The 72,089-nt window shown below is 42.2% G+C and overlaps 2 protein-coding genes across 6 annotated transcripts; both read right to left on the bottom strand.

Annotated features, from left to right (window-relative positions):
- Positions 1-15,401: 15,401 nt before the first annotated feature.
- On the bottom strand, positions 15,402-20,609 carry CDKN2D (cyclin dependent kinase inhibitor 2D). Of its 2 annotated transcripts, none has more exons than XM_081319828.1 (3): positions 18,594-20,609; positions 17,657-17,817; positions 15,402-16,758 (listed from the first exon to the last, which is right to left on the bottom strand). In XM_081319828.1, exons 2-3 carry the CDS (start codon positions 17,801-17,803, stop codon positions 16,399-16,401), a joined length of 507 nt encoding a protein of 168 aa, XP_081175954.1. In that variant the 5' UTR covers positions 17,804-17,817; positions 18,594-20,609; the 3' UTR covers positions 15,402-16,398. The 2 variants fall into 2 exon arrangements, with proteins under 2 accessions (XP_081175954.1, XP_081175955.1); XM_081319829.1 differs by lacking the exon at positions 18,594-20,609 and adding an exon at positions 18,147-18,552.
- An 11,826-nt stretch (positions 20,610-32,435) lies between these two features.
- Positions 32,436-71,140, bottom strand: AP1M2 (adaptor related protein complex 1 subunit mu 2). Of its 4 annotated transcripts, XM_081318252.1 has the most exons (12): positions 70,964-71,140; positions 69,121-69,277; positions 55,048-55,115; positions 50,130-50,260; positions 48,517-48,664; positions 39,008-39,134; positions 38,339-38,481; positions 37,096-37,167; positions 36,447-36,605; positions 35,940-36,065; positions 35,497-35,572; positions 32,437-34,065 (listed from the first exon to the last, which is right to left on the bottom strand). In XM_081318252.1, exons 1-12 carry the CDS (start codon positions 71,003-71,005, stop codon positions 34,043-34,045), a joined length of 1,272 nt encoding a protein of 423 aa, XP_081174378.1. In that variant the 5' UTR covers positions 71,006-71,140; the 3' UTR covers positions 32,437-34,042. The 4 variants fall into 4 exon arrangements, with proteins under 4 accessions (XP_081174380.1, XP_081174379.1, XP_081174381.1 ...); XM_081318254.1 differs by lacking the exon at positions 35,940-36,065 and having other exon boundaries at positions 32,436-34,065; XM_081318253.1 differs by lacking the exon at positions 55,048-55,115 and having other exon boundaries at positions 32,436-34,065; positions 69,158-69,277.
- Between the last annotated feature and the right edge of the window lie 949 nt (positions 71,141-72,089).

The following is a 72,089-nucleotide window of genomic DNA, read 5'->3' as shown; positions in this document are numbered from 1 at the left end:
CTCCCCAAACGTCGGCAGGAGGAACGGAGACCTGCCGACATTTGGGGAGGTTTGGGGAGGCGCCCAAACCTCCCCAAACGTCGGCAGGTCTGCGCGGAGGAACGGAGACCTGGGGAGGTGCCCAAACCTCCCCAAACGTCGGCAGGAGGAACGGAGACCTGCCGACATTTGGGGAGGTTTGGGGAGGCGCCCAAACCTCCCCAAACGTCGGCAGGTCTGCACGGAGGAACGGAGACCTGGGGAGGTTTGGGGAGGCGCCCAAACCTCCCCAAACGTCGGCAGGTCTCCGTTCCTCCGCGCCCTGCCTGCCTGCTTCTTTCCGCTGCGGAAAGAAGCAGGCAGGCAGGGCACGGAGGAACGGAGACCTGCCGACGTTTGGGGAGGTTTGGGGAGGTGCGCGCGCACCTCCCCAAACCTCCCCAAACTTCGGCAGGTCTCGGACGGCGGTGGCTTGGGAGAGGTGCGCGCGATCCCGGAAGCACCAAAGCCTCGGCCGCGCACAAGTCCTCGGTAAGTTTTTTTGTTGACTGGAGTATAAGCCGAAGTGGAATTTTTCAGCCCAAAAAGTGGGCTGAAAAATTCGGCTTATACTCAAGTATATACGGTAAAATCTTTTTAGATTGCTAACAAAGAATTAATTTAAATTCTTTGTTAGCAATCTAAAAAAATTTACACAAATGTGAGCTGTCACTGTTGTGACTACTGTTCTGAACCAGCCCTCTTCTAGCAAACCCCTATTCAAAAAGAAGAGACTGGAGAGCGTCCAAGGCTAAAAGGCTTCTGCCAAGATTTAATTACGCAGTTAACAAAAACACTAGAGCTTGTCTTCTCAAGCGGAAAAGTTGCTTTCAGCAACCAGCCCCTCCCCAAACACTCCTTTTATAGAGAGCTCAGGGCGTGGTCTCCCTGTGCCTCCTCCCGAGGAGTCCCACATTCTTTCTTTGTTTGTTCCTGCTCGACTGCCTCCTGCGTCGGGCGTCCTTGAACAGGGCCAGCTGTGGGTCATCATCCTCCGCACTCTCGGGCTCACGCAGCTGAGAAGAGGTCCCCGGCTGAGGACTCTGCAAAGCCTCCAAACCATCATCAGCCGGTTCGTCTCCCTCCTCCCCCTCATCTGAGTCCTCCGATACATCGGACCCGGCTGTCGGACCCACCGGCTGGCCCTGAGTCACAACAACTACTGCCTGTCGATGGCCTTCGGTTAGGCTTAAACAGGAAATAAAGATTTGTCCCATGTTTGGGGCCTAGCAAGGTAATCTAAATAGTTAACAAGCATTTAACACATAGATAGATAGATAGATAGATAGATAGATAGATAGATAGATAGATAGATAGATAGATAGATAGATAGATAGATAGATAGATATTGCCTCCAAAAGAGGCATTAGGACTTATTTTCGAGAGCTGTCTTATTTTTTTCCCAACACCTGCCTCGCCTCGCGGTAGTAGGAATCTGAGGTGCTACCACCATGAGGTGCCACCGCCATGAGGTGAAGCACGTGGGGGAGAGCCACACCCACTTACCGCAGGACCACCACAGCCAGACTTCCCACACCCCCAAGTGTCATGCCACCCACTTCTGCGACCACTTATGAGAGGACGCCACATGGTGCATCATGCTGGTGCCACCACTGCCACGAGCAACAGCAAAATCCCCCAGGACGGCCTCACTGGTGCCAGCTGTGCACTATTTAACTCCAAGCGACAAGACTGGAGTCTCGGTGGGCTTAAAGGAGACTGCTTTGCACTTGCAGCTTCGAGAGGGAAGTGGTAGTGGAATGCTTCACTCATCGCCTGATCTGCCCCCCCCCATTGCGTCCACCATCTCCATCTGGAGCCTCTGCCTCCTTACCAGCCCGAGGCTTCAGTCTTGACATTTAGGTTTAAGTAGCATGCAGTTGGCGCAGGTGGGGCCATCCCGAGCCACGCCCTGATCCTGTCTCCCAAGCTCCACCTTCACCTGCTACCCAGGATTTTCATGCACATCTGCTGGCTTGGGAAGCAGCAGCAGGGGCAGAGTGCTCCATCCCAGGGGAAGGATTCTGCTTCTGCTGCTGCTGCTGGGCTGAGCCCTGCCACTGCCTCCCAGGCCAGCCACCATGCTTGAATATCCTGGGCAGTGGGCGAAGTGGAGCTTGGGAGGCAGCTGCGGGGCGCAGCCCAGCAGCAGCAGAATCCTCCACCTGGGACAGAGCACTCCATCGCCACCATTAGCTCCCAAGCCAGCTGACACGCATGAAAATCTGCTGCCACCCAGGGTAGAGATCTGATATAGAATGGAAGCTCTGTCTCCTTGCGAATGGGGAGCTTTGAAATGGAGTGATTAGTTCTGTCTTCAAGCATCCCATTTGCAGCAAACGGAGCTTCCACTCTCAGTCAGATCTCCATTCAGGGAAAAGTGGGTCCCTATGGGGCGCTACAGGACCGAGTGAATTGCTTCATTCTGAAGTGCCCCATAGGCACCCAAACACTTTCCCCCCGCCTCTTCCTCCACGCACGGACTTATTTGTTCTGGACACCATCAGCCCCCACATGCTCGCTGCCCTGAGTTAGGGCTTATTTTATTTATTTATTTATTTTATTTGTATACCGCCCTTCTCCCGAAGGACTCAGGGCGGTGAACAGGGCAGTACATGTTAAAAGACAAAATACAAAAATTAAAAGAGATTAAACAAAATGCCCACAACTCTTACAATAGGTTAAAACACAATTAAAAGTAATAAAACCCAACCCCATCCCATCAGGCCAGGCCAGCTTGTTCGAAGAGACAAGTCTTTAGATCGCGCCGGAAGGAGCGCAGGTCGGGTGCCATCCGGAGCTCAACCAGAAGACGATTACATAAATCCGGCACGCCCACAGAGAACGCCCTCCCCCTGGGGGCCACCAGTCGGCATTCTTTGACAGGTGGCACCCTGAGGAGGCCCTCTCTGTGGGAGCGTACTGGGCGGAGGGAAGTTGATGCCGGCCGCAGGTGCTCCCCAAGGTATTCCAGACCATGTAGGGCTTTGTAGGTCAATACCAGCACCTTGAATCTCACCCGGAAGACAATTAGGCCCACCCAAAAAAATCAGGCTTATTTTCAGGGTGGTGGTTATTTTGCCACAAATAAACCATGCCAGACAAACCTTTTTGCCTTCTTTGACAAAGTGACTTAGTGGTTACAGTAATAGCAAACCTTTTAGAGACTGAGTGCCCAAACTGCAACCCAAAACTCACTTATGTATCATTGGGTGCCGGGTGGGCGTGGCCCATTGGGTGGGCATGGCTGTGGTGATAACGGCAGACTGAGTGGGACTAAAAAGTCCAATCAATCAATTCCAACTTTGCAAGATTTTTTTTCCCCGCAAGAAGTTGAAATTGATTGATTCATTGAATCTTTTTTTTTTGCACACGGCAGCACAGGCCTAAAGCAAAAAGGTTTTATAAAACCCAGCTGAAGGCCTGGGACTGGGTCGATGGCGCGCATGCCCACAGAGAGGGCTCTGCATGCCACCTGTGGCACCCGTGCCATAGGTTCACCACCACGGGGTTAAGGGAAACATTATGGCCATAGTTTATTTAGATTTCATTAAGCCATTTGACAAAGTAAACCATTTTCTTGGTAAGATAGAACAATGTGGGATAGACAATACCATCATCAGATGGATTCCCAACTGGTTACCAGTGGGTAGTCCTCAATAGATCTACATCTAGATGGAGGGAAACATGCAGTTGAGGAGCTAGAAAGTGAACTCATCAAATTTGCAGACAACATCAAGCTGGGAAGAATAGCTAACAAGATGATACACACAAGATTCAAGAGGACCTTGAAAGACTTAAATACCAGGCAACATTCAACAAAATGCAATTCAGTGCTGAGTAAGGTTTTACATAAAGGCAAGAGAAACCAAATGCAGTTATAAAATAGGTGGTATCTGACTCAATAGTAGTAACAGAGAGGGGTCTAGGTATCCTAGCAGACCACTACTTAAGCATGAGCTAGCAGTGTGCTGCAGCAGCCAAAAAAACTAATGTGGTCCTACGATATATCAACAGAGGGATAGCATCAAGACAACAAGAAGTGATAGTATCGGACTTCCTGTTTGGCAGCTGACGGGACAAATGGGAAAAGCCAGTGCCTCGGCTTTTCAGTTTGTTTTCTCTTCGCCTAGCAACCCTTAAAGGGTCGGAAAGTTGCCCTGGAGGGGCAACGAAGATGGATACTTCAGGAGCTCAGATCAAGTGGCGACCGATTGGAGCAGACTGCAGAACCCTCTGAAAAAGCAGAGGAATGGTTGCTAGGTGAGCCAAGGCAGCCCTAGTTGTCTCCAGCAGGAAGGGAAGCACCACAAAGCAGCTGATTCTCAACGTACTGAGGCTGGGTGAGCCAGAATTTTCTTTCCTTCTCCTTGAGGATTATAAATGTTGAGCCCCTGATGGGAAAGGGCTGAAAAGTAAAGACCCCCAGAAGGATTAAAGTTAAAATCAGTGAGTAATTACAAAGAAGGGGAAGTGCTCTTTGTTAAGAATATCGGACATTGATAAAGAAGCTGAGGAGGGCATCTAGTGGCAAAAGAAGAAACGACAGTACAAATAGTGAGAAATGGAAAAAATGTTTTTACAACAGTGACCTTGGAGGAGACAGCTGCAAATAACAAAAGTGCCCTGTTGTGAGACTGCAAGGGAAAAGACTTTTTAAAGTTACTTTTGTTGATTTTGGCTAAACTTAAAGAGATACTGTTTGGGCCTTAGACGGTAAGCTGTAAAATGAGTTCATCAAACATTACCAGACTTATGAAAAAACTTCTGCACCCTCAGTAGGACAATCTAGTCCAATAACACAGGGATCTATTGAAGCAATGTTGCAACGTGAAAAAATAAGCACTGCTCAAAGCAAAACACAGACTTCAACTGCTTCAAGAGATGATGCAAAGAAATAAAGAGATGATGCAAAGAAATAAAGAGATGATGCAGAGAAATCATGAAGGGACAAAAAAAACCCACAAAGTAAACTTCAGAAAGTAAGTGAAGAAATCCTGGATATAAAGGAAAAATTTGAAGCTCAAAATCAAATGCCCAAGCTTCTCAACGCCCTCTCAGGGTTGACGGTTGAGTTTTCCAGACTTATAGTTCTGGGCGACTTTAACCTGCCTTCTCTGGGAGGGTCGTCTGAGTTGGCCCGGGAGTTCATGGCCTCCATGACAGCCATGGATCTGACCCAAGTAATTCAGGGTCCGACTCATGGGGGAGGACACACTCTCGACCTAGTTTTCTTATCTGGGCAGTGGTTTGATGATCTGGGAGGGGGCTTGCCAACTATTGTCCCCCTGTCATGATCCGATCATCACCTCCTGCGGTTGGTCTTCCACTATGCCACCCCCCGCTGCTGGGCTGCGGAACTGACCAGGTGGTTCCGCCCCAGGCGCCTAATGGATCCGGAACGGTTCCAGACGGCGCTTAGGTCTATACCTATCCCCCTCGCTCACAGCCCGGCCGACGCCTTGGTGGATGCCTGGGAAAGGGCTGCCACCGAGGCGCTCGACCGTGTTGTACCCTTGCGACCCCTGACCCAGCGCAGATCCCGGTGGGCTCCATGGTTTTCTGTGGAGCTCCGGGAGATGAAGCATCAGAGACGAGGTCTAGAGAGCTGTTGGAGATGCAGCCGGTCTGAGTCTGACCGGTTGCAGTTAAGAACCTTTACGAGGTCTTATCTCGCGGCGATGAGGACAGCGAAGTCTAATTACTTCGCTGCCCTCATCACGTCTGCAGATAATCGCCCGGCCACCCTGTTTAGGGTGACTCGCTCCCTCCTTAATCAGGAGGTGAAGGAGAAGCCCTTGCAGGGGCGAGCCGAGGAGTTTAGCTATCATCTGACGAACAAAATCGCTCAGATTCGAGCCGGTTTGGATTCTGACTGGGCAGAGACTGATGGGGAGGAATCGAGCGGTCTAGAGAATGTTACCTGGAATGAATTCAATCCTGTGACCCCAGATGAGGTGAACAGGATCATGAGGAGACTGAGTTCTGCCACGTGTTTATTGGACCCGTGCCCCTGTGGCTGGTATATGCAGCCCGGGAGGAGACACAAGGCTGGTTCCAGGCAGTAATAACTGCTTCTTTGAGGGAGGGTACCTTCCCTGCCACCTTGAAGGAGGCGGTGGTGAGGCCCCTCCTCAAGAAGCCTGCCCTGGACCCAGCTATTTTGAACAACTATCGTCCGGTCTCCAACCTTCGCTTTCTTGCGAAGGTGGTTGAGAGCGTGGTGGCACTTCAGCTCCCTCTGTTCCTGGAGGAAACATACCAATCGGGCTTCAGGACCAGGTACAGCACGGAGACGGCATTGGTTGCGCTGGTGAATGATCTCTGCCGGGCTCGGGACAGGGGTTGTTCCTCTGTCCTAGTCCTATTAGACCTCTCAGCGGCTTTTGATACCATCGACCATGGTATCCTACTGCGGCGTCTCAGGGGGTTGGGAGTGGGGGGCACTGTTTTACAGTGGTTCTCCTCCTACCTCCTGGGCCGCTTGCAGTCAGTGTTGACGGGAGGGCAGAGGTCTGCCCCGAGGCCTCTCGTTTGTGGAGTTCCTCAGGGGTCGGTCCTCTCTCCCCTCTTGTTCAACATCTATATGAAGCCACTGGGTGAGCTCATTCGTAGTTTTGGGGTGGGGTATCATCAGTATGCTGATGATACCCAGCTTTTTCTTTCCACCCCGAACCAACCCAGTGATGTCCTCGACGTGATGTCCCATTGCTTGGAGGCGGTCCGGGTTTGGATGGGGAGAAACAGGCTTCGTCTCAATCCTGACAAGACTGAGTGGCTGTGCATACCGGCATCTCAGACTAACCAATCTTTTCCATCATTAACTATGGGGGGGTGAGGTGTTACCCCCCGCTGTTGATAGGGCTCACAACTTGGGCGTCCTCCTGGATTCACGGCTCAGTTTGGAAGATCATATAGGAGCCGTGGCCAGGGGGGCTTTTGCCCAGGTTTGCCTGGTGCGCCAGTTACGGCCCTATCTGGACCGAGATGCCCTACGCACAGTCACCCATGCGCTCGTGACCTCCCAACTAGACTACTGCAATGCTCTCTACATGGGGCTGCCCCTGAGGACCACTCGGAGGCTTCAGCTGGTGCAGAATGCAGCCGCGCGAGTTGTGATGGGAGTCTCCCGATACTCCCATGTAACACCTCTTCTCTGCTAGCTGCATTGGCTTCCAGTTCCCCTCCGGGTGAGATTCAAGGTGCTGGTGATGACCTATAAAGCCCTAAATGGCATGGGCCCGGATTATCTAAGGGAGCACCTGCTGCCAGCGTCAATTTCCCATTGTCCTCTGCGCTCCCACAGGGAGGGCCTCCTCAGGGTACCACCGGTCAAGGATTGCCAACGGGCGATCCCCAGGGGGAGGGCGTTCTCTGTGGGCACGCCTACTCTATGGAATCAACTGCCAACGGAACTCCGGACTGCCCCCGACCTTCGTTCATTTCGCCGGGACCTAAAAACCTGGCTCTTTGAGCTATCTGGTCTGGACTAAGGGGTTTAATGTTTTTAAATTGTGATTTTAAATTTTTGCGGCTAGACTTAATTTAATTTAATTTTAATTTTATATTGTATTGTTTTTAAATTTTGCCTTGTAAACCGCACTGAGTCCTTTGGGAGTAGGGCAGTATATAAACCAAATAAATAAATAAATAAATAAATAAATAAAATGATAATTAAAAATCAACAGAGAATACAGAAAATTGAAGAAAAATCAGACGGCAACGATAAAAAGATAGAAATGTTATTACAAGAAAATGAAAAATTAGAGAATGCAATTACGATTTTAGAGATGGAAAAAGCAGAACACTATTTAAGATTTCAAAATATTCCTGAGGATAGAGAAGAAAATATAGCAGAGGTGATTATTGACATCCTGGAGGAGGCTTTAAAGGCAGATAGAGGAGAAATTCAAGTAGAGGTTGATAAAATATTCCGCATGAACTCAAGGTATGCAAGAAGAAATAAACTGCCAAGAGAAATACATGTACGGTTTATAAAGAAGACAACAAGAGATGAAGTACTACGGAAAGTTAGAGATGAGCCAATACAATATAAAAATAAAAAATTGTGGTTTTAAAGTAGATACCCAAGAGAGTAAGAGATACTCAAAGACATTATCACTTCCTGACTACAAAGCTGATTGCCAATGGTATAAACTTTAGATGGCTGATGCCGGAAGGCATTTTAATAAACTGGAACAATACAAGATATTGATTGGATACAGTCTGGAAAGCAGAAGATTTTGAAGTAAGGAATAGAGCAATTTTAGATGAAGGAGTGAAACAAAGACAAGGGGAGAGTAAGGAGCAGAAGCAAACAGAAGAGATGACTCAAGGAGCGACTGCACAAACAGAAGAACAGAAAGAGAAAGGCTATCAAGAGGGCGAAGGTGAAGGATTTGCCAGAGAACAGAGGACTACTAGATCCACTAGACCTAAATATAAATAAATGGAAATGGAGAAAGAAAATGGAATCTTTTCAGTAAATATAAATGGACTAAATTCCCCAATCAAAAGAAATAAGGTTTTTAGGAAGTTACAGAAATTGAATCTAGATATAATTTGTCTACAAGAAACACCTATAAAAGAACATCATCATAAATTATTGGAATACCCCAAAATTGGAAAACTTTACTATGCATCAGCGCATCAGAAAAAAAGAGGGGTCGCTGTATATATTAGACAATAGATTCTAAATTGGTATATTCAGATAAAGAAGGAAGAATCTTAATGGTAGAAATATATCTGTGCCAAAAGCAAATATTCTTAGTGGCAATTTACGCATCAAACAACAATGAAGAAAAAATTTATAAAAACCTGCATAGAAAAATAATAGAAATGGAGTACCAAAATATCTGCTTACTAGATTTCAACACAGTAATATTTTTTGAAAATGCCAATAAACCGGGAAGATGGTTAGCTTATAAACTTAAAAAACAGAAAGAGAAAAAATGATACATAACTTACTAGATGGGAAAGGTCATTTACAATATAAAAATGAAGAAATAAAAAGATAATCAAAGAATACTATAATAAATTGTATGATAAGGAGGAAACCTCAAGAGAGAAAACAGTAAAGTATCTGGAAGAAAATAATCTTCCAAAGATCTCAAAGACATTTAAAATTATGGTAGATGAAAGGGTTACAGTGATGGAAATATCAGAGGCCATAAAAAAACAAAAAAATGGAAAAACACCAGGTCCAGATGGGCTTCCAGCGGACCTATATAAGAACCTCCAAGAGATACTAAGTAAACCGCTGAAAGACATTTGCAATGGACTTTTATTAGAAGCTAGACCTCCATCTACATGGATAGAAGCAAATATTACTCTAATACCAAAAGAAGATTCCAATTTGACTCAGATTAAGAATATAGACCGATTTCACAGCTCAATGTGGATTATAAAATTTTTACTTCAATAATGGCTGAGAGACTGAAAAAATACTTAGTTGAATTTATACATCCAGATCAAAATAGCTTTTTACCAAAGAGACAAATTAAAAACAACTTAAGAGTGATAATAGACGTATTAGAATATTATGAGCTACACCCAGGGAAACAAATGGTACTAATATTCTTAGATGCCCAAAAGGCATTTGATAATCTCTCCTGGCAATTTATGATTCACCAACTACAAATAATGGACTTTGGACAGAATTTTATAAATATGATAAAAACAATATAACAAACAAACAGCCAAAGTGATTGTGAATGGAGATTGCACTGAGAGCTTTGAGATAAGAAAAGGCACAAGGCAAGGATGCCCATTATTCCCTCTGTTATTAATCTTCACCTTGGAAGTTTTAAATAGAAATATTAGACAAGATACAGAAATTAAAGGGTTGGGAATAAAGGGTGAAACATATAAATTACAAGCATTTGCTGACAATTTAGTATTTATTTTGGAAGAACCCCTGGAGATGATTCCTAAATTGTGGGGAAAGATAGAACAGTATGGAGAAATAGCGGGATTAAAAATAAATAAAGAAAAAACTAAGATAATAGTAAAGAATCTTACAGATAAGCAAAAAAAAGATTGTCAGAATCAATGGAGTAGTGAAATGGATAGTGAAAAAGGTTAAATATTTGGGTATATATTTATCAGCCAAATGCTCAACAATAAAAGACGACAACTATATAAGGCTATTGAAACAAATAAAATTAGACTTGGAAAAGTGGAAGAATTTGCAACTGTCAATACTAGGAAGAATTGCTACAGTTAAAATGAATATATTGCCGAAGATTTTATTTTTATTTCAAACAGTTCCGATAAAACTTAAGAAAAAATTCTTCCAAGATTTCAACTCATTAATTTTGAAGTTTGTTTGGCAAGGAAAGAAAGCTATAATAAAGATGAAAACGTTGCAAGATGCTAAGGAAAATGGAGGTTTTGGGCTACCTGAGTGGGCTTTCTACTATCAAGCATCTGTATTAACATGGGTGAAAGAATGGATAACTCTAAGGAATAAAAGGTTGTTGTATTTGGAGGGACACGACTTAAAATTGGGATGGCAAGCTTTTTTGTGCTACGGCAAAAATAAAATTCATAAGTATTTCCAAAATCACTATATTAGAAATGCTTTGATAACAGTATGGGGAAAAATTAAAACTAAAATATATGTAATATGTAATCCTGAACTTTTTCTATTAGGTATAATACCAGAAAAGATTAATAAACAAAGTTTATATTTGGTTCTACACATTACAACAGCAGCAAGAATAACCTTCACACAAATACTGGAAAAATGAAGGAATACCACCAGAGGAAGAAGTAATTAAAAAAATATTGGAATGCACAGAGATGGACAGATTAACTATGAGATTGAAAGATAAAGAAGAAACAGAATACTACCAAACCTGGGAGTCATTCTACAAATGGCTAGAGGAAAGAACCAAAGATTAGGACTTGACTATGTATTAGTGCTTTTGAACCCAGACTGCACGGAGGTTGAAAAACTAACATATGTATGTAAGAAAAAAAGAACTAATAAAATCTCTAAAAAAAGAAGTGATAGTATCATTTTACACTGTGCAGGTGAGAACACGCTTGGAATACTGTGTCTAGTTCTGATCATCATGATATGAAAAGGATGTTAAGACCCTGGAAATTGTGCAAAGAAAATCTATAAAGATGATAAATGCCCTGGAGGCTAAATCTTATGACAACAGTTGAGCGACTTAAGTATCTGAAGCTTATCAAAGAGAAGGATTAGGGCTGATAGTATAGAAGTCTTCCAGTTTTTCTCAACATTCCTTGAGGGGCAATCACAGAGAAGAAGGGGGTGATCTATTCTCCAAAGCACCTGAAGGCAGGACAAGAAGTAACAGTTGGAAGATCATAAAAAATTGATCCAACCTAGAACTAAGGATAATTTTTCTGACAATTAGAATAATTAATCAGTGGAATGGGTTACTTCCTGGAGTTTTGGGTGATACATCACTGGAGGTTTTTAAGAAGAGATTGGACAGCCATTTGTCTGAAATGGTATAGAGTCTTCTGCTTGATACCATATGGAACAAAACTGACTGAATCTAGATGTTCTGCACGAAGCTTCCTCCCAGAAGGTAACAAGGAAAACAGGTCATGAAGAGGATATGTAGCATCCCAGACAATACTGCGGACCCTACTCAAGCATTAGATAGAAGGAAGTGAATTACCAATAATCTTTTACGCTATCCTCACCACTCTCCACTGCCTTCCTGTCTGAAGCAATGTTTCCAAACCAAACAGTAGTGCAATACGACAGGATGCTCTTTATCATCCCTCTATAGAAAGTGGTAAGGACGGGGGAAGGAGAATGTACTTTTCTCATGCGACACAGAAAATGCAGGCACTGCTGTGCGCACTTCACCAGTGTCTCTGTTGAACAACCAAGTATCGCTGTCATGTTCGTTCACTACATTTTACAAGTTAGCTATCAAACAAGTTAGCTAACTATAAAAAATATAGTATTATGTTAATATGGCCAGCTGTATTATTCAGTAAACATTCAAGAATTTATTGAGTAAAACAATAAAGAGCCCAGTTCTTCAGTAGTTATTGCTGTCAAACAAAAAGTGCTAAAAGCAGGTGTAGTAAAAATGAAACCTTCCTAATTATGTTAAATTCTGGCATCCCCAACTATTGGCCATACACGTTAGGCCAGGGGTGTCAAACTGCTGGCCCGCAGGCCGGATGCATCATGAAGAAACTGCGCCTATCCCATTGCCAGCAATGGGGAAAAAGCTCCAATATGTCGCACGATGTCACATGACGTCACAAGTTTGACATGTTTGGCTGATGAAAACTACAGGTACTTCTAGTTAATAGTTAAGTAATCCTAACTGAATTGCTATATTCATAAAGGTAAAGGTAAAGGTTCCCCCGCACATGCGTGCTAGTCGTTTCCGACTCTAGGGGCCGGTGCTCATCTCCGTTTCATAGCCAAAGAGCCAGCATTTGTCCGAGGACGTCTCCGTGGTCATGTGGCCGGCATGACTAGACGCCAAAGGTGCACGGAACGCTGTTACCTTCCCACCATAGTGGTCCCTATTTTTCTACTTGCATTTTTACGTGCTTTCGAACTGCTAGGTGGGCAGAAGCTGGGACGAGTAACAGGCTGTTACAGTAACAGTAACACTGTTATGCGGCACTCGGGATTCGACCCGCCAAACTATATATATTCATACAACATGCCAATTCCTGATAAATTAACATGATTTACTAAATTATAACCAATCTCCTTTGATTCATGCTGTAAAAATACAAGACAATTATATTTTATCTTACCAGGTTATGCAAAGCCAGTCCATGGATTTGTTTAAAGTTTAGTGTATTGTGTGAACCCATAATACTGAATTAAATAAATCACAAGTAAATTACGTAATAAACATGTTATATGAACATTGCTTTTCTTTAAGGAACAAAACATACTGTAGATCCATTAGGAATTAAGTGACTTCTTACAAATGAGAATTTTTTATGTTCTCTATTCTCAGCTGTTCATGGTTTCCTGGTAGATGCTGGGCATTTGGCAAGGATTTAAAGAAACAAGTTGCAAAACAGACTCAGCTGTTTAAGCTTTCATTTTAAAAAATGTTCTATCTATCTCCTCCTTTCTTATGTCTGTAGTTGCACCCAGCCCTCTTCTATCCCTTACAGTGCTTGACAAGCAGACAGCTGGTATTACAAAATGTTTAGCTTCCTTCCTTTTCTGTATCACTGAAGACCACACCTAGCAGCTGGGACATTATTCTGGGTGATAAAGTTCAACTCTCTAAGCCACAGGTTCCTTTCACAGTTTTCTCTCCAACATCAAGTAGTCCTGCTGTGCTATTTTGGTGTCTCAGCCTTGTGAAGACTGCATTAGAAACACAAACCCAGTACAATCCCAACACAGATTGAAAAGGTAAAGTCTTCTCCTCCCAAAGAAACATGAACAAGCAGGAAATCTGAGTTATGGTTTCCACAAATTATACAGTAGCAATCTTCAAAAAGTAGTATTAAGACTATGAGAACAATTCCCTCTAGATTTGCTGATGATTCACCAAGGCCTATAATGCATGTATTGGACAGAGGATTCTGTCAACTCGAATATCCTTACTGGAGAAAGCAATTTTTGAACTGGATGATACCCAGTGCAACTTTCTTTTTTTTTCACAGTACAAAAATCTTGACTTTACCAGGTACATTTTGCATAGTCTGAATCCAGTTTACCTTGTCAGAGTAACATCAACAGTATTAATTTTACTTCTTCTATGTCTGTCTGTAATGACCCTGCTGTGAGGACGTTTAAATATTAGTTGTCTAAAACAGTAAAGTCTAGCACCAGTTTCACTTTGCATTGCTGCACATATTTAAGAAATATAAAGTGCAACCACAAACTTAAATTACTTTTTCAGGGCTGGGACAAAGTATTTCTGATAAAATTGCCTGACCTCTGAAGTTATAAAAGTTACCAGATGTTCCAAGGTAGGGATGGGGCAGCCTATGGCCATCTAAATACTGCTGAACTACAACTCTCAAAAGCCTAGCTGCTATGATCAACCTAGCCTCATTTGATGAATGGTTTTCTTTTCTGTACTCAAATTGAAATGAGCCAAAAGAGTTGAGGGAAACACACTTGAATTGCTGTTAATGAAGTATAACAGAACTGGCAAGGGAAAAAATCATGTATTTTTAAGGAATAAAAAATATGTTTACCCTTTTTACCCCTTAAAAAGTGCCTTTCAGTCTTGACTCTTGCAGTCTACATGGACAAGTCCCTGCAGTGATCTTGGCAACATTTGCAGAAGTGATTTGCCCTTCTCATCTCAGGGCTGAAAGTGACTGACTCAGTCATCTGCTGGTTCCATATCTAAGGCAGGACAAGATCTCACAGGTCTCCCAGTTTCTAACCTGGTGCCTTTAACCATGTCAACAAACTTTCTAATATCCTTCAAGGTTCAGCCCAAAAGGGAGAAAACTGTTCCATCTGACCTCACTTGAAGTTATTCTAATTTATCTATCCCTATAGGAATAAAAATAGAATATGGATTGCTATTTAAGAGCTGACTTGCTTCAAGTCTCTCCTTAGCTGTAAATCCCAGTTAGCAAGGCCAAATCCTCTTCAGAAAGCTATTAAGAAGTCTTAAAAAATCTCATAAATGTAAGCCCAGGCTCCAGGGTGGATTCAAAAAGAATACTGTCAAGGTTCCCAAAGTTCTTGCTGCTACATCTCATGGTCACTAAATTTTGTCCATAGGAGAAACGCTTCTAATATTGCAATAGGAAATACCGTTAGAAGGATTTAATTATGGAAGAAGTTTCCAACCTTTAGAAGTGTATTCTTGAGAATCATAAATAGGAAAGATTCTGATAGCATAGCATTCTTAATGGTGCTGGTATTAAGAAGCATCAGAGCATACAAATCTTCAAAGTTGGTAAGGCTTCCATGACTGTGATATGAAGCAGCCTTCTTCCATTTACAGTATAGAGGCTTGGCAAGAGCAGGGTGGCTCAATGGTTAGAATTGCAGGCTATTCCTGCTGACTGACTGCTGCCAGCAGTTCGAGTGTCACTGGCTCAAGATTGACTTAACCTTCCATCTTCCCAAGGTCGGTAAAATGAGGACCCAGATTGTTGGGGCAAAATGCTGACTCTGTAAACTGCTTAGAGGGGGCTAGAAAAGTACTGTGAAGTGGTATATAAGTCTAAGTCTTATTGCTATTGCTATTTTTCCCCCTACAGACTTTTGGGATTCAACTTTTATTAAAGGTTACTCAGCAAGCCTCCCATAATGAAGAGGTCAGGAATCAACCCCAGGAAAGCAAAAAGAAGATTTTTACCTTGGAGTGTTTCCCAAGATCAAATGTCAGTAAATCAAAATAGATTTAATGTTTTTAATAATTAAATTAGTCATTTCATAAAATGCACCTTTGCAAATCACAATAAATAGAAATACATTTTTCCTCCTTTAAAACCTACTATATACATTGCTTGCATCCACAAATTCATTACAGGGAACAAGCCTTCAAAACAAGCCCTGAACACTTTAGCCAAAGATAAAATATTAAGCACACTTTAGAAGTGCGTAAAAAGTAGGCCAACCACCAAAATGCCAAGAGGGAAACAGCTACTAATGGCTCAGGAGTTATAAGTTCTTCTGAGATAGAAACTAGGAAGAGCACAAAATGGGTGAAAACTTTTAAAAAAACAGTCCTGCACAATTAGACCTTGTGGAGTTATGGATCCTGTATTTGACAAAGAAATGGGAACAAATATCTTGACAACCAAGAAGAAAAATATCCTAATCATGTTTTCCATTCAAGGCTAGTTTTCTGTCAACCACCTTTTAATATATTTACTGTTGGTGCTCTAGAATGATAACCACTATGATAATTCTTGTTAGGAACCTAATGCAATGCTTCAGAATTGCTAGATCCTTACATATACACTGAATAGAAGAGGGACACAGAATTATACACCAAAAGGAAAACAAGCATCACAAGACTGCTGAAATTTTGGGATAGGTGGCAATGGAAGGAGGTCACAGTCTAGCAGCAAATGCAGGTTTTGTCTCAAAAAGAGCCTAATCTGTTCGACCTGAATGGTACCTAAAATACATCTAATTTTAGAGACCAATTCAAGGGAAGAAATGCAAGAGGTCAAGCTGAAATGCTGCAGTGCAATGTGATTTCTAAGGAACTGGTACATTTGGAAAAAGCTAGAAATCAGAAGTACAGAGAACTCATTCAATATGTATAAATAGAAACAAATAATTCAACACACATTTTGAGGTAGGGCAAGAGGAACTATCTTTGTTCCGGGGGTTTGGGGGGAAAAAGGACAGTCTTGGGGAAGAGAGGCCTAGCAGGCAGAGGAGTTAGCTTGTTCCAGACCAGAGGGCTCTTTCTGAAATTAAGCTGGGACAAAGAGGTGCTGCTCAAGGATGCACTGGATGTGTGAAAGCCCGAGATGCTCTGCTAGCTCCAGTGGTGTTCGCCCCTTATAGTCCTTATGCTGCAGTTGGGATTGAGGTGCCAGGAAGCAAACCACATCTGTGTGACCTTCTCGAATAGCAACATGGATGGGCAGTGAGCCAGAAGCATCTGGGACATTGACATCTGCACCATGCTCCACCAAGATTTTCAAGGTATCAAGAAAGCCAGTGCGGGCAGCATCATGGGCAGGTGTTGTGCCAGATCCATCTTGAATGTTAGGGTTGGCACCTTGCTTCAACAGTTCTTCAGCCACAAAGATATTGCCAAACATCATTACCTGTGGGAAGATGAAGGATGAAAGAGAACGAAGCAGGGGATATACAGCCTCAACTCTCATTAGGTTGGCAGGCAAGCTGTAACCCCATTTGCTGATTATGGGAAGTAATAGGGTAGGCTACCTTCCATTGAAGGCTATGTTTGTACAACATACTGAAACATAAACAAATAACTAATTTAGTTTATACATAGTTAATATGATTTAATGGTTTGGGCAAAACTGAGTTAATTAAATAAGCAATTATTATATTAATCACTTGCACAGCCATAATAACTACATTAATGGACTCTAGACAAAAAAATCACAAAATCCATAATTCTGCCTTTCTAAAGTCAACCTTTTTATCTGTTATAAAAGGAAATAGACAGGCAGGCAAGATAGAACAGAACAGTGGAGTTGGTTGGTTGAAGAGCTCTACTTCAGCCTAGGCAGATCTTCCAGTAATTATACAAGCAAGATAGGGTGTACCTCTTTTCTCCAAATTAGCTGTAGACAAGCCACCTCATGCCCTTTAAATGACCCCATTGGGCTTGAACCCAACAGGAAGCAGTGCTAGCCTGTTTGGCCTGTGTTTGTGTACTATTTATTTAAAACACAATGATTATGTTTAAATGCTGGGCGAGCTTTCATGCAAAGGTAGAAAACATGGAAAAGACTATAAAAATATGGAGAAGGTGCTGTGGCCATAATCAATTATTGGGCTGAAATCTAGAATCAATTTTTGGTTCAGGGAGATGTCCTTGAAATAGCAGCCACTTTTCCTAGAAGTGCCAAATCAATGGGAGTGAACAGAGGCTGGGGAAAACTGCAGAATCAGAGCCTCTTCACCCAGGCCTCCGGTGTCGCCAGGAGACACTGTTTTCTCTAGGAAACAGGAACCATGGGATGCCTCACTTACCTGCAGCGCGGTCTTGCCAAAGCGATTATGGGAATCGGGATGCACCAGCTCCAGATGCAGAAGGTGTCGTACTTCAGCTATATCCCCCCGGGCAGCAGCCCCGGTTAGCCGGTCTCCAGCCCGGATCTCGGCATTTCCCAGCTGCATGCCAGCACAGGCACCTGCAGGGAAAAAGGACAGGCGAAAATGAATGAACTGACCAACAGGCGAACAGGATTCTTGCGCTGCCACAAGCAGGCTTCTTTTGTTGGCACCGAAGCTCGCGCAGTTGTACTCTCACACCGGCCAGGCTGCCTGCCCGTCCTGCTTGAAAGCGGCTACTATTTCCAGCGTGCGGGAAAAGCACTTCTGTAGAGGCTTAGATGCTCCGCATCTCATTTCATTCTTGACGTTTGACAACAGGCCGACAGGGGCTAGCTAAATTTTCCCATCTCCCCGGCGGCGGCGGCCTTCCCTCGGGCGGGAATCCTGTTCGCTCTTCGGCACTTACCTCGACTCCCGGGAGGTAGGCTCTTGTCAAGCAGAGCAGAAGCCAGCGCTTTGCTCCGCGTTGCCTATTCGGCTAAAGGGATAGCCTTGCTGCTGCCCCCAAAGATGTTGGCCCGGTTAAAGGGTTGTGACAAGACAGATCGATGCAGATGCTGCTAAAATGCCGACCCAGGGAGGTGTCTTCGGAGGCTCGGCTCCCTCGGGGCGGGGCTGTACTGAGAAGGAAAGCCGCTGAGGACTGCCGTGGCAGGCAGCACCGCCCGTTCCTTCGCTTGCCCGTCCAAGCGAGAAGCCGGCACAGAAAGTGCTAAGCCCACCCCACCCATTGAGTTGCAGCCTCGCTAGGGCAATATCCCCTCCCTTGGCCCCGCCCCCTCGTGCCCGGACGCCGTTTGTTGCTTTTTTTAATTTTATTCCGCGCTATTAATTTGGATACATTGTAACCTGCCTGATTCTCCATTCCACCTCCTTCACCTGGTCCGACCAATCATGAGCCGGCTCCGGGCAGGAGCAGGAGTGCTTCGTCTTTGGATTGGTTCACTAGTGGCGGACTGCTGGGCGGGTCTCTTAGATTCAAACAGCATTTCGGGCGGGAAGAAGCTCCCAGCTCGTCTCCAGGCAGGCGAGGCAAGCCAGAGGTCGCGACCTGGGTGGGGCGGGAATAACGTAAGACGACTCTCCAAAATGATTCTCGCCGTGCTCGTGTAAGCGAGCAGCCATCCCAGCCATGTTGAGTTTGGAAATCAGTGCTTTCGACTATCCCCGACTAAGGTTTCCTTGTAAAATCCGCTTTGCTCGCTCTTGTACACAACAGGAATAATTGTTTTTGAAAAAATGTAACTACATGAATTTTATGTAGTCAGGTTTAACTTCACAGGTGGTAGCACTTCTCAACTGCAGAAGCCAGACTTACTTTTTTTTAGAAAGCCAAGTCAGGTTTTCTATATATACTCCATCACATACCGGTTTATCTGTCCTTCCATAGAAAGGATTTGGAAGAGCTATACTAAACCCTGCTTTCAATCTTCAGTTTTGATGAGTTTGCTGGAACTCTAATGTAAGCTACCTCAGAATTTGCAAATATCCCTGATTTTTCATAATGCTGTCCTTTATCTGCCCTTCCCCCCCACTGTAAAGACAGCCTTTGCCTCTCTTTTTGCTCTGTAGTAAAACTTGTTTATCTAATTTTCACCAGACCAGACAGTCTCATCTGGTAGAGCTCTTCATTTCATGGTAGGTAAATCTCTTTGCTCTAACTGGTGAATGTGAAATGAGACCAGAATGTCCCCTCTTCTGTCCCTAGTCCCTGCCCTCTGCATCCATTTCATCCTGGGCTTCTTGCCCCTTTCAAAAAGATCTTCACATGGCAGACTGCTGAAATCCACTTTTGTTTTGTTTAAATTTTACAAATTCATTAGTGGACTGGTAAATGCTGGATTTTCATTTTTAAAAATATTTCAAGTTGACTGATGGGTCATTAGAATAGTGGACGCTTCTTTAAAATAGAAATTAGCAAAATCTCTACAGATTTCCTCTTTTTACCCAATGATAGGAAGGAAGAAAAAGCTATGGTTCCCTCACTCCTACAGGTCCATCAGAGGACACACCTTAGGGAAGGTGTCAAATACAAAAAATCAAGAGAAGAGGATCATATTGTGTTTTCTCAAAAGTAAGACCTACCCCAAAAAATAAGCCCTAGTTTTGGGGCGAGGGACAAACCTAAAAATCAAGTTAGGGCAGGGGTGGAGCTGCCCCATGTACCTCTTACCCACTTACCAGGCCTCCCATAAATTGACACCTGCCTTTCCTCGCCAACCCACTTTTGCTGTGTCCCCCGGCCTGCATTTTGCTATCACTGGCTTTCCTGGAAAGACCTCTGCAACTGAGACACAAGCTACAGGTTTAATCTATAGCTCGGTTCTTGGCTACAGAGACCTTCCAGAAAGGCCTCTGATGGTGAAATGCAGGCCAGAGCTCCATTCTCAGCTGCAGAATAAAGCTGCTTCTTCAGCCACAGAAGTGGGCTGGTTGAGTGGGGCTGTTGGTGCCGCCACTGCAAGGTGAGTGGAAAAGACACCCCCCCCGAAAATAAGACCTGTTGCCTTTTTTGAAGGCAAAAACAAAAAAAATAAGACCGGGTCTTATTTTGGGGGAAACAAGGGATAATAGTAGAAACTTCAGGTCCTCAAAGACTGATCCATAGAAAGGAAATAACTGATGATTCCTTTTCCATACAAAAGGGAGATAAAGGATCAGATGCATCCACTAATTTAGGGTCTGGAGCACAGGTCTGCAACCTGCGGCTCCGGAGCCGCATGCAGCTCTTTCAGCCGTCTCCTACGGCTCCCAGTCCTCTGCCATGTGCAGTCCAAAAAAAAAAAAAGTGGGACTAAAAAAGTTCAACCAATCAATTCAAATATGCAGGGTAGGTGCATATCTCGCCTTGGCTCCACTCTTCAGTCAAACCCTGTTCTGCGCATGTACGCGCATGTGCACACATTTTTTGTGGCTCTCAGTTTTTCCTTTTGTGAGGGAACCGGTTCCGAGTGGCTCTTTCACTGTTTCAGGTTGCTGACCCCTGGTCTGGAGAGAGTACCTAGTCAATATTAAGCATTTATTTTTAAAAAGTTTTTTAAATTTTTTAAATTTTAAAATGCTTTTTTAATGTTTTTATAAATCTTTTTCATTTTTTAATTTCTTAAACATTAAAAAAACAATTTACTTATTTTAATTCTTTAGAAATTTTTAAATTCTTAATGATCTAAGAGGAAAAAAATAAAATATCACAGAAAAAGAGACACTTAAAACGGAACGCAATGAATTTTTCAAGACAGAGAACAAAAGGTCAAGAACTATTGTAAAGTTACACTTCGCAACACAGAGAATATTTAAATTTTAGAAATTTTAAATTTTTTAGCAAACAAAAAAAGTCATGGAGATCGAGACTGACACTAGCAACTTGCAAAGTGTGCCATATGTTTCAGCTTATGCCCACAGAAGACCCAAACTATGTATCGAATGGACTGTATTTGAATTACTAGAAGAAAAAATAAAGGGTTTAGAGGCTACTATAGCCATTCTGAAACTCAATGAGAAAAGCAAGAAATCCCAACCTAAACAAGAAGACTACAACAAAATAAAACAATAGGGAGCAAACAGCTTCCCCCCAAAAATGATGACCCCATATATGAACATAAAGAAAACCCATACACCAAACTGAACAAAATATAGAACAAACAGCTTCAATAAAAAACGAACCTACATATATACCTCACAAGTACTGGAAAGAATATATTTGGAAAATGACTTGCTCATCTTATCAAAAGGGATTTAAACTAAAAATGAGTGGGGAGGGGGGCCAAACTACATGACCTATAGAACCTGTTGTTGTTGTTAGCTGTGAAGTCGTGTCCGACCCATCGCGACCCTATGGACAACATTCCTCCAGGCCTTCCTGTCTTCTACCATCTTCTGGAGTCCATTTAAGTTCACACCTACTGCTTCAGTGACTCCATCCAGCCACCTCATTCTCTGTCATCCCCTTCTTCTATTGCCCTCAATCTTTCCCAGCATTAGGCTCTTCTCCAGTGAGTCCTTCCTTCTCATTAGGTGGCCAAGGTATTTGAGTTTCAGCTTTAGGATCTGGCCTTCTAAAGAGCAGTCAGGGTTGATCTCCTCTAGGACTGACTGGTTTGATCCCTTGCAGTCCAAGGGACTCGCAGGAGTCTTCTCCAGCACCACAGTTCAAAGGCCTCAATTCTTTGGTGCTCAGCCTTTTTTATGATCCAACTTTCACTGCCATACATTGCAACCATAGCCTTGACTATACGCACTTTTGTTGACAGGGTGATATCTCTGCTTTTTAGTGTGCTGTCTAGATTTGCCATGGCTTTCCTCCCCAGGAGCAAGCGTCTTTTAATTTCTTGGCTACAGTCCCCATCTGCAGTGATCTTGGAGCCCAGGAAAATAAAATCTGTCTTCCCCATCTATTTGCCAGGAATTGAGAGGGCCGGATGCCATGATCTTGGTTTTCTTAATGTATAGAACCTAATTCCAAGCAAAAACTACTAGATAAGGAGGAAGGGAGTAAAGAGAAAAAAGAAATAAAAAAGAAAAACAATGAAATAGTGATGGAAAGGATGGAAATCCCACTTACCAAGAGGGAAATACAAGAAACATACTTAAGACCAATAAAGTACTCAAATGCCTATACACTAACGCTCAAAGTTTAGGGAACAAGCAGGGTGAACTTGAAGTATTAGTACAAGATATAGTTGCCATTACTGAAACCTGGTGGGTTGAAACTCGTGACTGGAATGTACTGATGGAAGGATATAAACTATTCAAAAGAAACAGACCCAACAAAAGAGGAGGTGGAGTTATATATAAAAGATCACTACATCTCTACAGAAATACACAAAACTAAAACTGAAAACCTCCTAGAATCCATATGGGTCAATATAAAAGGAAAAAAGAATGACAACTAACCAGAAGAAATAGATTTGCTAATCGATTAACAAATGTATGTAGGAAATATATAATGGGAGACTTTAACTATCCTGATATCAACCGGGAGATAAACTGCAGCAAGTGGGCGATCAAACAAATTCCTAAACAACTTAGCTGACAACTTTGTCACCCAAAAGGTAGAGGAGGGAATTAGAGGGAAAGCTATACTAGACCTAATTCTTAATAATAGAGAAGAAGTGATAGAAGCAGTTGAAACTGCCGGAACCTTGGACAAGAGTGAATATATCACTGGGACCTGATGGATTACATCCCAGAGTTCTGAAGGAGCTGGCAGATGTTATCTCAGAACCATTGTACCATATCTTTAAAAAATCTTGGAGCACTTAGCAACTACCAGAGGATTGGAAAAGAGCTGTGGTTCCCATCTTAAAAAAAAAACCAGACTCAGGAAACTACAGACCAATCAGCCTGACATCATTGCCTGGGAAGATACTGGAAAAAATAATCAAAAAACATCTGTGAGCATCTAGCAACAAATAAAGTTATAACTAATAGCCAGCACGGGTTTGTTAAAAACAGATCATGCCAAACCAATCTTATTTCATTCTTTGACAGTGACTAAATTAGTAGACTGGCAAAATGCTGTTAACATAGTATATTTAGACTTCAGCAGGGCATTTCATGAAGTAGACCACAACCTACTTCTTGGAAAGCTAGAAAAATGTGGAATAGACAACATCACCACTAGATGGATTTGTAACACTGACAAACCATACTCATTGAGTAGTCCTTAGTGGTACTACATCTACATGGAGGGAAGTAAGCAGTGAGGTACCACAAGATTCTGTCTTAGGCCAAGTACTCTTCAACACCTTTATAAATGACTTTGATGAAGGAATAGAGGGGATCTCACCAAATTTGCAGATGACACTAAGCTGGCAGGAATAGCCAACACCCCAGAAGACAAGCTCAGAATCCAAAAAGATCTTGACAGACTTGAACAATGGGCCCTATTTAACAAAATGGTATTTAATGTGGAAAAAAGCAAGGTCTTACATCTGGGCAGGAAAAACCAAAGATACAAGTACAGATTAGGCAAAACCTGGCTCAAAACCAGTAACTGTGAGAGGGACCTTGGAGTATTAGTGGATGATCACTTAAACATGAGTCAGCAGTGTATGGTAGCAGCCAAAAAAGCTAATACAAACCTGGGTTGTATAAACAGGCATAGAATCAAAATCATGTGAAGTATTAGTACTACTTTATAAAGCCTTATAAGGCCACACCTGGAATACTGCATCCAGTTTTGGTCACCACATTACAAAAAAGATGTTGAGACTTTGGAAAAAGTGCAAACAAGAGCAACTAAGATGATTAAAGGCCTGGAGACTAAAACATGAACAACAGTTGCAGGATTTGGGAATGGCCAGTCTAGAGAAAAGAAGGACTAGGGGGGATATGATAGCAATGTTTCAATATTTGAGGGTCTGCCACAAAGAAGAGGGGGTCAATTTATTTTCCAAAGCACCAGAGGGCAGGACAAGACACAATGTTTGGAAACTGACTGAAGAGAGAAACAACCTGGAATTAAGGAGAAACTTTCTAACAGTGAGGACAATTAACCAGTGGAACAGCTTTCCTTCAGACATTGTGGATACTTCATCACTCAAGGTTTTTAAGAGGAGACTGGACAGCCACTTGTCTGAAATGATATAGGGACTCCTGTTTGAGCAGGGGGCTGGACTAGAAGACCTCCAAGTTCCCTTCCAGCTCTACTCTGATTGATTGATTGATTGATTGATTGATTGATTGATTGATTGATTGATTGAATATCATTCCCAAACTGAAGACAAGATTGAAATCTGGGCAGTATACATAAGGTAAGTCCAATTTTACTAACTGATTGACAAGGATATTCTACAGCAAGGCTTTTCAACCAGTGGTACGGGTACCACCTGTGGTACATTGGCACCTGGCAGGTGGTACGTGACCATCCTAGAAAAGTAGTAGTGGGGGAGGGGAATGAGCTGAACCGGTGGCAGCACCGCACAAGCCTAAGCGAGAGATGGCTGGAGCTAGGTGACTAGTGGTACTCAGATGTTGCCATATCCTAAAAATGGTACAATGGGTGAAAAGGTTGAAAAGCCCTGTTCTACAGTACTTGTTCAAGAATAACAATAGGAACATCATACTGAAATTAAAAATGCCTGGAATGATCTGGTATTTGAATATAAGAATTAGGCCCTCCATTTAATGTTAATGCTCAAAACAAATCTCTTTAATCGGAGTAGTAATTGTTAGACTGTTAAAATCTCAAGGGTTAATAAAAAGGTATACTCACAAAGCAGGTATTCTATTTTGCTGTTTTGCTTTATAGAACAACTGCAGTTATATCTTAAATTATGGAGTAACAAATTCTTTTACTGTACATTTTGTTTTAACGTTAAACATCTTACTGAAAGGAGGTTGCCTTCACAATTCTAAGTAACTTTAAAAAATTAGTTTGTTATATGAAGGTATTTTGTGAATAAAAAAATAATTATCAATAGAAAAGATAAGTTAGTGCAGTAAGAGTCATTTTAAGATATCGTTGGATCGTCACAAAGCTCAGTATTTTGCAATAACATTCATTCCATGTTGTGGCAAAGCAAACATTTAAACTTGTTATTAAACAGGCTATTTAAACTTGTTATTAAACAGGCTATGAGGACCCAGATTGTTGGGGGCAATAAGCTGACTTTGTAATAATGTCGCTTGGGGGGGCGAAAGCCCTAATAAGCAGGCATATACATAGAATGAAGTCTATTGCTAAGCACATTGTGCTTTAGATTGTAAGCCGCCCTGAGTCTTCGGAGAAGGGCGGGATATAAATGGGATTAAAATAAAAATAAAATATTTGAAAACACCTGCACAAGATAATATTGCATTAAAATAAAAATCATGTGAAATACTTTCCCGATCAATGAAATAGTAATATAATAGCTGTACTAGTTGATCACAAGGTTAATATATACCACCAATGTAAAGGAGGTGCAGGGGACAAAGAAGACCTTGAAAAGCATCAAAAGGAACCTAGAATTCAGATTGCAGGAATTCATCCTGCTCTATTCTGCCTTGGTCAAAGTATCATTTAATTCTGCATACCACAGTTTAAAAACATATATTAATAAACTGGAGCACATTCAAAGAAGGGCTACCGTGATGGTGAAAGGACTGGAAAGCAAATCCTATGGGTAACAGAAGAAAGTTGAGAGGGAGCAAGTTTTCAAATATCTGAAGGCTGTCACACTGTAGAGCAGGGATGTCAAATTGCCGGCCCATGAGCCCGTTGCATCATACGGAGACTGCGCCCACCCCAGCTCTGGCAATGCAAAAAATATGATACATCATGACACGTCACGTGATATGGTGAGTTCGACACTTATGCTGTAGAGGATTTAAATTCTCACTTACTCCTAAAGGGTAGGATTAGAACAAATGGATTGGGACCCCGAGAGGTGGTTGGGCTTAGGTAGGGGCCTCTGGTATAAATTTATTAAGAGGCCCCTGGTATGTTTTTTAGCCAATCATTTTAAAGGGTTAGGGAGGGGGGAGAATAGTAGGGAGGGAAGGGAATCGGGCTGTGTTTCTCCAGCCGGCTGTCAGTCTGGGCCTATAATGGTTCCCGGTGAGATGGGGATGGGGGCACGGACCTTTGGTTCCGTTAATACTAGGGTGGGGTTGCAAATCCCCACGACGATGGGGAATGGCAGCAGGCGATTACGCGGAGGGCTGTATCAACATCTGGGATCACGCCCCCGCTGTCTTCGAGCAGTGGCGTGCTCCGACCCTCCGGTTTATTTTATTTATTTATTTTATTGCATTTATATACTGCCCTTTCCCTGAGGACTCAGGGCAGTTTACAGGGAGTTAAAAATCGACCATACAAAAGTTAAAACCCAATTTAAAAAATATTAAATCAACCCTGTACTATTAAAAACCCCGATTAAAATGAATGTCTCCTCAGCCTGGGCCCGAGAGCTCGAAGAGCCAGGTCTTCAGGCCCCGGCGGAATGATCGGAGGTCGGGAGCAGTCCTCAGCTCCACCGGCAGCTGGTTCCAGAGGGCAGGCGCCCCCACTGAGAAGGCCCTATCCCTGGGCATCACCCGCCGGCAATCTCTTACCGGCGGGACCCTGAGCAGACCCTCCCTGTGGGAGCGCAGTGGGCGAAGGGCGTTTGATGCCGGCAGCAGGTGTTCCCTCAAATACCCCGGACCCAGGCCATGTAGGGCTTTATAGGTAATAACCAGCACCTTGAATTTCACCCGGAGGGCAACCGGAAGCCAATGCAGCTCGCGGAGTAGAGGTGTTACATGGGAGTATCGGGAGACCCCCATTACAACTCGCGCGGCCGCATTCTACACCAGTTGAAGCCTCCGAGGAGGTGGTGATCTGACCATGACAGAGGGGTGATGGACGGGGAGCCCCCTCCCAGATCATCCAACCACTGTCCAGACAGGAATACCAGGTCGAGAGTATGATCCCCCACATGAGTCGGGCCCTCAATAACCTGGGTCAGGCCCATGGCTGTCATGGAAGCCATGAACTCCCGAGCTAACTCCGACGACCCTCCCAGTGACGGCAGGTTGAAGTCACCCAGGACTGTAAGCCTGGGGAACTCCACCGCCAACCCTGAGAGGGTGTCGAGCAGCTCAGGCAGGGCTGTTGCCACACAGCTGGGCGCCAGGTATGTAAGCAACAAACCCAACTGAACCCGAGAACCACATCTCAAGAGGAGGGATTCACTCCCGGCCATCTGGACAATGGTGGCCTCCCGGGGACACAAAGTCTCCCGAATAACCACTGCCACCCCACCACCCCTGCCCTGAGCCCGTGGCTGGTGCAGCACCCGGAAACCTGGCGGGCATAACTTGGTGAGAGGCACCCCTCCGAACCCAACCAAGTTTCCGTGATGCACGCTAGATCCGCACCTTCCTCCTCGATCAGATCATGGATGAGGGGAGCTTTGTTAACTACGGATCTAGCGTTAAAATAGACCAACCTGAGCTCAGGGGCCTGATCACCCTCATCCCCGGGTAAGAGGGTGCTAACCGGAGGGTCAGAGCGCGCCACCGCTCGGAGATAGCGGGGGCGCGATCCCAGGTGTTGATATGGCCCTCCGCGCAAACACCTGCTGCCATTCCCTATCGCCGTGGGGATTTGAAACCCCACCCCCACATTCCCAGAACCAGCAGCCACCTCCCCCGACCCCGTCCCGTCAGGACCTCTAACAGGTCCAGACTGAGTGCCGGTTAAAGATTCCCTCCCTACCCTCCCCTCCCTCCCCCTCCCCCTCCCTAACCTTTTAAAATAACCGGCTAAAAATTTTATCAGGGGCCTCTTAGCACGTCTCCACTCGAGGCCCCTAGTTAAGCCCAGCCACCTCTCGGAACCCCAGCAATTGGGTCCGTCATCAAGGGGAATGTTAGAAAAGAAGGCTGGTCGTATCCAGGAGGGAGAAACCCCTCTGAGGGCGCACAAGTCCGATCCAGAGTATTGTACGCGAGCCATGAGATGGAACTGTCCATATGAGCCATTGTTCACAAATGGGGTCAGAAGTTATTAAGCTGATGAGATGTTAGTTCAGATGTAAAAAACATTAAGTCCGGAACGTGTCTTCATCCAGCAGTCTGCCAGTCCGGCTCTGCTCTCACCTGAGCCGGTCCAGACAAGAGCCCATGACTGTCCTCTCACCTAGCCATGAAATCCAGCCTGGGATGGATAAGGGCAGCGTTGCTGGGGAAGCAAAAGTCCACCTTGCTAGCCTCTCACACCAGCAGGGGATTGATAGCCAGTCCAGGGCCGCCCTCTCACCACGGCCTGTCCTAGACTCCTTCCGGAACATCATAGGGAGGTCACGGGAACAGGAGAAAAAATGTCCCAAATCCTGTTCCAGCATCCAGTCCATCTTAGAAAGTAGCAAGCAGACCATCCAGCACACTAAATCCATTTCTAGGGCTGCAGGGAGCTCAGTTATAAATGTCAAATGCTCAGATTCAAGCAGCCAAATCTCCATCGTCCTCTGAGAAAAAGGAGACAGAAAAGTCTCCCCCATAGCCTCCACGCCGAGACGGGAATCCGCAGCCATTTTATAAGCGGAAAGGCCAGGAGCAACAGACAGGAACAGAGAGATCCACACGGCTGCAGACGGCGCCCTCCAACCGAGTTCAGGCGCCTGATGATCCATCCAGAGGTCTGCAGCAGGATCCTAGGCTGCCGAAGTCATCTCAGTCTGAGAAAGCTTCCCCAACGCCCGAGGAAGGGAGAGCGAGCAATCAGTTCTAGCCAGCACAGCGCCTGACAGCTGATCCAGAGCACCAGCTGATCGGCGGCAAGCTACAGGCCGCCTGGCCGCTGCCGCTGCCGCTTCTACTTCTCTGGGGGGGGGAAAGGTTGGCCCCCTTTTATCCGGGATTGATGGGGATCAGGACCCTGGGCTCAGGCTTGTGTATTTTAATGCCAGATCCGTTGCAAACAAGGCTCCCCTCGTCCGTGATCTGATCGAGGAGGAACACGCGGATCTGGCATGCATCACAGAAACCTGGTTGGGCCCAGAGGGCAGTGTCCCTCTGATTGAATTGTGCCCTCCGGGTTTCTGTGTACTACACCAGCCGCGGGCTCAGGGCAGGGGCGGTGCGGTGGCGGTGGTTATTCGGGAGACCTTATGTCCGAGGGAGACCACTGTTGTACAGATAGGCGGGAGTGAGTCTCTCCTGTTGAGATGTGGCCCACAGGCTCAGTTGGGCCTGTTGCTAACATACCTGGCGCCCAGCTGTGTGGCAACAGCCCTGCCCGAACTGCTCGACACCCTCTCAGGGTTGACGGTGGAGTTCCCCAGACTCATTGTTCTGGGTGACTTCAACCTGCCTTCTCTGGGAGTATCGTCAGAGTTAGCTCGGGAGTTCATGGCCTCCATGACGGCCATGGACCTGACTCAAGTAATTCAGGGTCCGACTCAGGGGAGGGGTCACACTCTCGACCTGGTTTTCTTATCTAGACAATGGTTGGATGATCTGGGAGGGGGCTTACCAACTATTGTCCCCCTGTCATGGTCCGATCATTATCTCCTGCGGCTGGTCTTCCGCTATGTCACCCCCCGCTGCTGGGCTGCGGAACCGACCAGGTGGTTCCGCCCCAGGCGCCTAATGGACCCTGATTGGTTCCAGATGGCGCTTGGGTCTGTTCCTATCTCTCTCATTGACAGCTCGGCCGACGCCTTAGTGGATGCCTGGGAAAGGGCTGTCACTGAGGCGCTCGACCGTGTTGTCCCCTTGCGACCCCTAACCCGACGCAGATCCCAGTGGGCTCCATGGTTTTCTTCAGAGCTCCGGGAGATGAAACGTTGGAGACGGGGTCTAGAGTGCTGTTGGAGATCCAGCCGATCTGAGCCTGACCAATTGCGACTAAGAGCCTTTACAAGGTCTTATCTCGCTGCAATGAGGACGGCGAAGTCTAATTACTTCGCTACCCTCATCGCGTCCGCAGATAATCGCCCAGCCGCCCTGTTTCGGGTTACTCGCTCCCTCCTTCATCGGGAGGAGAGGGAGGATCCCTTGCAGGGACAGGCCGAGGAGTTCAGTCATCTTGCGGATAAAATTGCTCAGATTCGGGCCGGCTTGGACTCTGACTGGACAGAATCTGACAGGGAGGATTCGAGTGGTCTTGAAAGTGTTATCTGGACTGAGTTCGATCCTATGACCCCCGATGAGGTGGACAGGATCATGAGGAGGCTGAGCTCTACCACCTGTTTATTGGACCCGTGCCCCTCCTGGCTGGTTTATGCAGCCCGGGAGAAGACACGAGGCTGGTTCCAGGCAGTAATAACTGCTTCTTTGAGCAAGGGTGTTTTCCCTTCTGCCTTGAAAGAGGCAGTGGTGAGGCCCCTCCTCAAGAAGCCCACCCTGGACTCAGCGATTTTGAATAACTATCGTCCTGTCTCCAACCTTCGCTTTTTGGCGAAGGTTGTTGAGAGTGTGGTAGCGCATCAGCTTCCTCGGTTCCTGGAGGAAACTGATTATCTCGACCCGTACCAATCGGGTTTCAGACCTGGGCATAGCACAGAGATGGCATTGGTCGCACTGGTGAATGATCTCTGGCGGGCTCGGGACAGGGGTTGTTCCTCTGTCCTAGTCCTATTAGACCTTTCAGCGGCTTTTGATACCATCGACCATAGTATCCTACTGCGGTGTCTCGGGGCTGGGAGTGGGAGGCACCATTTTACAGTGGTTTTCCTCCTACCTCCTGGGCCGCTCGCAGTCGGTGTTGATGGGAGGACAGAGGTCCACCCCGAGATCTCTCGTTTGTGGAGTCCCTCAGGGGTCGGTCCTCTCTCCCCTCCTGTTCAACATCTACATGAAGCCACTGGGTGAGCTCATTTGTGGTTTCGGGGTGGGGTATCACCAGTACGCTGATGATACCCAACTTTTTCTTTCCACCCCGACCCAACCCAGTGATGCCCTCACTGTGATGTCCCGTTGCCTGGAGGCGGTCCGGGTTTGGATGGGGAGAAACAGACTTCGTCTCAATCCTGACAAGACTGAGTGGCTGTTCATACCGGCATCTCGGGCTGACCAGCCTTCTCCATCATTAAAAATAGGGGATGAGGTATTACCCCCCGTTGATAGGGCTCGCAACTTGGGAGTCCTCCTGGATTCACGGCTCAGTTTGGAAGATCATATAGGAGCTGTGACCAGGGGTGCTTTTGCCCAGATTCGCCTGGTGCACCAGTTGCGTCCCTATCTGGACCGAGATGCTCTACGTACAGTCACTCATGCGCTCGTGACCTCCCGGTTAGACTACTGCAACGCTCTCTACATGGGGCTGCCCTTGAGGACCACCCAAAGGCTTCAACTGGTGCAGAATTCAGCCGCGCGAGTTTTTATGGGAGCTTCCCGATACTCCCATGTAACACCTCTTCTCCGTGAGCTGCATTGGCTTCCGGTTGCCCTCCGGGTGAGATTCAAGGTGCTGGTAATGACCTATAAAGCCCTAAATGGCTTGGGTCCGGAATATCTAAGGGAACACCTGCTGCCGGCATCATCTTCCCATCGTCCTGTGCGCCCCCACAGGGAGTGCCTTCTCAGGGTACCGCTGGTTAATGAATGCCGGTGGGTTATTCCCAGGGGAAGGGCGTTCTCTGTGGGTGCGCCTGCCCTATGGAACCAACTACCCACAGAACTTAGGACCTTCGCCCCCGACCTTCGCTCATTTCGCCGGGACCTGAAAACTTGGCTCTTCGATCTATTTGGTCCAGACTGTGGGGTTCTTAATTTAACTGGGTTTTAGATTTACTCTTGGGGCTTGAATTTAATTTGTTTTAATTGGTTTTATTTTTTGTATTCATGGTTTTAACTGCCCTGTAAACCGCCCTGAGTCCTATGGGAATAGGGCGGTATACAAATCCAATAAAATAAATAAATAAATAAATAAATAAAATGGATGTAGGGATGTAAGAATGTAGATTAGATATTAGGAAGAACTTGACAATTTGTAGAACAAATTACTGCCTGGAATAATTTCTTTCCCTTCAGTGGAGGTTTTCAACATCATCTCTCAGGGATGGGTCTATGACAATTTGCTACGGCCAACTCACCATGGCCAATTCACTGTGGAACAACTCACCACAGCCAACTTACTGTAGGACAACTTGCTGTAGGACAAGAGTTTCACTAATATCAAAGAAATTGTGGAATGGAATCATTTATGAAAGGATGCAAAAGGAGGAACAGAATAAAATGTGAGTTGCAAAAATTAAAATAATTCATTTATTTTGAATAATTAAATAGAATTGTTAAATTGTCCCGTAGCAAGTTGTCCCACAGTGAGTTAGCTGTAGCAGGTTGTCCTGCACTGAGTTGGCTGTGGTGAGTTAGCCGCAGCGAGTTGGCTATGGTAAGTTGTCCCATTCTGCTCAGGGATGGTTTAATGAATTTTGTATTGAGCTATGGATTGGATTTGACTTCTTAAGTCCCTTCTAATGCTATCATTCTGTAAAAAAGAAATTATATATTATATACATCTGCATATATACATATTCCTTTGCAGGATAATGGATAGTGAAATGCCAAAGGAAATAATAAAAAGAAGAGCATCATAATGTAATTATCTGCTTATCTTGCAGTTCCAACTATTGTGTTTGAAAGTACAAAATCCAAATCACTCCCAAGGTAGAAGTTAGAAGAGGGCTGTTGGGAGAAGAGAAATGAAAATAATTGAGAAATGCCAACACACGGTACACAAAACATTTCTATGCTTGCATACAGAACTGCCTAAACTGTTCCTAGTTTTTGTTTATCATCCTTTGAAGGAGAGTATGATAAACAAAACATTGCCCAGGAAGCAACTTCCAGAACTGAACTTTTTGCCTTGATAAGTTCAAGCAAATAATTGTTTGTTGACTAGTTTGCTAGTATTTACCATAGATGCCACTCCAACCCAACAGGACTTTTGATAGCATTGTTAGCTCCCTTGGCTTTTGTCATATTTCCCAAAATATTTCATATCTGTAACTCTAACCTCAATCCAGGGGTTCAACACCAGTAAAACTAAAATGAAACACTGATCTGTTGGGAACAAAAAGGAAAAAAGGATGAATATCATACCACAATACAATACTAGTTTCACTGAAAAAGATTTATTTCTGTCCTTTTAGAGTTTGTCATACTTTAAGAACAAAGAAACTATTAAGCCATTTCATCATCTTTATAACAAGAGATAGGCAGCTGCCATTCTCATTTTACAAAAAGGGAACAGAGATTAAGAATTTCCCACAATTTCACAGAAAATTCATGTACGTTGAAAGTTCAACCTAGATCTGCAGTTCTTGATTCCATAAAATTGTAGATTCTTCTTTCTGTCACTACATTCTTCCTGCACACAACTCTCCCTTTGAAGAAACTTGGTTACATTTCAGGATGAACTGAATTCTATTCAGGCACTAGTAAGAGGCAACATCAATTCCCCTGGATAAAGCTTTCCAAATAAAGAGACTCACCTACCAGTGATGCTGCCACACCTGCTTTTTTTGTCTTAGGAATTCTCTAAAAGAGAGATACTGAATGAAGGCTATACTTATCAAAGCTTTTTCACTCAAAAGCTTTGCAAGGCACAGTATACAGACAGGGTTTCTTCTATTCAAGCTAGGAAGCAGTATATGTGCCATTGTAGGCAACAAGAAGAAGAATAGGCTATAATTCTCTTCCATCCACACCAAACCTAGGTGTAATTGTCCAACAACTATCACCCCAAGCTGTGGTTGGATGGAATGAGGACCAGAGCAACACTTAGCCAGGACACAAATATACAAGATCAGTCCAGATAGAGCCTGGATGAAAAGACATTTAGACTTCTTCATTCTTGAGAATATCACAGTCTCTGGAGTCATACAATTAATGTGCCCGAAGTTGATAATCTGGAAAAAAAAGTATCAAATAAGTTAAACTTAAGCTCCCATGTAGCAAGGAATCTTCTTGACTACAAATAGTTCTATCTCTTTCAGAGGGGAACTTGCAAAGTTTGCTGAAAAATGAAAATTTTCACATATGGAAGAAGTTTTGAAACTTACTAAATCTCAAAGTTTCCCTGTGAAGTAGGACTATTATTGTCTACATATCTGGCAACCTCACATTTAACTCAGGAAAATACTGTACAACCAAATATTTGTAACATCTGGGAATTTTCCTCTAGATCATGGCAAACATGATCAACATAATGGACAATGGATGTGAAAGTCATATACATATACGTATACATATGTATATGTATGTATGTGTACATGTATATGTATATATGTATGTATATATATGTATATGTGTGTATATGTATATGTATATATATATATATGTGTGTGTGTGTGTGTGTATATGTGTAAATATACATATGTGTACACACACACACACACACACACTGGAATTCTGTAAAACCTTTTTTGTCCAAATGAAAAACATTTGGACAAAATTAGGCTGTAAACAGCATGTTCATATAACAATGTAAGGCAACTTTTCTAGAAATATTTAAGGGCTTTGATCAAATGCTTTCTACAAGCCTCATCCAGCAAGGAGAAGTTAACATAAGAAGGAACAAAGGGCTATCTAATTCAGCAAGAGCCAATTAGATATTCATGGGAAGCCTACAAGCAAGACAGTATAGCAGCACCAATTCATATGCTCCAGCATTGAATACCAATTCTGATGTCAGGAGAACTACACAGGCATCAGAACAAGTAGTTATTGATAGTTTTTAAAATAGGATCCCATACAGTACATTTAAAATTCCAGTCCAGAGCTCTGCAGAATAATCACTCATATTCTAGAAAAACAAGAGGATACAGTGGGAGGAAATAATTTAGCAGATATTTATTGAACTGATCTTATGTCTAAATCTAGATTAATGGCTACTTGATAGTTAAAATTAGTCATTCCTCCTCCAGGAAAATGATACAGAGTGTAGGAATTTCTATAAAGCAGAATACTTCATCTGTTCTGGCTTTGTATTTCAACTCATGAGTGCAGAGGATTATTTCATAAACAAAAGCACTAGGGAAATTATTAATTCGCTTTCATGGCATGTAGATTAACTCTAACTCGCACATAGGTGACTGGACATTTTTTAAATATTGGTTTTTGCACAAAACCAAACCAAACCAAACCAGGAAGTATTGGTTGGCAAAGATTGTTCAGATAGCTACCAGAAAGAAGATTAATACATCATGCAAATGTTGGCTTTCTTAGTTTCTGGAGCACATTTGAATGTTAATGCCATAACTATGCTCAATACTAAGTTTAGTATGCTGGGTCAGTAGCTATATATAAATCCAGTTTCTTCATGGGCTTTTAAAGTTTACCTCCACTCTGGGTGATATAGCGGACCCATGGCAGAGCCTGGTACCCACTCTTTTCAATGATCTTCATGTACCGTACCTGGTCAGAGTGAGATAAGAGAGAAGAGAGAGAAGAGAGAAAAAAGTTTGTATTAACTATCTTTAATTCATTCAAATTTGATGGCATCCCAATTTTAACTTCACACTACAATGTGGTCAAAGCACCTTTCCCTCTCTAGCTTAGAATGATAATAATCCCAGGAATTTGGCATATATAGTAATTTAAATAATTGTGAAAAGCATTGCAGCAACTAGTAATAGTAACCTAAGCTTAGCTGCAGCCATCCCCAGGCTCACAACCTCCAGTCATCCCAGCTTTCTTTTCTTTTCCTCAATACCACCTGATCTTATATGGTCCTGGGCTCAAAAATGTCTCCATTCTCACTTCTCCATCAAATCTGGCTTACTTGAATCCCAGAGACTGTGAAGTATGGGATTTCAAATCGGACTGAGATGGGTGGCCGACCTTCCAGCTCCTCGTTCTCAACACTGGGTAGCCCAAAATGGGCTCGCATCAAATATTCTTTACCACCCTGCAAATACAAAATATAATAGAATCTTTTCTGGTGATCTGAATCCAGATTTCCTGACCAATTGTTTTCACACTCTGGCAGGAAGCAAACCCTCATCACCACCATTGCCAGCTTTTATCACAGCCCAAGCTCCATTATAATCTAACTGGAAGGAATTCATTACCTATTATAACACCCTAGCAGTGGCTCTTACAATATTTGCCAGAGACTTCAAGATACAGTTAAGAGCCCTCCAATCAAATAGTGCCCCACTCCAAATTCAGCAAAAGAACCGTATAACTTACTGAATATTCCTGGTGAAACTCTAACTGATTGGAATGTACTATTGATATGAAAGATGTAGGACATTGATCAGAGAAAAACAAAAGGAATTTTTCTTACTGGGAAGGACTTTATGTTCCAGACAACAGTATTCTTTTCAGGCAGATATTTTGCACTGCCTATGTTGGTTTTGAATTTGGGTGAATCAGCATCATTTGGGACAGGCACACTTATCTCCACACCATTGGCCACTGATTGTTTTTTGAACTGGCCCTTTGCCTTTTAGAGAAAAAAAATCAGAATAAAAAATGACATATCAAAAAAGATATTTCCTTGATCAATTAAGTCTCTGACACAAGAGAAAGATCCAAACCTCAAGATAGTTTGGACTCATTTATTTTTATCCAATGAAGAGAGGCATGCTCTTTTCTGCAGGCTATGCAAAATCCATAGCTTTAGAACATAGAACATACTGCATAATATAGAATTGTAGAGCTGGAAAGTGCCTCTGAAGTTTTCTAGTTCAACCCCCTACTCAAGACAAGAGCCTTACACCATCCCAGTCAAATGGTTGTCCAGTCTATTTCTGAATACAGTGATGGAGCACCCACAATTTTGGGAGACAAGCTGTTCTTACTTTTAGGTTGGATCTCTCTTTATGTTTGCCAATTTGGATCAATCAATAGCATTTACAGGAATAAAATGTAGAATGTACATTTTATTAAGATCTAGTTTTTTTTTACACTGGAGGTCTTACAGAGGAATTCACCTTAACCATAATTTCCACTCGGCTGTGAGAGAACTTCTCAATGACAGATTCAATCCAGATGAGAGGTTTCATCTTGTTGGGATGGGGAGGGGGAGAGAAAGAAACAAATGCATGAATTTCAAAGCTTCCAATATAGTAGAGGGTGTAGAATAGTCCAAAGATTATTGTATTAAATATGATGAAACCTATCTCCTTGGAGTTCTGTTATATTTAATTAGACTTGCATAGTTAAGTGGCCTTATTTAATGTAGCAACAGCAGCGCCCTTAGACATAATCTAACAATCATTTAAAGAGCTTCCAAGTCATTTTTGATTGCAGCAGCATAGAAATATGTTTAAATAAAACCATAAAAGAATAGATAATTTTCTTGTGAACTGCAAAAATGTCATCAATACTATTCAAGGACTGATAAGGAAATATAGTCCTGGGTGGCAGAACTGCCCCAACTATCTTTAGCTGAAAAGTATTGTATTCTATTCACCATAGCACTTAGATTTATATACCTTCCCACAGTGCTTTACAGCACACTCTGGGCGGCTTACAATATAAGCATATTACCCCCAACAATCTGGCTCCTCATTTTACCAACCTCAGAAGGATGGAAGGTTGAGTCAACCTTGAGCCCTATCAGGATCGAACTCCAGGCTGTGGACAGAGCTTGCCCATAATACTGCATCCTAATCACTGCAGCACCATATTTAATTTTATTTTGGTGGGAAAATGCTCAGAAGAAGAAAAAAATGCTGAGATTCTACTCTAGAGAATATCTAATTATTTTGTGTAACACTGAGTTCATACTTTGCATTAAACTCTTTGACTCTTTTGGACTGACTGCATGTGTTATATGCATGGCTGGCTTGGTGCAAAATTTGAGCCCAGTCAATATATACAGCATTTACTAGACATCTATCATGCTTGTAAAGTTTGTCAGATATCTCAATAGACAGGTTTCTGATTGTCAAAATCTCAGCTTACTTGAAAAAGGAAACCATTAATTATCTGGACATATTTTCTGTTGTTGTCTCCTTACCAAAATAAAACCTCCCTTCCACAGCAATTTGTACTATTTTAGAAATGGGCAACTGCCACACTTGGACACCATTCATTAGTAAAGTGTAGGTGTTGTCTTGGTGAATCCACAAACAAAGGGAGGGATACCTATCTCAGCAGAGAGAAGATGAGATACTCATATTGGAATATTTTTTTCTGTGTTCCATTCCCAGGACCACTTCAAAGATCTACCTGTGTACTCAGGCGATATGACATAAGCTCAAAATCTCCATCAGGTGGAATGAAGGAGATAGTACGATCATTGTCAAAACGTGATAGTCGCACACACTGGTGAAACTTGACATCCTCGAGTTCCACAGACTTATTTTTTCCACCTGAAAGTCAGAAGTACAGTTATTAAAAGACAAATATGATCTCCGGCAAAAGGTAATTTCTGCTTTACTTCAGTGCTAGACATTAAGAAAAAATGCTTGGTTTTGGTTTGAAGTTTCACAGAACTTTAAGTCATCAATGGAAGCGAAGTTTCACAAAAGAAAGGAAAAATAGTGAACCCTACTTTCTAATAATCAAATTCCATGAATATGCTGCAAAAGAAACATATAAAGTTATGAACAGCTTTGGAGGAGGGGACTAAAAACTAAATAAAATTTAACAATTAAAATTCTTAAAAATTAACAATTACAGCATAGTCTATTGAAATTAAACAAAAATGTGTGGACTTTTATAGTCTATTGAATTGCAGACTTGCTCTTTCTTCTAACTTTATAACCAATCTGACACATTGTATAGATGGATATGAAAGTGCAAAGATGTTACTGACATCAGACTCAAATCTGAGATTCCACCTATTATGTCCATTCCTCCCCAAATGCTCATGCCACCACACTGTGATTTACTTACGTCCTGTGAGCTCAAAAAGCACTCTGTCATTGAGACCCAGGCGTAGCTCCGGCATACCAGAAAGGAACACCTTCAGTTTGATGGCACCCACTATCTCACTCAGCAGGACATTCCCATTGGCATTAACCTGAAAGACAAAATAGGGTCAGAGGTCCTCCATTTATTCTCCACACTCTTCTCCATGAGGAAATATGGCTCTTCCTCCTCTTGAACATAGTCATACTGAAGTTCCCAGCAAAACATAGAAACAAAAACTTCACCCCCATTAAATCAGAATGGGTAATGCTAGAGGTGAAGTAATAATGACAAAATGAAATGTGAATGACAATTAAATTGAATTGTTAAATTGTCCTGTGGTGAGTTATCCTGTGGTGAATTGGCCATGGTGAATTGGCTGCAGTGAATTGGCCATGGAGAGTTGGCCGTGGTGGGCTGTCCCATTCCATTCATTGATGGAGAACCCTAAACATCTGAAGATGTCAGAACCCATATATTCTTAAGGGGAACTCTCTCTAATTCTATTTCTTCTATTACTCTGGGTTCTGTCATACTCCTAGAGGGGAGGGGGGAAGATGCTGCGGGCTGTCTTTTTGTTTTCTCTATCACTACAATGTATCCCTCTCTCTGTCTCTGGATACTTGCTCTGTGAACTGTCTCTCCCTTGCTGTTACCTTGAGGTGAGAAAGAAATGTGCCTCTGAGCATCTGGCTTATCTCCCATTTCAGAAGGGAAGGTGCAAAGCCACAATATCATCGCTACAAGCCTGGGAAAGACCAGTGTTATCAGCTCTTTCCCACAACGGACTTAACACCTAAAGATTGGCCCATTCGAACTGACCAGATGAACTATTGGGGTGGGGATTGCTGGGGACTCTTTTAAACTATTGATCTGGGGGGGAAATGCTCAGATCCCATCTATCATGCCTGCTATCAGCTTCTCCTAATAAAAGTTCCTTTTGGAAGAAACTGCTTCCATGAGTTCTGCTTTCTTAGGATGAGGTATTAAAGTGGGCCCTGACATTAGACAGGATCTGCAGTAACAGTCAGCCCAGAAGGAAGACCCTTACTGGGGGACTTAACAAACCATGTCAGATATTGGAACGGAGAGAGAAGAACCTGCAGTGGGGGTGGGGGGAGCCTTCCAACAAGCAGATCCCTGCAAATACTCCAGCCCTGAATCCTTGAGCTCATCAGAAGAGGTAGTGGTCACAGAATGTTGCCACAAGCCCAGGTGGTTGATGGATGTCAGGAAGGAGGAGGACTGGGAGAAGAAGGCCAGGAAGGTGACACTCAGACGAGGTAGTTAGCAACCAGGTTGGAAGGTTGAGATGGAGAGGTCTCTGCCTTAGCAAAGACAAGGAGCACCGGCCACTGCATTCTAACCGATTGTTGGAGCAAGCAATCGACATAATGAAAATAGTACTCGACTCCATGAGAGAAGAGAAAGCTGACCCATGCTGGGGCACCATTAGCCTGGGCTCTGCAGAAGGGATAGACAAAGGAGGGACTGAACCAGCAGTCCCAGAACTGTCCAAAAGCAACACCGAAACTGGAGCTGTTGCTGTCACCACTGCCACCCCTTGCCGAGCAGCAACCGTGGACAGAGATGGGAGATGACACAGACAGAAGAAGAGACACTGATCCATCCAGAAGTTCCTACCTCTGGAAGTGAAGTAAAGTGGGGAGTCACAGCGCCTGGGATTTTTCCTGACCCAAGTGCTGAACTACATAGAGGAATAAGGCCGCGACATCCCAAGTGACCGAGCCAGGGTTTGCATTGTGCAAACAGCCCTGGATGGTATCCCGGCAGACTGGGTTGTAGACCTCCATGATGCAGATGCACCAGAGCTGCAAAACTTTAATCAATTCATGGCAGCTCTTAGGCATTGTTTCGAAGACACCCTAGCGACTGGAAAGCTCAGGAGCAAATAAAGACAGAGCCCAGTGTTCACGTTTGTCTAGATTCATCTGGATCTTGAGCCTATCCTCTCGGGTGTTCCTACCAGCTTAATGTCATTTGCAAATTTGATGAGCTCCCCTTCTATTCCATCATCTAAATCATTTAGGATGATATTGAAGAGCATTGGGCTTAAAATGGAACCTTGGGATACTCCACTGCTTACTTCCCTCCATGTAGATTTAGTCCATTGAGGACTACTCACTCAGTGCAGTTTGTCAGCCAGCCAATGATAAAAATGAACTTGTGATTTATGGCTTTGATGATTAGACATAGAAATTATAGAAAGAAGAGTATCATGATACTCTTTTTACAAGTCATGCAAGAAGAGCAGGTTATCTAAAAAGAGAAGTCATCTTCTGGTTGGTGATTCAATTATAAGAGACGTAAATTTAGGAAAGGATAGAGAGGTTTCAAAAGAGATCAGGTGTCTTCCAGGTGCTATTTCCAGCAGGGACAAGAAGCATATTTTTAAGATAGTCAAGAATGCCAGCAAGGATTGTGATGTGGATGCTATTGTACATCTTGGCACTAATGATCTGTTCCAAAAAGATGTACTCTCTGTGATTTTCAGAGCTTGGAGCAGGAACTTAGCAGGATAGGCTGTAGGCTTACTTTTTCAGAGCTTATACCAGTGTATGAAGAACAAAATGGAAAAGGCCAGTGTATAGCAGAATTCAATATGTGGCTAAAGAAGTGGTGTAAAGGGGAAGGCCTTGGTTATATTAGTAACAATGTCCAGTGAAAAAGTGCACAAAAGAGATGGTTTGCATCCATCAAAGAAAGGGACTGAGTTACTTGACAATAAATTCACAGATTTTCTGGAGAAATATTTAAACTGAACAACGGGGACAGTGAGATAATTGATACAGAACATCCCTGTCTCTGGAAATCTAAAAATTATAGAGTTATCAGTGCATGTAACATAGATGTATGTATGGACAACAATATCAACCTTGCTGTCAAGCAAAATCAAACTTTTAATAGTGAGTGCCACACCAAGTGCATTAATCAAACAGGTGGTAAGAAAATAGGGGAATTCAGGCAATACACAGGTTATGTAGAAAGTAAACACAAAAGTCTATACACCAATGCATGGTGTATAGCATGCATGTATGAGCAATAAACAGGCTGAATTAGAAATTCAGGTAAATGAGGACAGATATGATATTGTTACCATTACGGAAACTTGGTGGGATGAAACCCACAAATGGAACACACAGCTAGAGGGATTCAAATTATTTAAAAGAAACAGACTAAATAAAAGAGGTGGTAGAGTTGCTCTCTATATAAGAAATAACTATATCTCTACAGAAATAGAGCACAACAATGATGAGAACTGTTCTGAATGCATTTGGATCAATATAAAAGGGGGGGAAATGACATTGCCATAGGTGTATACCAGAGGTCTTCAAACTTGGCAACTTTAAGACTTGTGGACTTCAACTCCCAGAATTCCTCAGCCAGCATGCCTGGCTGAGGAATTCTGGGAGTTGAAGTCCACAAGTCTTAAAGTTGCCAAGTTTGAAGATCCCTGGTGTATACCAACCAGAGGAAATAGATGAACTTTTTGCTAGTCAATTAACTAAGGTATGTAAGGGACGCGGTGGCTCAATAGGTTAGGACGCTGAGCTTGTCGATCAGAAGATCGTCAGTTTGGCGGGTCGAATCCCAAGTGCCATGTAGCAGAGTGAGCGCCTGTTACTCGTCCCAGCTTCTGCCAACCTAGCAGTTCAAAAGCACGTAAAAATGCAAGTAGAAAAATAGGGACCACTACGGTGGGAAGGTAACAGAGTTCCGTGCGCCTTTGGCATCTAGTCATGCCGGCCACATGACCACAGAGACGTCCTCGGACAAAAGCTGGCTCTTCGGCTTTGAAACGGAGATGAGCACCGGCCCCTAGAGTTAGAAATGACTAGCACGCATGTGCGGGGAAACCTTTACCTTTACCTAACGAAGGTATGTAGGAAGCAGATCACAATATTAATGGGGACTTTAATTACCCTGACATCAACTGGGAGACAAACTCTGCACAAAGTGGAAGATCAAACAGATTCCTGACAATCCTAGAAGACAACTTTGTCTCCCAAAAAGTAGAGAAGGGAACTAGGGGATCAGCCATATTGGACTTAATTCTCACTAACAGAGATGAAATGATAGAAGGTGTTGAAGCCACAGGAACCTTGGGGGGGGGAGTGATCATGCAATATTGGAATTCAACATTATGCAAGCACAAGCAATAAAACACAGTCAAACTAGAGTCTTGGACTTTAAAAGAGCTAATTTCAATAAACTTAGAACTTAGGAAGGATTCCATAGATTAGAATCCTCTAGGGCAAAACAACTCAAGAAGCTTGAGAAATTTTGAAAGGTGAGATTATAAAAGCCCAGTCTAGCACAATACCAACAAAGAAGAAAAATAATAGCTTTCAAAAGAAACCAGCATGGCTGCATAAAGAACTCCCTGATAAATTGAAAGACAAAAAGCACAAGTATAAAAAGTGGAAAGAGGGGCACATAACTAAGGCAGAATATCAGCAGATAGCTTGAGCCTGCAAAGTTGAAGTGAGGAAAGCTAAGGCTCAAAATGAACTGAGGCTTGCAACAAAAGTAAAAAAATAACAAAAAAAGCTTCTTTCAACATGTAAAAAACAAGAAAGGGGTTAAAGAAATGATTGGTCCATTAGTAGGAGAAAGTGCCAAGAAGGTGACAAGCAACAGTGAGAAAGCAGAACCACTTAACTAATTTTCTGTATCCCTCTTTACACAAAGGGAAGTGTGTAGTGGGGTGTCCCAGGGCTCTGTTCTGGGCTCAGTGCTCTTCAACATCTTCATCAATGATTTGGATGAGGGGATAGATGGGGAACTCATCAAATTTGCAGACGAAACCAAACTGGCAGGAATAGCCAACACTCCAGAAGATAGGCTTAGATACAGAAGGATCTTGACAGACTTGAACATTGAGCACCATTTAACAAAATGAAATTCAGTGGTGAAAAAAGTAAGGTTCTACATTTATTTTTATTTATTTATTTATTTATTTTATTATTGGATTTATATACTGCCCTTTCTCGAAGGACTCAGGCCGGTTTACAGGGTACTTAAAACATTGATACAAAAATTAAAAACAATTAAAAAGAATTAAATTTAATCCCTGAAAAAATATAAAAACCCCAATTAAAAACTCTCAGCCTGGGCCGGAGAGCTCGAAGAGCCAGGTCTTCAGGTCCCGGCGAAATGAACAAAGGTCGGGGGTGGTCCTAAGCTCCACGGGCAGCTGGTTCCAGAGGGCAGGCGCACCCACAGAGAAGGCCCTCCCCCTGGGTGTTACCCGCCGGCAATCTTTAACCGGCGGCACCCTGAGAAGGCCCTCCCTGTGGGAGCGCACTGGACGAAGGGAACTTGATGCTGGCAGCAGGTGTTCCCTCAGATATTCTGGATCCAAGCCCTTAAGGGCTTTATAGGTCATCACCAGCACCTTGAATCTCACCCGGAGGGCAACCGGAAGCCAATGCAGCTCGCGGAGGAGAGGTGTTACATGGGAGTGTCAGGAAACCCCCATCACAACTCGCGCGGCCGCATTCTGCACCAGCTGAAGCCTCCGAGTGGTCCTCAAGGGCAGCCCCATGTAGAGAGCGTTGCAGTAGTCTAAACGGGAGGTCACAAGCGCATGAGTGACTGTGCGTAGAGCATCTCGGTCCAGGTAGGGTCACAACTGGCGCACCAGGCGAACCTGGACAAAACCCCCCCTGGTCACGGCTCCTATGTGCTCTTCAAAATTGAGCCGTGAATCCAGGAAGACGCCCAAGTTGCGAGCCCGATCAACGGGGGGTAACACCTCACCCCCCATCATTAAAGATGGAATAGTCTGGTTAACCCGAGATGCCGGTATGCACAGCCACTCAGTCTTGGCACGATTGAGACGAAGCCTGTTTCTCCCCATCCAGACCCAGACCGCCTCCAGGCAACGGGACATCACGGCAAGGGCATCACTGGGTTGGTTCGGGGTGGAAAAAAAAAGTTGGCATACTGATGATACCCCACCCTGAAACCCCGAATGATCTCACCCAGCAGCTTCATATAGATGTTGAACAGGAGGGGAGAGACAACCGACCCCTGAGGGACTCCACAAATGAGAGGCCTCGGGGCGGATCTCTGCCCTCCCATCAACACCGACTGCGAGCGGCCCAGGAGATAGGAGAACCACCGTAAAATGGTGCCTCCCACTCCCAACCCCCTGAGACGCCACAGTAGGATACCATGGTCGATGGTATCAAAAGCCGCTGAGGACTAGAACAGAGGAACAACCCCTGTCCCGAGCCCGCCAGAGATCATTCACCAGTGCGACCAATGCCGTCTCCGTGCTGTGCCCGGGCCTGAAGCCCGATTGGTACAGGTCCAGATAATCAGTTTCCTCCAGGAACAGAGGAAGCTGATGCGCCACCACACTCTCAACAACCTTCGCCAAAAAGCGAAGGTTGGGGACCGGACGATAGTTATTTAAAACAGCCGGGTCCAGGGCAGGTTTCTTGAGGAGGGGTCTCACCACCGCCTCCTTCAAGGCGGCAGGGAAGATACCCTCCTTCAAGGAAGCAAGAAAAACCAAAAGCACAGGTATAGTATAGGTGGTACTTTGCTCAATAGTAGTAACTGTGAGAGGGATCTCAGAGTCCTAGTGGACAATCACTTAAATATGAGTCAGCAGTCTGCTGCAACTGCCAAAAAAACCACAGTGCTAGGCTGCATTAACAGAGGGATAGAATCAAGATCACATGAAGTATTAATACCATTTTACAATGCCTTGGTAAGGCCACACTTGGAATACTGCATCCAGTTTTGGTCACCATAATGTAAAAAAAGATGTTGCGACTCTAGAAAAAGTACAGAAAAGAGGGGACTGGAGACTAAAACATATAAGGAATGGTTGCTGGAATTGGGTATGTCTAGTAGTTTAATGAAGAGAAGGATGAGGGGTGACATGATAGCAGTGTTCCAATATCTCAGGGGTTGCCACAAAGAAGAGGGAGTCAAGCTATTCTCCAAAGCACCTGAAGGCAAGACAAGAAGCAATGGATGGAAACTAACCAAAGAGAGAAGCAATCTAGAACTGAGGAGAAATTTCCTGACAGAACAATTAATCAGTAGAACAAGCTGCTTCCAGAAGCTGTGAATGCTCCAACACTGGAAGTTTTTAACAAGAGACTGGACAGCCATTTGTCTGAAATGGTATAGGGTTTCCTGATGACCTCCAAGGTCCCTTCCATCATCATCATCATTATTAAACTAAACTAGTAGACCAGTGAAATGCAGTGGACATAGTAAACTTATATTTCAGTATGGCATTTGACAAAGTGGACCACAACCTACTCCTTGGTAAGCTAGGAAAAGGTGGAATAGACAACATCACCACCAGATGGATTTGTAACTGGCTAACAAACCATACTCAAGGAGTAATCCTCAATGGCACTACATCCACATGGAGAGAAGTAAGTAGTGGGGTACCACAAGGTTCTGTTTTAAGCCCAGTATTCTTAAATATCTTCATACATGACTTAGATGAGGGAACTGAAGGGGAACTCATCAAATTTGCAAATGACACTAAACTGACAGGAGTAGCTAACACACCAGAAGACAAACTCAGGATCCAAAAAGATCTTGACAAACTGGAACAATGGGCCCTATGCAACAAAATGAGTTTCAATGTGGAAAAGTCTTACATTTAGGCAGGAAAAACCAAAGGTACAAATACAGATTGGGCAAGACCTGGCTTAAAAACAATGACTGTGAGAGGGACCTTGGAGTCCTAGTAGATGATCACTTGACTATGAGACAGCAGTGTGCAGCAGCAACCAAAAAAGCTAATACAGTCCTGGGTTGTATAAACAGAGGCATAGAATCAAGATTACGGAAAGTATTATTACCGCTTTATAAAACTGTAGTAAGACCACACCTGGAATACTACAGCCAATTTTGGTCACCTTATCCCAAAAAAGATGTTGAGACTTTGGAAACAGTGCAAAGAAGAGCAACTAAGACGATCAAAGGCCTGGAGACTAAAACATATGAAAAACAGTTGCAGGATTTGGGAATGGCCAGTCTAGAGAAAAGAAGAACTAGGGCGGATATGATAGCAATGTTTCAATATTTGAGGGACTGCCACAAAGAGGAGGGGGTCAATTTATTTTCCAAAGCAACTGCTATAAAGAATATTGGAAGCCATTTCTTTGTACCTTTTTTTCCTTTACTATTTTCCTTTAAATTTTTTTCTTTTCTTGCATTGTTTTGTTTTCTCTTTGCTTCTTTTCTTTTTCTTTCTTACCTTATATTAGTTTATTAATAGTTTTATCTTTCTAAAATTTAATAAAGTTATATATATTTATATAACGATAAAATTACGTATATAACATATCATATCATCATCCTCCATTTTTCTGTCCATTGCCAAAATGATAGTCTTCCTCTGCTTCATAGGGTCATTCTTTGAACTAATTTGTCAGGGTTTTCAGATGCTGAATTAAAACCATTGCTTTAACGTACAGCATCCTTGTAAAATTCTATGCTGATTACATTTTTTCAAGTATGTCAGCTTTACTATCTTAATGAAATAACCTAAGATTTCATTTTATATATATTAAACTTTACAAGTAGTCCTCGACTTACAACAGTTCATTTAGTGACTGTTCAAAGTTACAATGGCACTGAAAAAAGTGACATGACTTTTTTCACACTTACAACCATTGGAGCATCAGAATTCAGATGCTTAGCAACTGGTTCATATTTGTGACGGTTGCAATGTCCTAGGGCAGACATGTGAAACACAAGGCCCAGGGGCCAGATCCAGCCTGTGGTTTCATGTGGCCTGTGAAGCCATCCTGGAAACAGTGAGGGAACGGCCCCCACTGCCTTGGCCCTGGCCCAGAGACCCTCACATCTGTCCCACTCCTGCCCAGGCCCCCATAGGCACCCTTGATGCGAACCATGTAGAGCTGGCCACGCCCACCCAGTAGGCCATACGCACTCTAGCAACGCCCACCCAGTAGGCCACACCCACCCGGCCCCTTGAGGGCAATCGCAATGCTGATGCGGCCCTCAGTGAAATTGAGTTTGACACCCCTGTCCTAGGGTCATGTGTTGAGCTTTTGTGACTTTCTGACAAAAAAAGTCAATGGGAAAGCCACATTCACTTAACAACTATGTTACTAACTTAACAAATGCAATGATTCACTTAGTAACCGTGGCAGGAAAAGTGATAAAATGGGGCAAAACTCACTTAACAAATGTTTTACTCAGCAACATAAGTTTTGGGCTCAATTGTGGTTGTAACTTGAGGAGTACCTGTATTTAATAAAGATAGTTGAGGTACTCGAAAAAGTGTAATGTGTATATTCTTAGTGTTTAAATATGCCACCATGTTCAGGACATAAACCCAAAGTTCACTATTTTTGTAACCTTACACATCAAAATAGCTTTATGGACTTGTCACAATCATGTCCAAGCTTCTAAAAACCTGATCTATATAATCTTCTACCACAAATAATCAATGCCTGACTCACCAATAGGTTAACAGATTCAATGACATCAATGAAGACCTCATTCTTCTTGTATTTAAGCCCCTCCGACCTCCAAGAGACTGCATTGGTGACAGTGGCTGGAACTCGGGATTTAGCTGTCTCCAGTTTGTTGCCCTGCTGAGTGATGTACCTATGATACAGTGAAAGAATTCTTCCTGATCAAACATCCAACTACAATATAGCTTGTCTCAGATACATTTTGCTGTCTAGAATAGCATCAAAATATCAACAGCATTTCAGGTGGGCAGGGAGGGAAAGGGTATGGTTGGCACATGTATTTTCCAATGCAAGAAGTCCTTCTTATTAATAGGACTAAGAATGATCTCTCTCTGAATCCTTCCTAGTCATGATGCTGAGTCATACTTGTATATTTGACAAAAAAGCTAGAAACTAGTTCAGTGATGGCAAATCTTTTAGAGACTGAGTACCCAAACTGCAACCCAAAACCCACTTATGTATTGTTGGGTGCTGGGTGGGCGTGGCCCATTGGGTGGGTGTGGGCCATTGGGTGGGCATGGCCCATTGGGTGGGCATGGCTGTGGTGGTAACGGCAGACTGGGTGGGACTAAAAAGTTCAATCAATCAATTCCAACTTTGCAAGATTTTTTCCCCCCACAAGAAGTTGAAATTGATTGATTAATTGATTGAACCTTTTTTTTTGCACACGGCAGCACAGGCCTAAAGCGAAAAGGTTTTATAAAACCCAGCTGAAGGCCTGGGACTGGGGCGATGGTGCGCGTGCCCACAGAGAGGGCTCTGTGTGCCACTTGTGGCACCTGTGCCATAGGTTCGCCACCATGGACCTAGTTATACATGCACATTAGGATTTCAAGAAAGCCATATTTTACAGGACATGGGACCCCATGGACAGAAATGGGGATGAATTAAGTCAAAGGGAGAATAGCAGGATTGGGAACTTACTGAAAGTAAGATATTAGAAGTTCAATTGGATAATGCTTGACCCCAATGATAACAAAACAAAGCAGACATTATTGTGGATGCATAGGGAGTTTTGACCGAACTCAGAGTTACAGTAAATGGAATAGGATGTAATCACCCAGGAGGGATACCAATAAGTCATGAATAAGTGCAGAAAGACAGTTAGAAATCTTGGAGCATAACATGAATTTAGGACCATAAAGAAAGTTAAAAGCATTAACAAAGGGATTATTGTTGTTGTTGATGATGATGTAGTTGTAGAAAGAATAAATACAAAGGAGTGGGCCTGCTACCAAGAGATTGGGAGAGCTCCTCAAATTTTGCTTCAATGTTGCCCCCAAGGGGATCTGTGTTCAGATGGACCTAAGTGGAACACTTGGCAAAGCTAGAGTGTAGTAACCCAAGAAAGATAATTACGAGAAAAATTTGTCTCCAGGATCAAACTAATTTTAAATTTGAAAGGCTGGCAGATGTCATCTAGGAGTCCCTTCCTATGATCTTTGAAAAATATAACTATGAATATCTTCTAAACTGAACACCTAGAATTTTATGCATGTTGGAATTTTGTTTCACCGCAAAATTTACAGTTTTTAAAATCCTGAACAGTAGCAGAAAAACATACAGATCCTGGAAGAACAAGTAAACAGATTACTTACTCCTGCAAAATTTTACTATCTGTCGTCTGAGGAAACCCAAAGTCCATTAGCTCATCCAGTAGCTCATACACAATGACGAAATTGTCACGGATGCTCTCTTCCTCCAGCTCCTTGAAGTATTCAGAAAAAACCTGACAAGGATAGAATGGATTTCATACTGAAGAATTGAAGATATTATTAACCTGTAGTTAAGTTTCCAGAATTCTGATTGCTTGGCTCAAGTGCCTCTTCTGGAATGTCCAGTTTTGTACACATATGGAACTGGGAAAAGAGAACAGGTAAGGACTCAGGTCAAACTATTCACGGGGGGAGGGAGGAGACTCTAAAAGAGGCTAAGTGTAAAGTTGGGTGAAGTAACCTCCCTTCAGTCTAGCCTTAGGTCTTGCAAGCTCTATTCTCCAAACTTTTGTTAAGATATGCCCTTATCCAGAATGTCCACCAAATTAAGTGTTCTAATTCCACTATGCCTGCTACTCTATGTAAAGCAGGGGTCCCCAACCCCTGGTCTGTGGACCAGTACTGGGCCGCAGCATGCCAGCAACTGGTCCACAGAAACAAGCAAAGCCCCATCCATGGGATGCAGGCAGCACACAAAACCCACACCCTCTCGTCCACACATCCTCTCTCCACAGAACTGGTCCCTGGTGCCTGAAAGGCTGGAGACCTCTGATGTAAAGGATGTTCTGCTATGCTTTTGTACTAGAAGTAAATAAATTACATGTAGATGTGGAAGACCCCTTCATGGATTACTGCCTTGTCGTGGCGAAGGGGCTTGCATAATTCAATGAAGTTATGAGCTATGCCGTGCAGGGCCACCCAAGACGGAAAGGTCATAGCAGAGAGTTCTGACAAAACGTGATCCACTGGAGAAGGAAATGGCAACCCACTCCAGTATCTTTGACATGAAAACCCTATGGACAGTACCAAAAGGCAATACGATATGACACTGGAAGATAAGCCCCTCAGGTCAGAAGGCGTCCAATATGCTACTAGGGAAGAGTAGAGTAGTAGTAGCGCCAGAAAGAATGAAGCGACTGGGCCAAAGCCAAAAAGACGCTCAGCTGTGGATGTGTCTGGTGGTGAAAGGAAAGTCTGATGCTGTAAAGATTTTTTCTCCATAGGAACCTGGAATGTAAGATCCATGAATCAAGTAAAGCTGGACGTGGTCAAACAAGAGATGACAAGACTGAACATCGACATCTTAGGTATCAGCGAACTAAAATGGACAGGAATGGGTGAATTTAATTCAGATGACCATCAGGTATACTACTGCGGGCAAGAATCCCTCAGAAGAAATGGAGTAGCCTTCATAGTCAATAAAAGAGTAGGAAAAGCAATACTGGGATACAATCCTCAAAATGACAGAATGATCTCAGTTCAAATCCAAGGCAAACCATTCAATCTCACAGTAGTCCAAGTCTATGCCCCAACCATCAATGCTGAAGAGGATGAAATTCACCGGTTCTATGAAGCCCTACAGCACCTTATAGAACTAACACCAAAAAATGATGTCCTTATCATCATGGGGGATTGGAATGCTAAAGTAGGAAGCCAAAAGATAACCGGAATAACAGGCAAGTTTGGCCTTGGAGTACAAAATGAAGCAGGGCAAAGGCTGATAGAATTTTGTCAAGAGAATACGATGGTCATAGCAAACACTCTTTTCCAACAACCCAAGAGACGGCTCTACACATGGACATCACCAGATGGTCAACACAGAGATCAGATTGACTATGTGCTCTGCAGCCAAAGATGGAGAAGCTCTATACAGTCAGTAAAAACAAGACCAGGAGCTGACTGTGGCTCAGACCATGAGCTTCTCATTGCAAAGTTTAGGCTTAAACTGAAGAAAATAGGGAAAAGCACTAGGCTACTCAGGTATGAATTAAATCATATCCCTGTTGAATATGCAGTAGGGGTGACAAATAGATTTAAGGAATTAGATCTGATAGACAGAGTGCCTGAAGAACTATGGACAGAGGTTCACAACATTGTACAACAGGTAGCAACCAAAACCATCCCAAAGAAAAAGAAATGCAAGAAAGCAAAATGGTTGTCTGAGGAAGCTTTGCAAATAGCTGAGGAAAGGAGGGAAGCGAAAGGCAAGGGAGAAAAAGAAAGATATGCCCAATTGAATGCAGAATTCCAGAGAATAGCTAGAAAAGATAAGAATGCCTTCGTAAATGAACAGTGCAAAGAAATAGAAGAAAACAATAGAATAGGGAGGACCAGAGATCTTTTCAAGAAAATTGGAGAGATGAAGGGAACGTTTAATGCAAAAATGAGCATGATAAATGGCAGGGACCTAACAGAGGCAGAAGAGATTAAGAAGAGGTGGCAAAAGTACACAGATGAACTATACAAGACTGAGCTTAACGTCCCTGATAATCACAATGAGGTGGTCACTGACCTCGAGCCAGACATCCTAGAATGTGAAGTGAAGTGGGCCTTAGAAAATCTGAGCAACAACAAAGCTAGTGGAGGTGACAGTATTCCAGCTGACCTATTCAAAATCTTAAAAGACGATGCAGTAAAAGTGCTACACTCAATTTGCCAGCAAATGTGGAAAACTCAACAGTGGCCACAGGATTGGAAAAGATCAGTTTACATTCCAATTCTAAAGAAAGGCAGTGCCAAAGAATGTTCAAACTATCGCACCATTGCACTCATTTCTCATGCTAGTAAAGTTATGCTTAAAATCCTACAAGCTAGACTCCAGCAGTATGTGGATCGAGAACTACCAGAAGTACAGGCAGGATTTCGAAGAGGCAGAGGAACTAGAGATCAAATTACCAACATACGCTGGATCATGGAGAAAGCTAGAGAGTTCCTGAAAAACATCTACTTCTGCTTCATTGAGTATGCTAAAGCCTTTGATTGTGTGGTTCATAACAAACTGTGGCAAGTTCTTAAAGAGATGGGTGTACCAGACCATCTTATTTGTCTCTTGAGAAACCTATATGTGGGCCAAGAAGCAACAGTGAGAACTGGACACGGAACCACTGATTGGTTCAAAATCGGGAAAGGAGTCCGGCAAGGCTGTATATTGTCACCCTGCCTATTTAACTTATATACAGAGCACATCATGAGAAAGGCAGGGCTAGATGAATCAAAAGTTGGAATTAAGATTGCTGGAAGAAATATCAACAACCTAAGATATGCAGATGATACCACTCTAATGGCAGAAAGTGAAGAGGAACTAAAGAGCCTCTTGTTGTGGGTGAAGAAGGAGAGTGCAAAAGTTGGGTTGAAACTTAACATTAAGAAAACCAAGATCATGGCATCCGGCCCTCTCAATTCCTGGCAAATAGATGGGGAAGAAATGGAGGTAGTGACAGATTTTATTTCCTGGGCTCCAAGATCACTGCAGTTGGGGACTGTAGCCAAGAAATTAAAAGACGCTTGCTCCTTGGGAGGAAAGCCATGGCAAATCTAGACAGCACACTAAAAAGCAGAGATATCACCCTGTCAACAAAAGTGTGTATAGTCAAGGCTATGGTCTTCCCAGTTGCAATGTATGGCAGTGAAAGTTGGACCATAAAAAAGGCTGAGCGCCAAAGTCCCTTGGAGTGCAAGCCGATCAAACCAGTCAGTCCTAGAGGAGATCAACCCTGACTGCTCTTTAGAAGGCCAGATCCTAAAGCTGAAACTCAAATACTTTGGCCACCTAATGAAAAGGAAGGACTCACTGGAGAAGAGCCTAATGCTGGGAAATATTGAGGGCAATAGAAGGGGACGACAGAGAATGAGGTGGCTGGATGGAGTGACTGAAGCAGTAGGCATGAGCTTAAATGGACTCCAGAAGATGGTAGAGGACAGGAAGGCTGGGAGGAACATTGTCCATAGGGTCGCGATGGGTCGGACATAACTTCGCAGCTAACAACAAGTTGTGGAAGAAAATTGAAAATCCTTGCTAGAATGAAGGTTGCTGAAAGAAAAACAATACTTTTGAATAATGAATTGCTTTAGTTGTAGGTTCCTCACTGTTCACTAGTCTAGCTAATCAGCTGTTATTCATGCTCTGATACATCTTCCTCTGATGATGTCTTAAAAATTACCACTGAGTCTAAAATATATCTTGTAAATTGTTGAGAAGTAATAAATGGAATAGGTGAACGAAAATGTCTTTCACTGTGCACTTGACTGCTAATCTATCTTTATTCAGATCCTTGGTGCTAATCTTTGAAATGGATTCTATCATATTGTCTGACTGCCATGCTGTTGTGTCAGCCATACTTCACCAGATGCCAGTCTGCCATATGCAATGGGGCAAGGGAGTGGGGGGTGGGTGGGATAATGGGGGGGCTAGCATAAGGGAAATCAAAACTATTCATCTTGCCATCCGGTGAGAACCACCGGCTGCTCCAAGGTCACATCATGGAATGAAAAAGCTTCCAGCCTGCCAAGCCAGTGACTGGTACCATAACAATTTGTCTGAATGTAGTTGGATAGTAATTGGAGATAAGAAGGGGGGAAGATGGGAAAAGTTGCTTTGGGCATGAAAGTTTAGATCTGGCTTAGCTACACTGTAACCACTTGGCTTTAGTAAACTGTTTTTGATAAAAATGGATTCTTGAGTCTTTCTTTTCTAACTGACCAAGGTTGACACATTTATTTTTATTCAATACATTTATATAGCTGTTCATTTTATAATCAACTCTGAGCAGTTCCTAGTCAATGAAGGATCACCTTCTCTACACAGGAACCTTCCTAGAAGGTCATATTGTGTGATTACAGGCAACCAATAATTGAATTGCATGTAAATAACCTATTTTCCCAGATTTGAATAGAATTCAGAATCCGAGTAAAGAGGAAAATGCAGCAAAAAAGTTAAGGAATGACAACTTCCTTTTTCCCTCTGAAGTGTGAAAGAACATTTTATCCTTGGTGTCCTGATTGTTTGAGAAAGGCTACATACCTCAACCACTTTATAGAGAAAGGAATATACCAGTGAGGCATTGGCATTCTTCATGGTGACGGCCACCACTATTTGAAAGATTAAGGACAAAGGTAAGAGACATATATAGACTGTTACACTAGACACCTGCATTATAGAAAGAATACTAACACAAAGGACATAAACTGCATATAATACACAATGGTTAGTTGATAGGCATCATGCATAGCTGTGTTACTGAGGAAAAAAGGCACTTCTGTTGATCTATGTTTATCAGGTGCATAAATGTCCTTATTGCAAATAGTAAGATCAATATATTCTACTTATGTACCTTTTAAATGTTTCCCTTAGCATGATGCAGATATGTTCAATGTGTGAAGGCATTTTCAAACTCAGAAAAAGCAGGAAAGTTTAGTTTTAAAATGGCATGGATTATATAGAGCAAGTTCTTCAGTCCTTAGGTTAAAATCATTTTTATCTTTTTTTTCTTTTTGAGGTGGGTTAGTGTGAGGCTAGCACTAGAAATCAAGTGGTTTAGTTTCTTAACATGTAACAAAGAATACATTTGTTAAATATCTATAGTGATAAGGTTTGTATAACACTCTCCTCAAAAAGGGAGTCACTTGGTTTAGTATGCTATGTGAGCAAAGCCATTTACATCATATTCAATGAACCATATTTGACTACAATGTGTTAACCCAGCCATACTTACAATAGCATTAAACTTCTTTTGTAAAAATGAATCTATGCTATTTTCCCTATTATAATCCCCCAGAGGGGAGGAGCCAAGATGGTGGACAGGCAGCAAAGGCTGTAAAGAGCTCCTCCAAAAGTAAAAGTTTTATTTTATTTTACTTTACTTTTATTTTAACTTTTTAACCTCTTTTAATATTGTATTTTTAACCTACCGTACCCCTTTTTAACCTTTTAAACCCATTTTTAACCCATTAACCTTTTAAAACCTAGTTTTAAACTTATTTTTAAACCTGTTTTAACAAACTTGAATGGGGAAAAGAAGGAAGAGACAGCACTCTGCAGCAGAGAGTTTATCCAACCCTTTGAAGCAGCAGAAAATGGAAGATTATATTGCAAACAGACAGTCTGTTCCAGTAAGTAACTCATTCACAGGCACCTTATCAGATAAATTTAATTTATCTGACTCATTGGAATGGGACTTACAAACCGAACTGGAGGGCAAACAGCGTGTAGAGCCAAGGCAAACATCCTTGGAGCCCAGCAGCAGCCTTCTTTGCACAGGAGGGAGATGTAACAAATTTAAAGGGAGAAAATGTGACAGACTTCCTCTCCACACAATGTTTGCTTACAGCTCAAACTGTAAATGCAATATATGATCTTTTGTCAATTGTCATAAATAAGGTCGACTGCCTGAAAGAATCTTTTGCAAAGTTTGTTAGGAGCCACCCAAATACTGTAGAAGGACTTGGGAGGATAACCATGGATAGACATGGGATGGCTAACTCAGAAAATGAAACTAGAGAAGGACCTTGTTTTCCTCCCAAAAATTTGAACACACATAGAGAAAACACTCAATCAGTCAATCCATCCGTACCCGGCGCTTTGCCCACTTTCAGTTGTTTGATTGCTAAAAAAATTTCTTCATCAGTTATCAATTGATTCATCCCTTCCTTTTGTTCTTGCGTAAGAACAGGAATATTAGCTCTGGCCAAATAATTATCTATATCTACATCTCTAATCTTATCTCTAGCATACAACTTAGAATAAAAATCAACAAAAGTCTTTTTGATAAGACTCTGCTGGTACACTACCTTACCCTTACGTTCTATTCTATCTATATTAGAAGCCCTTTGCTTCTTTCTTAACAAATAAGCCAACCATCTCCCTGGTTTATTAGCATTACAAAAAATATTATGTCTAACATACCGTAAGTTAGTTGCCACTTGATCTGCCATTAACTTATCAAACTGACCCCTTAATAAAGTAATTACCTCTTTAATCTTCCCATCAGATGGATTCGAAATTAAAGCCTTTTCTTTTTCCTTAATTTCATCCTCTAATTCTTTCCTCCTAAATTCCAAGTTACGTCTATATTTATTGTTCAAATATATTAATACACCTCTCATATAAGCTTTACTAGCATCCCAAACCATCTCAATAGAAGTACCTTTATGCATATTAATTTTAAAAAATTCCTTCATCTGTTTTTTACACTCTTCCACATTTTCCTGATATCTAAACAAATTTTCATTTAAGCGCCAGGACCATCTGTCCCTATTATCTTTTTCTATCTCTAACCATACTGGACTATGATCAGACATAGTTCTTGGACAAATCTTGATCTTCTTAGTCCTAGAAAAAAATCATTAGTAATTAATACAAAGTCAATCCTGGAAAAAGATTGATGCCTATCGGAAAAAAAAGTATAGTCCTTTTCTTGTAAATTCCTTTCTCTCCAAATATCTCACAATTCCAAGTCATCCTTCATCTCAAAAAAAGATTTAGGCAGTTTAGCATGACTTGGGGTGCTTTTAAAAAAAACCCTTGTCCATTTGTACATCCAAAACACCGTTCCAGTCTCCCATCAAAATACAAGATTTATAATCCCACTGAATAATCTTGCTGTGTAATAAACTGTAGAAATCTCCTTGTTGTTGATTAGGAGCATATAATCCAACCAAAAGCGTTTTCTTGCCTTCTATTAACAATTCAATTACAACCTATCTTCCTTGCTTATCTGCTTCAATTAAAACCGCTGTCAAAGTATTCTTAACATAACCACTCCATTTTTCTTATCAGTTGCAGAAGCAATAAACTGTGTGCCCAACCTTGAATTTAACAAATACTTTTGATCCGTAGCTCTAATATGTGTTTCTTGTAGGCAAATAACATCATTCTTAAATTGTTTTAAGTATTGAAATACTTTCTTTCTTTTCTGTGGTGAATTTAAACCATTAACATTCCAGGTTAGAAATTTTGTCGCCATCTTTCATGACCTGAAGCTTTTGGAGCGCTTCTTCCAAAATCACCTGCACTCTCTTAGGTTGTGCTCCTCCCACTGCTTCACTGTAAGTAAGTTTTGGAGGTGCCATCATAACTCTCTGCTGTTCTTGTTCTTGCTCTCGTCTCATTCGTCTGGCAGCAGCACGTGTCATTCTCTGGTCTCTAACCTCCTCCGATGATACTGAAATTTGATCCACTCCTGTAGCTTTCTGGAATTCTCCATCTTTCATCTGCATGACTCCTTCAGCACCTTGTACATTCTCACTTTGTGGTTGAGACTCTCCCTCACCATTCTTCTTTTTAGATTCCAAAAGTGGTATGGGGACTGCTTTTAAAACATTAGTATAAAAATCACGTGCCTGCAACACTGTAAGAAGACGATGTCTCGTGCCTGCATACATCACCACCATACCCACTGGTATTTCCCATCTGAACTGAATATCCCGTCTTCTTAATTCTTGTGCCAGAAAAGCAAATTCCTTCCTTCTCCTTAAGATTCTTGGAGGGATCTCTTTTAAAACTAAAACTTCTTGTTCAGCAATTGCAAATTTATTGTTGTAAAAAGCTTGAATAACCTCATTTCTAATTGCTCTCTTTGTAAAATAAACCACCACATCTCTAGGTAGTATCCTTTGTCTTGCAATCCACGAATTAACACAAAATATTTTGTCTATATCCTCCATAATTTCTTCTGCTGGTCGCTCCAAAACACCTTCCAAAGCCTCTGAAACTATTTTTTTCAAATTTTCCTTAGAATCCTCTTTTAAACCTCTAATTCTCACAGCGAACTCCATCTCCCTGTACTGTACCAAGGTCAAGTCGTCGTCAATCTTATCCACCACATTTTTAGTCTCTGTCATTTTTGCATCTAATCTAATATTATTTTGGCTGAGATCTTCCACTCTCTCGTCCAAACGCTCTATGCATACAGCCATACCTTGAAATGCAAGTAAGATGTCTGCCCTCATTTCTGTAAGCTTCTCCTCCATAAGTTCAGCTAATTGTTGAGATTGCTTTTTCAAAGCCTCTTGCAAAACATCCTGCAGATCTTTCACTGTAAAAGTTGGTACAGGTGCAGGTGCGGGGGGGGGGCAGCAAAGCTTGTAGCGAAGATTGCTGCACCGGAGAAGCCCCCGCACTTCTAAGAACTTTAGAAGATTTGGCAGCCATTTTCACCCACTATTACCTGTTACGCACTTTCACTTTTATCAAAATCCACAAAGTCCATCGAGTTAAAGATCATAAACTTGCTTTCACCTGATTCTCCTGTATCGCTCTGCCTGCATCCAAGTTATCTGAAGTTCACTCTTGCTGGCAGGGATGGTTGCTACGCCCTGCTCTGCTCCAAAGCCCCGGAGCAGAGGCGTCCCGAGGTCCGGAGCAAACTCAGGCTTTGGGGGGGCTCAATCCTTCAGCCACCAGAGTTTCAGCTCTGGCGGCCCGGGAGAGCTCTACCCCTGCCTGGGCGCTCACCCCCTCCTCTTCTCTTGAGGAGCGGGCTTCCGAGCCGTCAAAACAGCTGATCGGCGCTGTTTTCGGCGGCTCCACGGAGACGACGGGGCTGACAGCCAGAATGGCTGCCGGCGGCAGAGCCTTGCCACCCGGAAGGCATGGAAAAAGCCACGAGTTAAATTTAAGATAATGCAAGATACGCGTGAAAGAGGTGGTCTTAAAATGCCTAATCTCAAATTATATTATGAAGCTGCTGCTTTGTCAGTGATAAGTGACTGGTTTAATTTAACACAAGTGAGATTATTAAATCTTGAGGGTCATGATTTGTTATTTGGATGGCATGCATATTTATTGTATGATAAGAAGGTGGATAATGTGTTTAAGATACATATTTTAAGGTATGCTCTGTTGCGAGTTTGGAAAAAGTACAGACACAAGTTAAATTATAAGATACCTATATGGGCAATACCTAAACACGCAATAGAAAATATAAATGTGGGATTCAAACATGATGTGATTACATATAAGGAAATTTTAAGTTTGGAAAGGAATGTATGGCAATTAAAGTCATATAACATCTTAAAAGAAGAAAAGATAGTACAAACTTGGTTTCAGTATGGGCAATTACAGGCTAGGTGGAAAGAGGATCAGAAAACTGGTTTTTTGATGACTGATGAAAACTTGGTAAAGCAAATTAGAGATCAAGGTCAAGCACACATAAGAAGGATATATCTTGCATTGATAGAAATTGATTCAGAGATGGAACTTGTTAAAGATTGTATGATAAAGTGGGCCCAGAATTTTCAAGAAGTTATAACAATGGATACTTGGGGAAAAATCTGGGTTAGAAATGTGAAATTTACACAGGCCCAAAATTTAAGAGAGAATTTTTATAAAATGTTTTATAGATGGCATTTAGATCCTAAAAAATTAGCAAGTATGTATCCGAATTGCCAGCCCAAATGTTGGAGGTGTGGTTGTGAGGACACAACGTATTACCATATGTGGTGTACTTGTAAAAAGGTCAAAGCTTTTTGGATTAAAATTTGGTTGAATATGCAAAAGATATTCAAGAAAAGGATAAAGTTTTCTCCGCAATTGTTTTTATTGGGTATTATCACAGATACTACTGTTGCAGATATTAAATTGATGTTGAATTTAATTACGGCAGCGAGACTTTTAGTAGCACAATATTGGAAGAAGGAAGAACTGCCGACTATAGAAGAATGGACTCTAAAGGTTTCTAACTTGGCGGAGATGGCAAAGATCTCAGCGTATTTGAAAGATCAATCGCAACAGAGATATACTGTGGAGTGGAAGAGATGGATAGATTATATTCAGCATAAATATGGGACTAAAAAGTTTCATTTAGCATTTGAATAAGTAGTGGATTTATATGATGTATAACTAGCTTGTAGTTATTTTATTAAGAGTTAAAGTGCGATAGAATTTAATATCTTATTGTTGTTTGCATATTTTAGATTATGTTTGTTTTTATTTTTATACCCTGTATTTAGCTCTGGGAAGTCGGGGAGGAGGGAGGGGAGGGGGAGGGGAGGGGGTTTGTATTTTAAAAATGTACTGTAAAACTTTTCAATAAAAAAAAAGAAAACACTCAATCAGGTAAACGCCTAAGAGATGACCAATATAACTACAGTCTGCAAACTAACCAGGTTATTTTGCAAATTTATGACAGGAGAGTAAATAGAGGGCATTGGAGCAATAGAGAAGCTATTAGGCTGTTCCCGAGCCAGCTGCTCCGCTGTGAATTCACTCTGATAAATCTACTACATGCAGAGTGGCTGCCAGCAAGAACGCAATGTATGAGAATTCTCCTATCATTCAAGCAGCCCACAATTCCCTCCATGCTCTTCAGAATAAAGCCCTTTCTGAGCATCTTCTCAATATTTCCAATAAGGGTCTTTTGTTAGGAAAAAGTGTGCCCACTCCTGAAACAGTGTCACCAAGAGGGAACTGTCGCTTTAAATCTAGGCTGCAACAGCCCTCACATTACAAAGCCTGAGGCTGCTGTAACTGAACTGACCCTGAGAAAGCAAAGAAGCAATATACAAACTGTTACCCACAGCTGCAGGAACTGCTGGGAATGTGCCAGAGGAAATGTTGATTGACCTATTCAGTGCATTGCCAGAACCTGAGCAAGTTAACATCATTCAAAGATTGGATGACCTAAAAGAGGCACTGACAACAACTCAATCTACAGCAAAGCCTCTATTTAGTTTGGCTCCACTAACCACGCAACCTTGTGACAAGATATTTAATCAACAATCTGCCTTTACCTCAACAGTAAAAAAAGGTGCTGTCACACAGGCTGAGAGTGGGGTAACTGCACTGACTGACCCAGCCTCTGAGAAACAACTGAAAGACAAAGGCCTTCATCACACAGTGCCCCCTAAGATGACAAACACTAAGGATATAATCCAGCTTCCATCCTCATTTGATTTAGAAGTTCCCACAACATCTTTCCACAAGATGAATCCTCAGCCATGCCCCTCCAAAAATGGACATAAATCTACATTTATAGACTTAAGCCAGAGTACCTGCCCATTGGAAAAAAAAAATCATTCTTGGAGCAAGAGCAGAGGCACGCTGGCAACCGAGATATAGAGGAGCAACAACAAGTTCTGCAACCCATGAGGAGAAATATCGAACCTCACAACAACTGTGTTTATATGGGAAGCTTAGATGATAAAGTTACAAAAAAGTGGGATAGCATCACCATCAGATGGATTTGTAACTGGCTGACAAACCGTACTCAACAAGTAGTCCTTAATGGTACTACGTCTACATAGAGAGAAGTAAGCACAAGATTCTGTCTTAGGCCCAGTACTCTTCAATATCTTCAGAAATGACTTAGATAAGGGAATAGAAGGGGAACTTATCAGATTTGCACATGATACTAAGCTGGCAGGAATAGCCAACACCCTAGATGATAGGCTCAAGTTCCAGATGGATGTCAACAGACTAGAACACGTATCTAACAAAATGAAATTCAATACAGAGAAAAGTAAAGTCTTACACTTAGGAAGAAAAAACAAGAGTACATATATAGATTGGGTGAAACCAGGCTTAATAGCTGTAACTGTGAGAGGGATCTTGGAGTCTTAGTGGACGATAAATTAAATATGAGCCAACTGTGTGGGCAGCAGCCAAAAAAGCAAATGCAATCCTAAATTGCATTAACAGGGATTCAATCAAGATTGTGTGAGTTACTAATACCACTCTATAAAGCCTTAGTAAGACCACACCTAGAATATTGACCAGTTTTGGTCACCACACTATAAAAAAGAAGTTCAGACTCTAGGAAAAAGTGCAGAGAAGAGCAACAAAGATGATTAGACTGGAGGCTAAAACATATGAAGAACAGTTACAGGAACTAGGCATGGCTAGTCTAGTGAAGAGAAGGACCAGGGGACACATGATAGCAGCAGTGTCCAATAGTTGGGGGGCTATCACAGAGAGGAGGGGTCAACCTATTTTCCAAAGCATCTGAAGGCCAGACAAGGAATAACGGATGGAAATTGATCAAGGAGATTCAACCTAGAAGTAAGGAGAAATTTTCTGACAATGAGAACAATCAACCAAATTGCCTTCAGAAGTTCTGGGAGCTTCATCACTGGAAGCTTTCAAGAAGAGACTGGACTACTATCTGTCAGAAATGGTGTAGGGTCTCCTGCTTGGGTGGGGGGGGGAGTCAGTGCTGGACTAGATGACCTACAAATTCTATTCTATTCTATTCTATTCTATTCTATTCTATTCTATTCTATTCTATTCTATTCTATTCTATTCTATTCTATTCTATTCTATTCTATTCTATTCTATTCTATTCTATTCTATTCTATTCTATTCTATTCTATTCTATTCTCATGATGACCTTGTATTAGCTAAGGCTACTATAACAACTATAGGCTATCCACCACTACCTACTTTGTAAGTGATAAATTTTTATGTTTCTTTAACATGGAGTTGTCACTGAAAACAGGTAAGTAAACACAGTTACTTCAGAACTATTAACATAATAAGGATCAAGAGAAGCTATCAACTACCATCTGTATTGAAACAGCTCTATTCCTTTTCAATAAGTTTCCACATTCAGTTCAAAAGGCTGGGTTATGCTTTAAAACCCATATGGGTTAGGAGTTGCTCCCAGCTCTTTCTGCATTAATCCACACATTCTTTTGAGACCCTGCTCAAAGCAGGTCAGCATTAAAAGTTTCAGTTGGTAAACAGAGATAGAGTGGAAATATACTTCTTCAAAAAAGGGCTACTGAAATTTAGAATAATCTCCAAGAAGGCCCACTTGACACACACATTTTTATTAGGAGGTAGGAGAAAAAAAGTTAAAATGCCAATGTTAATCATTTTAATTCAATAATCACAAAACAATTATCTATCAAATGGATTACTGCTGATTTAATCTGTTATAAGGCTACATGTTTTATTTGACCCATACTTTCACTATTTTTCCTATACCAGTAACTATTCGGTAGGTTGAAGTTGATGGCTCAAGTTATAAATTCATAAACAAGATTATAACACTGGAATTCATATTCTAATTGACTAAAAAAATAGGTACAAAAGGCTAATACTAACAATTATCATTTCATGACTTTCTGTTTGCCAACGGGGCAACATCTGGAAGGCGAGCTCCATCTTCCACATCCAGTTTTGCTTTGCTGGGGGACCCTGGAAAGGGTCAAAGTTCACCCTGTAGGGGCGATCAGCAAGGAGGGGATCCCTGTTGGATTACGGGAAGGCAGTAGCCCTCCCACTTGATCCAGGGTAGCCCTCCAAACTGGTGGATGAAAGACCAGCCATAGCAATATGGCTCATCACTAGGCTGCAGACAGCCGAAGTCACACTTAAAGGTAAAGGTAAAGGTTCCCCCGCACATGCGTGCTAGTCGTTTCCGACTCTAGGGGCTGGTGCTCATCTCCGTTTCAAAGCCAAAGAGCCAGCGCTTGTCCGAGGACGTCTCCGTGGTCATGTGGCCGGCATGACTAGACGCCAAAGGCGCACGGAACACTGTTACCTTCCCACCGTAGTGGTCCCTATTTTTCTACTTGCATTTTTACGTGCTTTCGAACTGCTAGGTTGACAGAAGCTGGGCCGAGTAACAGGTGCTCACTCTGCTTTGCGGCACTCGGGATTAAACCCGCCAAACTGCCGACCATCTGATCAACAAGCTCAGCGTCCTAACCCACTGAGCCACCGTGTCACACTTACTACCAGGCAATTTTAAAGCAGCACGGATGAGACTGGGTGAGATCTACCTCTCTTAAATCCTAACTATTTTTTTAACCTGCATAAGCTGCTTAAAGTACTTTCCCCCCTGTGGAGAGGGAAGGGAGATTTTATTCCTCCCTCTAGAAACAGTGGCGACTGACTATCCAGTGGAGTTTAAAATGTTGAATGACTTGATCCTAATTGGAATTCTATTTTTTAAAGTTTGTGGACTAAAAGATTTTCTATGCTTACTGAACACTGGGGTTTTACTTATAAGAAAGAAGCAAAATTGAAAAGATTATAAAAACTTTGGATTTAAAAGAAAACTTTAAATGGTGGGGGAGACATCTTCTGGCTAAACCTGATACTACAATTTGTTATTGCTTAAAAGACACCTGGCCAGCAGCCCAGACAATAGATAAGACTTATGTAACCTTGAGACATCAGCTGTGAGAAGCCCAGCTGTGTTCCTTATTCAGTGACAAAATCTTTTTTTTTTTTTTGCATTCTCTGATTGTAAAGCTTTTAACCTAATATACTACTAAGGGAATATGGATGGAGATCAGGAACAGATTCTCTCTATGTTGAAAGCAATTCATCAAACTATTCTTACAGCTACTGATGAAATAAGAGGTTACAGAAAAGAACAAGATGTCAGCCCAGATATACGAACTCAAACTTTGATTACAACTAAAAAATCAACTACACAGAATATAACAGAAAAGGTGAAACAATTAAATATTATGACAGAAGATTCAACTGATCAACAAATACAGTCAATGGGAAACCCAGAAAAGAAACTGACAGTATGGAAAAAGGAAAAGATTTTCTACATAAATCAGAAGGAACCTGAGGATCAAGAAGAACAACAGATTGAAGAGAAGATGAACAGTTAAGGACAACTACGAGATGGAAAAATAGATTTGTTAGTCCTCTCAAAAAAATGGTGACTGGATGGCTTTTTCTACATCAAACAACCTACATAACAACACACAGGGAGATTTGTTTGATGACTCAAAAGCACGGACATGGAAGATAATTTGGCAAACGTAATAAATGTTTTATTTAGCAATAATAAGAATTATTAGCTTAAATATGAGATAGTAAATATTAAGAGAAAAGCCAGGAAGTATTAAATGTTGAAATAGGAGGAATTTTGGTTACTAAACTTAAGATATCTGGAAATTACCAGAAAATAAGAATATATTGTATTATTAATTAGTTGATGTAAGATGGTGAGAATTCAAATAGATGTGTGTTCTGAACATTAGATCTTGTGATGAAGTGTGATAAAGGGAATTGGGGTTATTTAAAACTTGGAAATTATAAATATCAAACATTAAATATAAACATTAATGGGAAACTAAAAATTGGGAAAAATTAACCAGGATTGTCTAAATTGTCAAAAAGATTGAATGTTAAAACAACTAGGATATGTATAAACTAAAAAATTATTGATAAATGTAAGAAAGTTATTTATTTCAATCAATATAATAAGAATTGTATCAATTTAAATATGAGACAGTAAATACTAAGGGTAAATACTTTTACATTTAATGTAAAAGTTTGAGATCTGTACTAAAGATATTTGTAGGTTATTGGATTATTGACCAACTCAGCCGCCTCATTGCTTTTCAAATATTTAAATGTAAAACTAGAAAACCAATAAAATTTTCTTAAAAAAACAATTATCATTCCATACTAGCACTGAAATGTTTTATATTCAGAGATTGTATTCCTTTAATTATCAAGGAGAAACTCTATCATATCTTGAATGCAAGCTTTTCTGAGATACAAGTAGTCCTTAACTTACAACCATTTGTTTAGTGACCATTTGAAGTTACAACAGCATTGGGAAAAAAGTGACTTATGATTAGTTGGTCAAAATTCGGGCACTTGGCAACTAGCATGTTATTTATGACAGCTATTCAGTACTGTCTTGGGGACGTATGATCACTATTTGTAACTTTCCCAGCTAGCTTCCAACAAGCAAAGTCAATGGAGGAATCCAGATTTGCTTAATGACATGATTCACTTAACAACTGCAATTATTTCCTTAACAACAGTGGCAAAAATGGTCGTAAAATGAAGTGAAACTCATTTTGCTAACTCGCTTAGCAATGGAAATTTTGGACTCAATTATAGTTGTAAGTTGAGGACTACCTGAACAAGAAGAAGAAGAAGAAGAAGAAGAAGAAGAAGAAGAAGAAGAAGAAGAAGAAGAAGAAGAAGAAGAAGAAGAAGAAGAAGAAGAAGAAGAAGAAGAAGAAGTTGGAAGGGACCTTGGAGGTCATCTAGTCCAACCCCCTGCTCAGGCAGGAAACCCTATACCATTTCAGGCAAATGGCTGTCCAGTCTCTTCTTAAAAACCTCCAGTGTTGGAGCATTCACCACCTCTGGAGGCAGGTTGTTCCACTGGTTAATTGTTCTAACTGTCAGGAAGTTTCTCCTTAGTTCTAGGTTGCTTCTCTCCTTGACTAGTTTCCATCCGTTGCTTCTTGTCCTGCTTTCAGGTGCTTTGGAGAATAGCTTGACTCCCTCTTCTTTGTGGCAGCCCCTGAGATATTGGAACACTGCTATCATGTCACCCCTCACTCTTCTCTTCATTAAACTACACATACCCAATTCCAGCAACCATTCCCTATATGTTTTAGCCTCCAGTCCCCCAATCATCTTTGTTGCTCTTCTCTGTACCCTTTCTAGAGTCTCGACATCTTTTTTACATCGTGGTGACCAAAACTGGATGCAGTATTCCAGGTGTGGCCTTACCAAAGCATTGTAAAGTGGTATTAGTACTTCACTTGATCTTGATTCTATCCCTCTGTTAATGCAGCCTAGCACTGTGTTGGCTTTTTTGGCAGCTGCAGCACACTGCTGGCTCATATTGAAGTGATTGTCTACTAGGACTCCGAGATCCCTCTCACAGTTACTATTGAGCAAGGTACCACCTATACTATACCTGTGCATTTGATTTTTCCTGCCTAAATGTAGAACCTTACTTTTTTCACCATTGAATTTCATTTTGTTAGATAGTGCCCAGTGTTCGAGTCTGTCCAGATCCTCCTGTATTTTAAGCCTATCTTCTGGAGTATTGGCTATTCCTGCCAGCTTGGTGTCGTCTGCAAATTTGATGAGTTCCCCATCTATCCCCTCATCCAAATCATTAATGAAGATATTGAAGAGCACTGGGCCCAGAACAGAGCCCTGGGGCACCCCACTACACACTTCCTTCCATGTAGATGCAGTTCCATTGAGGACCACACGCTGAGTACGGCCTGTCAGCCAGCTACGAATCCATCTGGTGGTGATGCTATCTAACCCACATTTTTCTATCTTATCGAGTAGTAGGTTGTGATCTACTTTATCAAATGCCTTACTGAAGTCCAAGTAAATTATATCTACAGCATTCCTGTGGTCCACTAATTTTGTCACTTGGTCAAAGAATGTAATAAGATTTGTCTGGCATGATCTGTTTTTGACAAACCCATGTTGACTTTTAGTGATGACTTTGGTTTTTTTTTATTCCATTTATATCCCACCCTTCTCCGAAGACTCAGGGCGGCTTACAATCTAAGCACAAATCAATGTGCTTTGCATCAAGGTGTTCGCTGATTTGTTGTTCGATTATCTTTTCCAGAATCTTCCCAGGTATTGAGGTCAGGCTGATAGGTCTGTAGTTTCCAGGATCTATTTTTTCCCTTTTTTGAATATGGGAACTACATCAGCTCTCTTCCAGTCCTCTGGTAGTTCCCCAGTGCTCCAGGATCTTTGAAAAATATAGTTCAGTGGTTCTGAGATCACGTCTGCCAGTTCCTTGAGAACTTTGGGGTGTAATCCATCTGGTCCTGGTGATTTGAACTCGTCTAGGCTGGACAGGTATTCACTTACCATTTTTTGCCTATCTTAACTTGCGTTTCTATTCTGTTTTTTATGGCACTGGTTTTGGTAGGTTGGACTGTTTTTTTCCCTTTGTGTAAAGACAGATGCAAAAAACCAGTTAAATAGTTCTGCTTTCTCCCTATTGCTTGTCACCTTCTTGCCACTTTCCCCCACTAATGGACCAATAATTTCCTTAACTTTTTTCTTGTTTTTTATATGTTGAAAGAAGCATTTTTTGTTATTTTTGACTTTGGTCGCAAGCCTTACCTTCGAGACTAAACACTAGCTTACAGGGTGTGATCCAGGAAAGCAAAACTTACATGCCACCTCTTTCTATTCCTTGGTTAATGACAATTTATAGTGCATATACAAAAGCACTTACATACAACCAAGTACAAAGCATTCTCAAGTATGGCCATATATCCTAAATCCCTACAGATCTGCTCTTCATAAGAAAATAAGATGCTTGTTTTGTTTGAGGCATAAACTTTGCAAGGTGGCTGAATCCCATAACCTTTTGTTCAGACTCTGAAAGGATACAGTAGAGGTTGCTATGTTTTATCCAAAGGAAATGAACCTTTCCACGGGAGAGGACTGGCGTCAGGTCGCAATCTTCCTCCTTTTGTATGAAGAGTGGCATGAAGTAATCAATCTCCGACATGCTGACATCTCCCTTATAATTGCGGCTGATTAGTGGCTACAGTAGAGAAAAGTGGTTAAACAATGTGGAATTCAAAAGCAGGGAGTATGTATGTTTGGAATAAGCACTGAAAGAGGAGTCTCTCCTTTTGCTACAGTGCAAACCACATCTTTTTCTCCAGCTGCTTCCCAAAGAGATTTAGATGTTAGTTTCTGCAATTAAATTCTAACACTATATTTTCCAGGCTATGTTGGATTGCATTCACAAGACACATTGCAGGTCCAGGCCAAATAAAAAAGAGCTACTCCATCAGTAGCAACATTGATGGATGAGCAGATGTGCTTCTCTGTATCTGTGGTGAAAAATAAAATCATCGCTTAAATACCTTGAGGGGAAAACCCAATAGTAGGAGCCCCATACATCAACATACCCCTTCTGTCAAGGGTCAGAGTATTACTTATAAAAATTATCAAAACTACACTGTGAACATGTAAAAACAAAAAGATAAACAGAATGTAGTGTTTCAGATGTAATTTGGAGGGTACTGTCAGCAGCAGAATATTGTTCCAACTACTTTGCTTAATAAAATCTATATAGATTTGGGGTATTTCAGAACCACTATCTGAGTAATAAAATAATACAAGGAGAGTGTATGCATGTATGTGAAACAGAGTATGGGGCTTGCTTAACATATAGAAAACCATAGTAATGGTAGTGGTAAGAATGAGCAGTTCTCAGCTTACATGTTACTTTAATAATGTTGTTGAAGCCACAACTTGGAACTTGGAAAAGGAAGGAGATAAATAATGTGTTGTCTTTACCAGCTTTAAATGGTAACTTTTCATACAAACTTTCTTAAAATTAATTTTCTCTCTCAAAAATTACCACATACTGTAGGGATTATAAAGGTTTCTGTGCTCTTGTTTTCAGCCATTCTGTTACAGAAAATCTCATGCCAGTGGCATAATTCTTTATTGACAGTATTACTTCAAACTCTTTTCTGGCAGTGGGAGGCAACTCCACAGACCAGTCATGCAAGCTATTTAGCCAAGTATGTTGTTACTGTACTGAAATGCTTCCATTTTGTCTCCTTGCATGATAGACAGATCCAGCTTTCCTGCTACAAACCTGACCCTCCATGCAATTTTAAAGTAACCCAATTTATTTAATAAATTTTCAAGGCAAGCTCTAGCAGGGTGGAAACAATTGTGTCCACAGATTCTTGTTAGGAAAGGCTAAATTTTTCAGCCTTTGGAGGATAATTCCTTTGGTGGTTCCCCTATACCACAGAGAGCACCAGACTCCCAGGTCTTAGCTCTAAAACAGAAGTAGAAAACATAATCACAGAACTCCTTGTCTTTCTTCAATCTCCTACCTAAATCCAAAGAAAAATGCAGGGAAAAGACAATGGGCAGAGAAGGAGGAAGACTTGACAGGCAGTGCTGATGAAAAAAAAAAAAGATCAAGAGCTACAATCAAAACACTGAGGCTCTAAATTGGGACTTTTATTCCCCTTTTACTCCCCTTTAATTTGCATTCCCCCCTTGGGAGGAAAAGGAAATAAGGCCCTCCGCTATGACCTTCCACCAAAAGAAAGCTTTATCTGCAAGCAGAAGCAGGAAGGCAAATATTTGTGGATCTTCATTACTACTGTATCAAGGGGATTATTATTCTCCCTCACATAAATATCCGAAACTGCCAAAAATCGCCATAGAGGAAGAAGCAAACGGTGGCAAGACTTACCTTGCCTTTTAAGTCAAGGATGAAAATTGCAGAGGCTGACATACTGTCGCGCCGATCTACTTCCTCCTCTTCGACTGAGCTTTGCAACCACCTGGGCCAGGTGAGCGAGCTACACCTTCAAGTGAGCTAGTCTGTCTTAAAGGGAAAGACATAGTCAGGGGAGTGATAGAAAACCTCCAACAGAAAGGAAACGAGCAGCAGCGCTTGGACCGATCGCTTGGACATGCAATTGTTCAAGCACCCTGTGGTTAATTTCTAAAAGGAGAAGCTGGCTTCAAAAGCTATGTGTCGGATATAGGGGGAAAGAACCTGGCTCCATTTTATTTATGAGTTCGCGGGAGAGCCTCAAATTCTTCATTCTGGCCAGCTCCATTCCCGAACCTCGGTGGCCAGCGAACTGGGTTTACTCCAAAAAAAAGGAATATCTGATAGGAGCACGATTAAAGTTGGAGCGTTTACTTTTGCGGAAATGAATTGGATTTGCACATTTGTACTGCTGGTGATGATTTAATCGGAGTATTCCTCTAAAATATAGTTTGCAAACTATGTTTTCAAACTTTATATGTCATAATAAACTATAAGTAAGCTAACCATACAAATATTGCCTTCTTTAATGTACACACAAACATAAGCTATTATTTGCTTAATAGTGACTTCTTGAATAAACTATTATTGGCTGGATTCACACAACAAAAAGCCAAGTCTCATCAAATCATATGACGAAAAATGAACCCCCATCAGTTTATCAGGATATGCAAATGGATGAAACAAAATGCTGAGCCATCATATGGCTTGTTTGAAATGGTTTATTATATTATCTGAACCCAACTGCTGTGTTTTATGAGCCTTGATTTAATGTGTCATGTAAATCTTGATGTGATGTATTCAAGAAATCATAGTTAATCAAAATATGACCTCATTTTTCATCTCTCTAAGTTACAAGCTAAATACCAAGAGAATCAATCAGTAATTTGGTGTTGGACCATAAAGAGGCTATAAAGTGAAGATGGTGAAACATCTCAGGATCTGTGTTTATAAAACAATATGAGTCTTTGACCCAAGTATAGTTTGAGGCAAGAACATATAAATACGAAGTGAAAGTGTATGATTTGAAAAAATTCTATTA

The sequence above is a fragment of the Vipera berus genome, assembly GCF_964194415.1.
Source record: "Vipera berus genome assembly, chromosome: 2".
NCBI lineage: Eukaryota > Metazoa > Chordata > Lepidosauria > Squamata > Viperidae > Vipera > Vipera berus.
Note: the sequence above shows the minus strand (reverse complement) of the source record. Positions and strands in the feature narration are given on the sequence as shown.

What these genes read in the sequence shown, in the direction of transcription:
- AP1M2 (XM_081318252.1), bottom strand. Translation starts at nt 71,005, where the DNA reads ATGTCAGCCTCTGCAATTTTCATCCTTGACTTAAAAGGCAAG. An exon ending in GAGTGGAAATTATGGTTAAG is followed by an intron (nt 36,606 to 37,095) that starts GTGAATTCCTCT and finishes TTTCTCTAAAAG; the next exon opens with GCAAAGGGCCAGTTCAAAAA. An exon ending in CTATATCACCCAGAGTGGAG is followed by an intron (nt 34,066 to 35,496) that starts GTAAACTTTAAA and finishes TTTTTTTTCCAG; the next exon opens with ATTATCAACTTCGGGCACAT.
- CDKN2D (XM_081319828.1), bottom strand. Translation starts at nt 17,803, where the DNA reads ATGCAGCTGGGAAATGCCGAGATCCGGGCTGGAGACCGGCTAACCGGG. An exon ending in TTGGCAAGACCGCGCTGCAG is followed by an intron (nt 16,759 to 17,656) that starts GTAAGTGAGGCA and finishes ATCTTCCCACAG; the next exon opens with GTAATGATGTTTGGCAATAT.